This window comes from Grus americana, chromosome 2 (assembly GCF_028858705.1).
Source record: "Grus americana isolate bGruAme1 chromosome 2, bGruAme1.mat, whole genome shotgun sequence".
In the NCBI taxonomy this organism is placed as follows: Eukaryota; Metazoa; Chordata; class Aves; order Gruiformes; family Gruidae; genus Grus; species Grus americana.
In genome coordinates this window covers 56,824,512-56,896,600 of record NC_072853.1, presented here as the reverse complement: position 1 = coordinate 56,896,600, position 72,089 = coordinate 56,824,512, and the positions used below count along the sequence as shown (strand labels likewise).

Below are 72,089 nucleotides of genomic sequence, written 5' to 3'. Positions count from 1 at the left end.
TCTTTTCAAAACTGTGCAAAATGTCACTGTCATTTGGCATTTTTGTCCCATACAGCCCTGATCATGATGCCTAATTAAGGAGCATTTACTTATCTTTTTTTTTTTAATCTCATTATGAGCCCTGAAAGAGTAAGCCCCAGACACATCTATCTTTCATTTCAATCACCTCTCCTTCATTAACAAGGGGAAGTTTACTGCACTTTCTCAAACTACTTTTGTAGAATTTGCTTATTTTGTAATCCCTGGAAAACTTTAAAGGAAGTGGGGAGGGGAAATACAGAAGTATATAAATAATGTTTTCTACTTTGAAAATAAAATGCCTTATACTGAGGTAAAGGAAAACTGGGGAAATAACTTTGTGGTTTACTGAAGTGCAAGAAGGGAATTATTTTACATACCATTTTAGGTTTCGGTTTAGAGAGGGACACAATGCTAGAAAGACTACCTTCATCTTTTCCTCTTAATCCTTCGCCACAAAAATCCTTTGTCGCACTTGAACTCACTACAAAAGGGGAATAAACCTCTCCCATGAGCTACTCAGTTAAACAGAGTCTGGGGCGGGGTAAAAGCTTGATTACAACTTCAACATGGCTCTTGATTTAGCCAGGAGAATTTGTAGTGCCATTCCCTCCAGCAGATCTTTTTTCTAAAGAGATTACATCAAAGGTAAAGAAAAGAGCATCTAATACATCTTACAATGAATATGGCATGAGTAGCTACACACACCAATTAACTTCACGGGCTGCTTCTATCTGACCAGAGCACACCTGAGCATCTTCTTCTTCAGAATATGATTGCAGTAGCTGCTGTTTGCCTGTCAAAAAGTACTTTAAAAGGTCTCATACAGGGGGCTACAAATACACTAACAAAGTCACTTTGTTAAATCATCAAGTTTGTAAACATCTTTCTCATTAGAAATTTAATTTAGGAGAAGATCCAGGTTTATGATTTAAGTGTAAGGATGAGAAATTAAAATGCCAAAGCTTAGTCTCCACAAGGCTCTCTTGCATGGATTGCTTATCTTTGTCACAGTCACGACACCAAGCTGTGTGGTGCAGTCGACACGCTGGAGGGAAGGGATGCCATCCAGAGGGACCTTGACAGGCTGGAGAGGTGGGCCCGTGTGAACCGCATGAAGTTCAACAAGGCCAAGGGCAAGGTCCTGCACATGGGTCAGGGCAATCCCAAGCACAACTACAGGCTGGGCAGAGAATGGATTGAAAGCAGCCCCGAGGAGAAGGACTTGGGGGTGTTGGTTGATGAGAAGCTCAACATGAGCTGGCAATGTGCACTTGCAGCCCAGAAAGCCAACCGTGTCCTGGGCTGCATCAAAAGAGGGGTGACTAGCAGGTCGAGGGAGGTGATTGTCCCCCCTCCCTCCGCTTTGGGTGAGACCCAAATCATTGTATGCTTCTATGCTATGCTTCTATGATTCTATATCTAATTACATGTCTGCTTCTGTTTCTCAGATAATACAGTACAATATCAAATGAAGAGCAGTCTTGGGGACTGGAATTTCACATTGTGAACTCTGGAGTATCTGCTCATCTGTGTTGTTCTGCATACCCACTGGTGACCACTCTGTTTACATACCTGTAAAATAAGGACATTACCAAACAGAATAAAAATGTAATTCAAAGGTCAGAACCGCAAGTTTCTCCACCCTGCAAATCTGAAACGCCACAACACATCCAGGAATTTCTCTAGTGAAAAAAATAGTCATCATCTCAAGCATTTTTAAAAACTTACTCTCGTTTGCAAAAATTCTGTTCAAGCAGAAACAGCTTTTAAAAGAAAATGTTGGTCACATAGAAAAAGAGACATTTTGTTTTGTGACCGATCCTTTAGCAGCAAAGGTGGCACATGCCTCCTTCTGTTTTACTCTGTCTTATCAAAAGGCCTCATGGCTTCTAGCAGAGTAACCCAGCCCTGTGCTTGCTTTTTATATGCACAAGTATGGCACTCCAGTTCACACGTGGATGTAGCTATGGGATGCTTGCAGCCACACATCATGACAACAGGGCCACATATACATATGACATGTTACATGCGCATATGTCCGTGACTGTTTAAGTGCAGAGGCATGCATGCAAACACCAGCAGACTTGGAGCTCCAGCAACACACGCTGTGTTATCCCTCAATCCATGCCAGAAAACCAGCTATTTTAGGCACTGCAGGAGCACGGGTTACACACGCATACAAAAACAAACGTGTGGGGTGACATCCTCTCCACATGAAAAGACGAGTCTGTAATCTCCGTGGGTGTCAATTTAGCATAATCCCCACAGAAAGGTTTAGCTTGCTTTAAAATACACAGATGTCGTATTTAAGAAGGGCCCATTCATTTCAGGCCCAAAATACATAAACATGCCTTGAGTAATAAAGCAAAAAAGGTACTTTTTGCTGATGTGTTGTGGTTTAGAATTTCTGAGGAGGTGAAGTATGGAGCTCAGTTGTTGTTTTCGTTTTCTGAGGGGTTTTTATTATTATTAAGTTTTAATTTAGTTTGGCTCAATCCTTATTTTGTAGGTATGTAAATACAGGCAATCCAGTGCCAATAGCTAGAGCAATAATTCTGGTCAAAATGAAACACAGAGCTTTAGGCTATAAACTTAAGACAAAAATCAAAGGATTTAAATGAAATCTGGCATGGCAACTCATTAAATTCAAGACTATCCATGATATTTTATTAAACATCAGTTAAGTGCATCTTTAAACAAGATGAATGCAAGTTCAGGAAATGAAACAGTCATTGCCTAAATATTTAACATGCTAGAGACAAAGGAAAGACACCTCTGTTGAACCAAATCACAGGAATCAACCCAGCTAGTCTATGGCCTTACCTTCAAGACCTGTCCATATCAGTATCTCCACAGGCATTTATCTCCTATCTAGAATAAACTCTAAAACTGGTCTTAAGATAGAATGACTGAACTGAACACAGTATTTCCAATGAGACCACATCACTGTGAAGACATCAGGGCATTTAATTGTTTGACATCCTATCTCTTAGGCATCTGAGCAATAGGTTTGATTTTGAGTTCTTTTTTTATATGCTGAATGCAAAGCTTTCACAATGACACCCAAATACTGATTGTCAGATATAAAAAACTGCCATACTGGGTAAGAGTCGAAGTCTCAGTCCACAGTCCTGTTTCCAAAAATGTCTAGACGATTCAGTGGAACATACACGAGACCTACAGCAAGTAACTGAGATGACCTTCCCTCCTCACATGCTGGAGATCTTCCTTATCACTGCTGGTTGGCTTTAGTTTAAGATCTTTTTCTGTGGTGATGCAGTTAATTCAAAGTCCCAAATGTTTCTTCCAAAAGCACATTACTTTATAGCTTTCCTTGAATTTTCTCTGTTATTCACTCAAGTCAGTTAAGTCCACCTGACATTCTCTCCAGTCACATTCATTGAAATAAGTTTGTGCTATTACATGACTTTTTTTTAATCTCTTTTTGCATATCATTAGCAAATAAGGTAACGTCTATTACATGATTTCAGCTCCCTTTTTGTAAATATTCTGCTATAATATTCTTGGGGTTTGGCAGGGTGGGTAGGGGTGTTCACATTCCTGTTTTCTCAAAACACTGTTTCTCACACCATGACTGCCTAAACCTTTTGTGGAGGCTTTTTACCAAGATGAACAATTAAGTTAAAAGTATCAACTGACTTTCCTTTATCTGTTATTTTATTATGACCCAATTTAAGTTTATTAATAGACTGCAAAAGCTGTGCCAGTTATATTCAAGTGTATCATGATAGTCTTAATCTTTTTATTTCACTTTCAATGTTCTTTTTAAGCAAGAAGAATCACTTGATGCAGATGTTGTTGCTCAATAATTACTCACATCGCTTTTTGCCCTTTTAAAAGATACAGATCCAACACAGTAAATAAACTAAAGCAGGTAAATTAAAGTAATAAGTATTTCAAAGCATTGAGATCTTTAGATACTTAGCTACTGCCTTAAGCATATAATGTCAAGAAACCACTCTGTTCTTATGTATGTGTAAATAATTAGGATGTAGATGATGGTATAGCAGAGCTTTTTCAAAAATAAGTAGTCCCATTCCTGGCATTTTGAGAGCTAACATAATGTATGCTGATCTGCACTACAAACACCCCTCACTGCTTAGACATACATACATTGTATGGCAATTCAAAACAGATTTTCCCAGTTCACCAAATCAAGTCCTCAATCCCCAGAGGATTAAAAGTGGCTAAGAATAGGGAAACTTAAGTAGCTGTCAAAATGCATCTGAGTGTGGCCCTTCTCCTCAACCTTTCCTGCTTTAACAGGCCACACGAAACATGGTTTGTTTTACCATACATCTCAGGCCTTGGCCACACTTTCCTATCGTCAGAGCTCTGTAAATTGTCCGCTATGGGTGTGCAGTCTGCTTCTCAGAGGACTCAAGACTCTACAGAGATTATTTTATCAAAGTTATTGTAGACAGTGTATTAAAAGTTTTCTCAACGATGCTTTAAAGAAAAAGAAGGGGGGGAAAAAAAGACTTAAGAAAGCTTACCAGCTGAGAGGAAGATCAAGTCACAAAATGCCTGTGCTAGAACCACAGATGGTTTGCTCTGCCAAATTTAAAGGACCAGTTTCCAAAAAATACTCCTTGGAGCAGTATGACAGCTGTTATACATGGTTGCCATATAGATGACGGAACGTTCCTCATTTCATGAGGAAAATCAGTAGTGACCGTTTAACCAGAGAGGAGAAGAATGCTTCTGTGTGGCTCCTCTGCATTAATCTGCATCTGGTTGTGAACCCTAAGTTGTCCATCTATACAGAGCAGCCACAGAGCTCCCAGTTACCGCTGAAAAGCCAATTTCTTGGTTGCTCATACTGCACTGGCCTTGGACCATCATGAGTATGTCTGAGCTGACACTTGTCTGCCCCTCCATGCAGCCTGTTCTCCACATTTTTGTGGCTTGACACGCCTAACACATAACCCAACATAACACATAAACCTGTATGCCCTGGCCAGCTTTAAAAACATTGCAACAGGTGCAAGTCTCCCATGTGTGATAACATCATGCCATCACACCTAATCCACGACACAAGCTGGTCACCTGGGCCATGGCATTGTCCAAAGAGAAAGTCTAAACCCTCCTTGTTTTACCTAGAAGTATGAATGGCACCAGGACTTTCACAAAGCCTCCCAAAGCTGGTAGACCTGAGACAAGGTTACTGGCGAGCCATCTCAGCAGCGTTACGCACAGATCAGCAGCCAGTTCTGTAAGACTAAAGGCAAGAAACACAGCCCCACTTTGGGGTGAAAAATTTATTCATCAGGTTTGAGGTGTTTCTGACAGTCCACCACTCACATCGTGACCCAACACCTTCCTCAGGGCAACAGGGGATTTCAGCACCATCCAGGAAAAGTAAAACCCCTGTTCATCTAGAGAGGAAGGTGTGAATAGCCACAGCACTAGTGATGTGAAACAGAACCCAAGGGACAGGCGAGGCAAATGGAGCAAAGGGAACTTCTGAGTCTGAGGACTTTTTCAGAGGGCAGTGGCAAAACAACCATACAACTGTGGGATTTTCTTCCGAAGGACATGCCACTGACGGACTGAGTCCAATATCCATGAACTTTTTGATTTCAACTGTGAAAATAAATTATTTATGGGGTTAGATGGGAGTTCTAGTAGTATTGTCTTTATATGTCCCTTAGCTGTGCATAACAGATGGGCAACATGTTAGTTTTATTTACAGACAGTCCTTATTCGCAGAACAACAGAGCTGGAAGGGGAACAGCCTGTTTAGTTTTGACATGAAGGACTTCTCTTGGAAAAAGTTCTGCTGAGAGGTTTACAGGGACTTTTTTTTTTTAGTTGTTTTGCATTATCAGTTTGGACTTAGATATCTATTCCACAGCTCTATTGTTCTCCCATGGAAACTCTTAATCAAAGTTTAAACATTAATCAAAAAGGAAATAAAACTAAAATTACCTCTAAACTACAGTGAGCTATGTCTTGGCAACTCTACCCTTTCGACCCTGCTATCACTTTGATGAATCCAGCCTATTGTGTAGTAAAGTGCTGGCTTGCACGAGCTATAGTACAGGCTGCCAAGTAGTATACTGATTGGTTTGTAGATGCCTCTACTACCAAAGACTCTGAGTGTGTATAGACAATGTCATAGATTGGTTTAAACCAAACTACTAAATAAAACCAACATCCAGGCAACAACTCCCATTCATCAGACAGAGGTCTGGGAGGGACTTGAGCCTTGTACCATCTCATGAAGATCAGTAGCCCCAAATTCTTATAGATCAATGGGGACAAAATGTTGCAGAGATAGTAGTTTTCCTTAAGAATAATTGGTTGGGATCTACAATTAGTAGATCTATTATTAATTGATCGTAATCAATTAATACTAATAAACCACTGTTTACACTAACAATCCACTCATCTCGCTTGTCTTGGCAAGAGAAGTAGCAGTTCAAAAGGTCTTCCTCCAACCTGTGTACGGAATCAAAAATCCTTGAGTCTAATAGCCTTTGTGTCAGGTTGTCACACAGAAATCTGTATCGACATCTTCAGCTGCACCCACAAGCAGAGAGCTTGCACTGGAGAAGAACTGATATACTCTGTCTTCCTCCAGCAAACCACTGGACTTGTATGCTGTAATCATGGTTTCACACACAAAGGAGACCTCAGGTGCTGTGACTTAGCAAACTCAGCCCGAACTCCCTGCTCTGCCATTGCTCTGCGGTGGGACCTTACCCATGCCATCTCAATGCTCTGCCATTCTCATCATCTCTGATTTAGCTTGATGTTTTGCAGTACAGCCACATTGGGTCATGCAGGCAGTAAGAGTAGTAAAATTCTGTCAAGATCTAGATCTAGCAGGAGGCTGCAATTACCATCGGAAATGATGCTTTTCTAGTGATTTCATTTCAGTGTCATCAGAGCTGCTTGAAACAAATAATTCATTGTTTTATTGCATAAACATCCTTCTAGGTAATGTCTGCCTTGATGAACTTTGTCTATGCCATCAGAGGATCGAAGATGGCAGAGGCAGCCACAGTGCGTCAGCTCTGCAAACCCACTGTTCCCTGGTTCAGCAGCTAACCAAACTGTGTCCACACATCATTGCTGGGGAGCCTACTCTTTCCCAGAAGGAAAACAGAAAACGTACTGTATCATTGTGAGGCAGCTCCAGCACACTAAATAGAGTCATATACTATCACTTCATAAGCAAAACCTGCTGCTGAGGGGAAAGAAAGGTTATGTTTGTTTTTGAGGTTTTAAAAGCATTTTTCTTTTTTTTTTTCCCCCCTCTTAACCCAAAGGGATCCAAACCAGAAGTTCCTTCCTGTCTGAAAGAGTTAGGCCTAGGACATTTGTGGCCTGATTCTCCTCTCAGCTACATTGAGTTAAGTCAGACATAGCTCCAGTGAGCTGACAGAGCTACTTCAGCATAAAACCAGGGCGAGGGAGACAAGAATCTGTGCCATGCTAATGAAGTCATAACAGCAGCAGCCCTCCAGAGCACCGTCAGCATTTTCAAACCAAAATGATGTTGATCTTTCAGCTGGAACACACAAGATTTTGAAGCTCATTCAAGTACTCTGCACCAAAATATTCAATTCCTTTCCAGCATCTTTTTATTGCAGTCAATAATATGGGTCTGTAGTCTGTTGAGGCCAAGAAAAATGGCAATGACTTTACTCTCTTTTCTCTGCTTGCCCATTTTTAACCCAGATGAAATAGAAGACTAACTAGAATAAGCAATAGCAATGTGTAAGGAGTCCTTGTGGATGCCACAATGTGTGACATTCTCCAAAGCTTCCTGACATTGGTGACAAGAGGGACTGTTGTGATCACGACCTATGGCATGCAGACCACAGATGTCATTCAGCAATTCCTGCAGTCAGACCACAACCCTTGGGTGACTTGGAAGGTCTAGATTAGAAGGGTTTGGGCACTGGAAATTATTTTGGATATTTGCCTTAAGCAAGGAGAAAGAACTACCATCATGTACCTCAGATCTTTTTCTTTTTAAAGCTAGTTATCTTCACAGAGTCTACAAAAAGAAGAATCTCAGAGGATTCTGTCTCTGATAAATAAATCTCCTTTCTTTGAAGAAAGACAACTGCCACCTCCAAGTTTGGTCCCTGTAAGAATTTGAGACCCGGCACAAAATCAGAGTTTCTAGTCCTAGTTAATCCAGTACAGGTAGACTCTGCTGTGGGGGATATGTATGTTTTCAGCATACAGTGCTCCTTGTCTGCTCAGTCTTCGCTTTGGCCTTTGAACCTCACTTGTAATTCCCGACTTAGCTCTTGACCCTTCTTCACGGACTTCTGATTTGACCTTTGCTAATTTTCTTCCTCCTAATCCTGACCTGCTTGTCTTACATTGCTTAAACTTTATCTCATCTGCTAACCCAGAATCTGCTCTGTAGTTTATAGTCCCCAGTCATGTGGTTAAGTCTCTGAGGACCTTCTTGACCAGACCTTCTGGCTAAGTGCAGCCTATTTCCCAGATTCTAACTGACTGCTGTACCTTCATCCTGCCTCCAAACCTGATTCCAGTTTGACTCTTGTCAGGGAGCCTGATTACCCATATCCTACTGTGTGCATTTTACCTCCCAGGGCAGAGGAACATGGCAGAGAAGATCCTGAGTTATCTGTGATGACTACCAATATCCAGCCTACATTCATTGCTAAGCCACTCCATCTCTTCCACATCAAAAATTCTCCCCCTTTTGGGGAGATATTTTTGGCTGAAATTGTTTGCATTTCTTTTTACATTCATGTAGTTAAGCATTTGTATTCAGTAGAGGCCCTGAATTACCAGTAGATATCCTGGACCCACCTTGCACACTCCAAGTAGATGTCTTTTTTTTGTTTTGTTACAAAAAGCATTTCCCACTCTGGCAATGGAGAGCATCAGCCCAAGGCAGTGCTAACCATTCAAATGTCCAAGTCTCATGTTACCCTTCTAGTGTCATCATAGAATCACAGAATCATAGAATGGTTTGGGTTGGAAGGGACCTTAAAGATCATCTATCATATCTTTTGTGATAGTCTCCTATGTTACCTTACCTCTCCTTCCCACTTCTGTCCTGTTCTTCATAGTCCAATGAGTATGTTGACCATGACAAGATTCTTATGGGGTTATTGGTCCCACCTTGCACAGCAATATTCCCTGTCACACAGCTGAATATTTGGCAATATCACAGAGTCGCTGGACACCAAGCAGCCATGAGGACATTGCCCTTCCTTTTTTCTGCCTCTCCTGAACTGAATGTGCGTGTTCTCCACCTGAACTACTCCTTCTTGAGCAAGAGAAGCCCAACCCCTTTGATGAATACAGCTCCCCTGTCCACACCCTGGCTAGATATGCTGGCTCCTTCCAGTTGCATCAGGTGGAGAAGGTGGGATGTTTCCTGCCTGCATGCCCAAGCTCTTTGGAAGTCTGGGTGCTACAACACACCCAAACAGTTTAAATTAGACCACACTATAAACTGGGGATGGGACTGGTGGAAAAGCATTGTCCTCTTCCATACCACCAAAGCTCAAAGCTACTCAAGCAAAATTGGCTTTAGCTGCTGTCCTGACTATTCAGAATAAGTTTCCCATACACAGGGTACTCAAAAATAAGTGTAAAATGATCCTGACTAATATTAGGAAACCCAATAAGAACAAGGCAGATACTAGGCACAGATTCTTTGCCAGGCTGCAAAAGATATACCTTCTCAAAGTCGCAGGCAACTTTTAATAAGTTCTAGAGTCTGTACGAGAGCATTCCTTTAATCATCTCCTAATATCTGTGAAGCAGTGTGATCCAGAAAGTAGTTGGCCTCCAGTAAAGGAAGGAGGGCTGGGTGGATGTTCATGAATCTAACAGCAAGAAGTTGTGTGGTTTTCCTCCTTAACCATAAAAGATATTCACAGACTTTTTTTTTTTTCCTTTCTGAGGAAATAATCCAATCTGTATGCACTGGCACACTGACGATTCTTTGACTTTCTCCCTCACTTCTCTCCTGACAGACCGCACAAGAAACTAAATAGGTAGAGGTTTAATATTGTATTATTTCTATAGCCTTATTCTGAGATGTTTATAAAGAAGGAAATCGACCTCTTCCTGGATACCAATGAACTGTCAACTTCCTCCAGCCAGCCTCTTTGTAACACATGAAAAGCCTTTCTCATAGGCAGAGTTATTAGCTTTGCTCCAGATATAAAAGGGGAGTGAAAAGAAAGCAAAGGGGTTGGATGAGGAGCATGCTCAAATCCTTCCCTTGAACTCCTCCTCATATTCACCAGAAACAGGTAGGAGCTTAGTATGGGGCACACGTCTCAGGCTGTGTTCACACTTCTTGGATTTGGGAAGGATTTGAGCAAGGAGAAGGCAAGCGGTGTGTCAGAGCTTCCACCAAAGCAAGGGGGCTTAGACAGGACCCTTCCTGCACATCAAAGTACCCAGAATAAACTGTGCATTGTTCCCAAAGACATAAATAAGAGATTCTTTAACTTTCACGCAAGCCCTTGCAATTTCAATTCATTCCTTCACACATGTATCTGGAAATGCTCTTCGCTAAAATATAAATGCCCCGATTCTCTGTGTCCCAGCAGGAAACCTGGGATGTCCATTAACAACATTGGAGCTTGCCAATACCCTGAAACCCATAACAGTGGGTAAAGCACCTGGCCTAACAGTTCCTAGGTTAATTTTTATGCTTTTTCCCCCCCTCCAATAAACCTGCAGGCAACTACATACTTTTCTCAACAAGTCTCTGGAGGAGAGTTCTGTCCTCTCTACCTTAAGGGAGGGTTTGATTTCAATGGTTTTCCAAGCTGTGCTGGAATCACAAATCAGGCTTGAACTATTGACCCACCTCTCTCAAATTCTGGGAGGTAAGTTAGAGAAATTCATGCCCAATATCAGATGTCTGAGCCAGGTGGGGATTCATAATGGCTGGGCCAGCTCAGATGGTACCTTCAGAAGGATTAGGACACCAAGCCACTCATGGCTTGGACAAAGGAATTGCTGTTGACCAAGAACAGTAAATACACAGCTCCCATGATATGATTTTGAGTCCTCATTTATGAGAAAAGGACTGGGAAAAGCCTCTCCTGTGCAGTCAGTTGGCTCAGTGGCCAAAATAGTGCATAACAAGGGGGTAGATAAAAGCCAGGTTTAGTGCAGAAGGTAGGAGGTTAAAATAGATCACATCCCTGAGGGGCAGACAGATGCCTGAACTCTTTGAGGACAAAAGTAGCTGAAGCTTCAGAAGAAAGAAGATAAAACTACCCATAGAGAGAACCTGGGGCAGAGTGCTGCACCCTTGCTAGGACCCAGGGAAGGAGCCCTTTGTGGGATTTATCCCGGTGGGTGGTGGTGGTGGTAATTTTGAGTTTTGATACTGGGAAAAGAGAAGAGGTCATTGCTGCAGGAAGGAGGTTGGGCCTCACCACCCTACGGGGAAGAAAGGGCTAACAGAAGCTCAGGAGGAAAGGGAGCTGTGGGTCTGAGCTTAGAGCACCGATCACCAGCAGCTCAAGAAAGCTGCCATGCTGCAAGGGTGGCAGTGCCAAAGGACTGAGAAGACAAATGTCTTCGTGGGCTGATGGTCTGAGATAAATTTGACAGCAGGATCCCATGTAAAGTAGCAGGAAAATTTCAGAGTCACGCAACCCTCTTGCAGTACAAGAATATTTCCTCCTATTCTCTGTCCACTCCTCTGGCTTACAACATGCTCTCCCTTGGCATGAACAGCCCATGACAGGCTTGTCAGTTCATGCTATCAGCCAAGATAACGATTTGTCTCATGCACCCTAGCCCTCCTGCATCAATACGCGATTTTGGTTCTTTTTCAGCGTACAGAATTTACTGGTGAAAAGTCAGAGCTGCTGCAGTTCCCCTTGCTTCCTGGCAAGGGGAAGAGAGTAGGGAAGATAAAAACATCAAGGAACTGTACAACTGTCAGAAACAGCCTTTCTGTAGCCAGCGGGAAACAACCAACTAGAGGTATTTTGCCTCCCCCGCTGGGGAAAGAGAACACATTAAAAATGGACATTTTTCCCTGGATTTTTCATGTATTTTGAGTGGTCCTTCTCTCATCATCTCACTGTCCTGCTCCAAAGAATTAAGGAGATCAGTGAGCGCTTTATGCCAGCTTTGGAATAATGCCAGGAAGGCTGAAGGAAGCTGAGAACAGCTGTGTCAGATACCCAAATTTCAGGGCAGTGCTTTTCCTCCTGTGTGTCCTCAGAACTGGTTTCCCATCCTAAAAGAGCAGGGACAGAAAAAGGTGGACAGGTCTGGACACATCAGTATAACCTCCCTGGCATATCAACACAGCAACGGGTTGCTACTTATACTCTTTAACTGCAAAGCTGTTTATACACAAAAAATAAAATCAATACAAAAGGTAGAATAAATCACCTTGGGTTTTTTTCCCCAGCTGTGACACTTTGATGCGGTTCTACAGCCTGTGGTTTTCCTTCGAACCACGCCATTCAGAAAGGCTTCTGCGCACTCCCCTTCCAAGTATCTGGTCACAGACATCCTTCAAATGCGCAATCAAACATATTGTTCTTGAAACTAGAGTTAAAAACTGTCCTGCCAATCCACTGGCAAACAATCCTGCTCAAAAAAAAGAAATAAAAGAAAACCAGAGTACCAGCGCACAGGTATTCCAGTTCAAAAAAGCTGCTCCTCCAAAAGCATCAGGTATGGATGGCTGAGAAAGCACTGGTCAGGCTCAAAACTTCAGCGTGGGCCCAGTTCTCACGGACTTCCTCGGTGCAGCTCGTTCCACCGCCTGCTCTGAATTTAGGGCCTGACACAGCAGCGCCCTGAGCACGTGCTTAACGAGAAGCGCGGCTACTGCCCATCGGCATCAACGCACAGCGAGTTCCTCGCCGCAGGCGGGACGTGAGGAGACAGGAGCTCTTCCCTCGCAGGCACGCTGACCCCACCGGCAGGCTGGCTCAGCTTGGCTCTCCGGCGTGAACCCGTCCCTGCCTGAAAGGCTCATTCCTGCCTTTGCCCTCACTCTCCTGCTGCCGATGTTGTTTCAGTCTTGCACTTGCATTTCCTGCGGTGATCTTGCCCTGACCTTTGACAGGCTCCACAGAGTTAATTAAGTTTGGCTGTAAGTTGCTTCATTTCTAGCGGGGGTTTCATTTTGCCAATTCCTTTCTCCCCTCCGCTGCAGGATACAGCTCTGCAAGGGAGATGAATTCTGTCTTCAGGTGAAAGTCCAGAGGTTTTTTTTCCATTGACCTAAATTAAATTCCAGATTTGCAATCAGAATTTAGTCCTAGGACTTTCAAGTCCTGCCAAATTCATAGAAAAGGAGAGCAGCATGCTTAAAAATCTACCTCCGCTCATTAAAGCTTTTTAATTAGACAATATTTATAGTACAATTGGACATACGTATGTGTATTTTGAGTGAATATTAATATTTTAAATTATGCAATTAAATGAATTATGAAAAAAATTAGATGCCTGTGCTCAGGGAGTCAGCAAAAGCAGGGACAGAAAGGATTTCTCCTCTTTTACCTGCTTAAGAAAAGAGTTGAAATTATATATGTTAATGCTAGAAGGTGGCTCTTGAATTAAAATATCACAGGGCCCTCAAAAGAGAATAAAGGACTAGGTAAGAATGATTAATGTACTTTTACACAAAGAATGATACATTTTATATATCTTTGACCTTCTAAGGTCAAAGGGATTATAGGGCTGTTTGAAGTTCAGGAGGAGCTGAGCAAGGAAACAAGAGGGCTTTTCATGGGGTGATGAGAAGCTGTGGTTGACATTTCAAGAGCAGAAAGCTTATTTTTATTAACTCCTTCTTTCTCAGGTAAAAAATGTTTTTGACAGAAGAAAACAAAACAAGCGTACAAATGTGCAAAAAAGAATCTAATTTCCGCTGCAAGCACGCAGATCTAAACTTGAAGTTCAGCAGAACCAGCGTGGTTGTCCATGAAGAGGCATTATCAGCAGTTAAATTGTATTGCTCACTACACTTCTGGAAATTTATTACGACAGCTGGTTAGATTCTGCAGCAGTCATAGTATATTTTTATCTTAGGTTTTTCTGTTTAAACTTTTGAAGGGTATGTCTTCTACATTTCTGTGCACAACTCAATGGGTAAGTGAGTATCAGGGCAGTTATTTGAGCATGCAAATAATAGCAAATACAACACGTGTGAACTAGAGAAAGGAGTACAGCAGAAGGACTCCAGGGTAGATTAGGTTATTTATTCTCAGTGAGTGTTTTACTTGCTGAAAAAATACTTTTTGCAAGGGGGTAGGTGAAGAATAGGTTAAATTTAATAGTTCTGGCAGTGAGATCTCAGAAAGATGAACGACAAGACAAAGTGTTTCATCTGATATTTTCAGTATTCTTTCCCTTTCTTGTTTCAAAATGGTATTTTTTACTTTAAAATTGTCCAATTACTTTAAAGAGTTTTTAAAAGAGTTTAAAATCCCACAAAGGAAACTGGATATTTGACTTTGAGTCAAATGAAAGGTTTTGATCAATCTTAAATTATTTTTGGTTTTATAGTATAATTACATACGAGTATGTGGCTTTTAGTATGAATATTAATATTTTGTAAATATATGCAGTTACATCAAACATAAAGTAAATTATGTGTATCTACTAGCCACAGTGGTAAAGTGTGGAGAAGAGCGTTTTCTTCTTTACCTGTTCTGAAATACACTGAAATTTTGTATTTTAATGCCATAAGTCCTGATGTTGAGTCCTTGCAAAACAGGAAAAAATTTTCACTTAGGGCTACCACTATAGCAAGAGTCTATTCCAGTGTCCTCAATTCAGCTACAAAACTGCAAATTCAGTGGAGATGTTGTGTGGAACACTTAGGTCAGGGCTTGCTTCTCCCTTTTCACTTTTGTCTAAATTTTCTGAATTTTTATGGACAAAATGAAACTTTTTCACTTTTCTGAAATTACTTCTCATTTTCTAGCTGTATCAAAAACTAGAATGAAAGAATCTCATTTCTTGCTCTCTCCTTTTGCTTACCTTCAAGCTATGTACTTGACTGTTATTAATGCAGCTTGCTCAACTTACATGAAACTTTCTGAGCATAAACTGAGAACAGAAGTTCTCCATCTGCATATACAAAAACACATATACCGGTACCATTTTCTACAAAAACCCAGTAAGAGTTCTTCTTCAGAATGGACTCTTAAAACTGAATTGGAAATAGCTTGCAAGCCCACGCAGTTTAAAGGATGAGTAACTCACCTCCATGCAGAGCAATTGGCTTCGTCTCAGCCTTTTTCCTTGTCTGCATCAGGAAAACATGGGAAGTTTCCATGTTCATGAAGATACTGCCACAGAGAGGTACAATTCTAAAAAATCCATTCAATCCTAAACCAGGCTTCTCTCAGCTTATCCTTACCAGTAGAGTAGTTTGGAGTGGCTGTTTGCTCTTATTCTTCTTTAATACTCTCTCCATAGACACACAAACGCCAAAAGCAACTGCAATATAGCTTATTCAGTCAAGGTCTTAGACCAAGTACAAAAGAATACCTAGCGGCTATGGTATTTACCCTACAAAATCTACAATTCAAAGTCCTTCACTGCCTACAGACCACTCTTCTCTAGCTCTTTTTGTGTTGAGAGAAATGCCATGTATAGTCTTGATTTCTAGAGCTTTCTGAAAGAAAAGGTGAATTTCACCTGAAAGTCTTCATTCAGCCCACTATTTACTCTGGACTCATACTGTAAATTCACACATATTCAAGGACATTTTTTATTTGGTGGAATATGCTCCATGTAATACATGTAGCAAAGGGCAGACTGGTCAAATTCACCAAGTCATTTTGGCTAGAAGAAAAGTTTAAAAAGCCAGGAAAGTGTTAGTTGTGGTATTCTTTTAGCTAGTATTCTAGCAGTCTGAGAACTCAGGTGGATGTGAGAAAACATCAGTTTCCTTCCTCTGCCAGAGGAGATGTAATCAATAGCCCTCACCCCCAGAAGTTCACCCATAATATCAAACATTTTCGTATTCAGGGCAGGGTATCTGTCTCAATCTGCCCTGTTAACTAGTTTCATTAGTAACTGAAGAATTTAAGAAATGACTAAATGCAGGTTTCCCACCTTTCAGCTGAGCATCCTAACCCATCAGCATAGGGAGTCCCGTTCATTCACTCTAGTTGTCTCAGTTTCTAAAAATCCCACGCAGGGTAGAAGAGCTTCAACAGTAGCGACAAGGACCCCCACGAAAACATGATGGTTTGAATGTTTACTACAGGGATCTGACTTAAAATTCACCGCTTTCTGATTCAGGGGCATGGTAGCACAGGAAAATTGAGTTGTACATGTCAGAAGTGGTTAAAGGTTACGCTGTACAAATTCACCCTTCATCTTTACCAGAACAGGTATTGGAGTGAAGCTGCTGCCTTCTGGTCTACTTTTTGTTAAATAATCTGCAAGTTGAAACACTCCTCTGGGCTGGTTTCTGTGTTCCAATAAATATTTATACAAAGTTGAAAAGTGACAAAACAGAAGAGTTCTCTGGCAATAGGTTAAAAGTGTCCAACTCCTTTTCATTTTCCAGTTTTGTGAATCTATCCCTTAATTTCCTTTGCTTTTCTTGCAAATGCTTGGAAAACAAAATGTTTCATTTGGGGTTGAACAGAATGTTTCATTCAACATAAAATGTAATTTTGGGAGTTTTCATTCTTCCTTGGGGACAAAAAAAAATGGGGGAAAAAAAGTCTAGATTCAATTTAATCCAACCCAAAATCTTAATTTATTTTTTTTAACCCAGTCACCAGAGAAAGAAAATCAATTCTTCACATAACCTTAATGATACATTCAATCGATTCCAATTGCTCGATCTCACTCAGCTGCTGTAAGAACTCTAGGCTACAAAAACAAATTGCTGCAACAGAAAAAGGTGTGCCAAGCATGTCTAAGTAGAAGACAATATGATCATTGTAAGACAGGTGAAAATGGAAAGGGAAACAGGAGAGGAGAGGAGAGGAGAGGAGAGGAGAGGAGAGGAGAGGAGAGGAGAGGAGAGAGGAAATAGTCCCATGCTTTCTGCAACAAGGTAAGTCCCATTGACAGCCAGTTATTCTGACTTAGAGAAATGTGAAAAATAAACAATGGGCAATTTGGATCTGCTGTTCTTTAACATTAACGAAAAAAAAAATTAATTCCCAACTCCTACACCTCAACACTCCCCTGCACGCAAAACCAGGTGAGCCTACGCCAATTCCTCCCAGCGTGTGTGTTGAGACTTGGCTGATGCTGCATTCCATAAATAATTCCTCTTCTCTGTGCCTGCAAGATATTTCAGTGCAGGAATGGGAACACAACCCAACATTTTCAATTAAAATAATTATTCAAAACTGGCAAACTCTGAGATACTCCTATTATTTCTTGCTTAAGAGGTGGCATTTAAACTTTCAGAGAAACAGAGAGGAACTTTGTTAACAGATAAAATGCAGCTCTAAGGAAATCCTGCATCTCTCCTCTCCTGAAGATCACAAAACCTTCTGTAAGGTCTCCTTATAAGGGGACATTGTTAATATGTACAGATAAGGATCTTATTGCACATTCAGGAAAATGTTCCTAATAAAACATAAACTATATGGCCATAAATATTGTGCAGCGAAAGGACTGACTTGACTAACATATAAAATTATTATATTCCTTGCATAGAACAATGCACCATCTCCCTTTCTAATGCTTCATAGAACAATACACCATCTCCCTTTCTAATGCTTTAATATTAATGAAGCATCTCACCACCTCTTTTACATGCTTTACATTAGTTTCTCTATTAATGCAGTTCCAAAGGAAAATATGAAAGATTATTTTACTTTCTCCATATTTAGACTGAGAAAACTTCTGGATTCATGAGAAAGGCACATATAAACAAATAGCCTTTTTTAATTACAAATACCTATTAAGTCTCATTTCTTATGCATATTCCTTCTCACAGAGAAGCTGGTCTGGTGCTGCAAGACTTTGTGATTTCTAAACTTCACTGGTTGGTGTGTGTATATGCATTATAGCTTTGCTGAGGCAAGTTCTATTCTTTGACTCCAAATGTCTCCCCTGTGGCTCAACCCTTTCCTGTTGCTTTCATGAAAATGAGAAATAGTTCTTGATCACAGAGTTCCCAGGTTTTTCCTCACATTGACAAAGGAGATTGTTGTTAGCCTGCTGGCAAGTGTTTTGAACTGTACCAAAGAAATGGGATTCAAGTGAATATTCTCATGGATCAGGAAGGGTTTTTTTAATCCTCTGTAGAAGCGTTGAGGACACAGCGATGGAAGCATGTAAGAGAGGCCAAGGGCAACTGTGCACAAAACACAGCTCTTAGAGCAGTTTCTCAAATTTTTCCACTCATGACCTCACTTCCCAGTGCACTTCCAGGCTCATGACCCCACTTCTGATTGCAAGCCCTACTCCTGTAGTCAAGTTCCCATTAAGCCACCTCTTAAGTACCATGACCTCTTGTTTGTATACTGGTGTCCTAAGGGTCTGGTAAGGAGGTAACTCCCTTGTGATTGCCCCAGCACAGCTGCTGCCAGCAAACCACAGAGATCTCAGTCTGCCTGCTCATATACTGTATTTGCTCACACCAGAGATGAAGTTATTTCCACCCAAGATTTTGTCTTGGAGAATAATGGTCCTGACATTATGCACTCCTATACTAAAACTATAGAAGTAAGATGTTTAAACCCTCAGAATACATGTGGGCCAAGATGCTCACACAGTCTGGCCCCCTGCATCCATGACCTGTGATTGCTCAGAATGAAGAGGACGTTTCTGCTGACCATGTAGGATGCTGCAGGGCTCAGTGCGGCCACAAAGAGGATGTGAAACCACACCTTGCTACAACTCTTTCGCAATCACTTCACCCACAATTTGCAATGTTCCTTGTGTCCCTAATAGCGGGTAGGGGAAACTAAGCCACCCTGGTAAACCTGCCTCCATTTTTAATCCTTCCTCATAAATCAGTTCCTCTGCCTCTAACTCTGTGGCCATTCATCTCTGGCTTCCCTCCATTTTCTCACTGAAGTTGGAGATTTTTCAAGTGTATGATCCTTTTCAGAGCAATCTTTAAAGGGGAATACACAGCTAATTGCAGAAGAACTATAGACTGGGGTCACGATTTAGGACTGAAACTGATGCTTTATCAGCCTCACACATACTCTCCTCTTCTTGATATCTCCTCTTCTGAACTGCCCCAAATCCCACCATGATGCCACCACAGATTGACAGAACCCCACAAGGATCCACATTCAGTTCTGCACAGAACAGCCGTACAGGTCAGCTTCAGGTACGTGCCTTCATGTCCACCAGAGGACCAGAGGGGAAAATGTATCCTTCCAAATGTTTTTTGTTTTAATAACAAATAATTCCTCACAGGGTGTTGGACCACCTGCCACACACAAAAAAGCCGCCATCTCTGACTGTGATAACCATATAGGGAACCACGGATTGAACCAGAACTTTCAGATGCATGCTAGTAGTAACGCCACATGACTCCCTCTCTCTGAGCCTGTCTTTTAGAATAAAGGAGAGATCTTCACACCTATGCATAAAAGCACAGAAGCACGGATTGATTCCCCCCCCCCCCCCATTAATGAACGTGCTTGCCAGAACGCAAGCCAGGAAATACCAACTTCCATAGGCACTGCCGCTGTGGGTGGTTTGAGGCTGGTGCACCCATCCCTCTGGGGGAACAGATGTTGCCACTGATTCACTTTGTAAGCATGTGAGTCAAAGTCTACATCTGTGACAACTTACAGTAAAGAATTGTGAGCAGCTGCAGAGCAAAAAGCACAGAGTGAAAAGTCAATCAAGATGCAAGGCAAGATACTGCATCAAGCCTGAAAACTGACAAATGGAATCCATTTGATTCAAGCTGTGGCAAATCTACCTGAGCAGAAGAAAGAAAAAGAAAGAAGAGACAGACGACAGTTCACTGAGTGCCCTGTGCATGATCCACGGTGACCACTCTCTGATGCCTTACGTGCCTCCTCCTGCATTAAAAACTGCCGGAAGGGGTCTGTACGATACTGCAGGACTTCTGACCAACTTCTGATCCAAATGCTGCAGCCTTCTGCACCTTCTCCCCATCCCCTCCCTGACCCAGTGAATCACTCAGAGGGTCTGGCCGAAATGCTGTCCCTTGCCATTTGCAGTCACAAAAAGACCCAGCATGTTCTTCATTGCAATGAAAGTGTTGATTCAAGTCTGCTGGTCAAATTCCATTTCTACCATCCATTTTGCCCCTTTGATAGAATATTGGCACACTATCAAAACTAAGGGAGGTTGCTTCAAATCGGTATGCCCTGCCTACTTGACAACACAGGCAAGTGCAGTTCAGATGACAGCAATGTAATACTGAACTGAAGTTTATTTATCGCTCGTTGTTTGTAAAAGGGGTTGGAATTCTCTAGGTGAAAAGTATTGCCTACACAAAGAAGCAAAGCTACCTCTGTGCTTACATAGGATAGTGAATACTGGAGAAAAAAAAGAGGAAAAAAGTTTCAAATATTTGATCAACTTTCTAAACAAATGTTTCCCAGCTGTTTTTTGCTCTTTTATATTTGCTTTTTCTGGATATTTATGATGTCAGGTTTTACTAGCTCAAATGTCTGTAGAAGGAAGAAATACACAAGGTTGTGTATTGAGGAAAAAATCATTTAAATGTACTTTATCCCGTAACTCTACAAGAAGCATGATTATATTACTACACTGATCAGTCACAAAATAGAAACAATTCTGTGAGTCTTAAGTAAACTAAGCCTGTGATATGAGAACTTTTTCAAACTTAACTGGTAGTATCGGTACACCAAAAGATAGTTATCCTCATAATCTTCAAACAACTTATAATGATAATTAACCTAAATTAGTCAAAGTGGGGGTTTTGGCCAGTCAGAACACTTTTCTACCTCTTACCAAGACTATAATTTTGCAAAGGGAAGTAGCATCTTCAAAATTATGTGCTTTATGAATGTTTTGTCTTTCAAACCTGTGTGGTTCAGGAACTTCTTGAATTAAAAAGGAGTGATTTGACTACCTGAATAGTTTCTATTTCTTGTGTGGGTAGGACTTTCCCTACTGCATATGCCACTTGTAGCAGCTTAGTAGTTGCATGCTGAGTAGAGGGGTTTTTTCACTTTTTTTCTTGAATTCCTGTAACACAGAACTGCCTACAGTGTACAGAGCACTTCTGTACATTTGCGCTGATTTATCCATTGTTTTTATAACTGCATTTTAAATTGCATTTAGCACTACTGTACTTCATTTGCTATGAGTAGTTCATTTACCTAGATTTCTTAAGGTTCACCAATTTTTTCCCAGTCTTTGTCTTCCTACCTACTTCTTTCACCTTGACTAACCTGAATTATTTGGGGGCCATCTGATGACTTGCTGCCTCTGGGCTCACCGTCATTTCCAAGTTATTGCTGTATACACCAAACATTGGCCCTAACAGGGAAACTTGTCAGACCCTGCTCTTAGGATTTTGCAACAATGAAAACTGATCACTGATGAAAACTGATTCCTTCCCACTTTTCCACTCTTTGATGTTTAGCCAGTGACTGCTCAATTTTTTTAATAACTGCCGTCAAAGGTCTTTCAAGGCCTAAATAAATTTCACCAACTCGTTTTTCTTGATCCACTGACCACTTCATTGACATACTCAAAGAAGTCCAAGAATTCACCCAGCACAATCTCCCACTGCAAAGACCTGTTATGATCTTCCAGATTAATTTTATTTCATTAGTTCAAAGTCTTTTGCAAGGCCTGAATGTAAGGTTCACAGCCTGAAACTTCCTGAATCATCTCTAAACCAATACAATATTTCTTAAAAGAAAATAAAGAAACATAAAGAAAACTTTTGTGCAAAACTTTTCCAAACAAAAGTGTGAAAAGAAAATTTGGGTGAATTGTTCTAAAATGTTTATTTTCATTCTGGATTTTTCAAAAATATCATCCTATCCTGTTTTTCTTAAACAACATTGGGTTTTGTTTTTTTTTTTTTTAGTACTGTTCAGCTAGGCTGGTCTAGTCTAAAATGATGGCCTCTAAGTTGATTACACCTCCAGAGTACAATCCTTTATGTAGACATTTTCACATAAATACAGGTTCGGTATCAAGAAACCATCAGTAAGGAAAATCAAAGCGTGGGGCTTTTAAAGAAAAGACTGAAACAAGCTGTTATTATTACGCCACTGCGTGTATTTCTCATGTGCCGGCACCTTGAATACCCTATGCAACTCCTCTGTCCTCAGAAAGGATGTATTTGAACCGGGGAAGGTTCAGGGAAAGGTCACAGGATGATCAAAGGTGTGGAACGGCTTCCCAACCAGGAATCACTAAACAGAATAGGCTGGAAACAAAATGACCGAGTGGGAAAACGACAGAGGTCCATAAATCACACACGTGTGTGACGGGGGGAGCAAGTTGGGCACAATGGGAGCACTGTCCCCTCCAGGCAGGAACCGGGGGCACAGCGTGAAGCGAGAAGGTGGCAGGTTGAAAACAAGGGAAAGGCAGTGTCTCTTCACAAAATATGTTATTAAGGTCCGGAGTACTTTGCCTCGGGATGGTGTAGATACCAGCAGTTTTAAAAAGCAATCAGACAAATTCACAAAACAAAGGTTTGCAGAGGACTGCTGCATTTTACAGACGCAACTTCCAGCTCAGGGGCGGCTTGAGCCCCAAATTGCTGGCTGGCAGGAGAGCATACCAGGCAAGTACCACTCACTAAGTGCTAAGCCCTGTTCTTCTTTTATCTAGACATCCATGTCTTGCCAACACTAGAGGGAGGACCTTAGGCTAGATGGGTGCCTAGTCTAACCAGCACCGCCATTCCTACGTTCCTATTTTCTATCATCTCTGATGCTGAAACCTACTTCTAGTGACAGATTTTTGCTAGCATCTCAACCATCTCGTATCCAAGTTACCTGCCGACACTCTTCTTGTGAGAGCAACAGCTTGCTTTAGACATCCTTCTTCTAACATTTCTGTCCTTCGTCTTTACCACAGAATAGGACCTTTCTGGAGATAAGTCTTCTGTGGAATCATCTGAGGAGCATCCCAGCCATTGATAAGGAACCACACATGCTTGATGACAAATAGCCTTTGGTATTTACACTGCAATGTGCAGAAGGCATGTAAAAAATGGATAAATTAATCCACAGAATACCTGATTCCCCATGCTTTGGGCACTTAATTGGCATGACGTGTCAGAGCAGAATGTCCAAAGGATAGGTTGGGCTGAACCCAACCTGTAAGTTTAAAGCTAAAGAGAAATATTTCAATTAAAAAAAAAAAAAACAAGCCATAAAATAATTCTGCTTTAGTGATGTCCTGTATAAATGCCTGTATATTACAAGAGCTACATTGGATTATCTTGTCCTCCAGGGTAAAGAAAATTAATTAAAAAAAAAACCAACTTACAGAGAAAACTTCAGATGTTATGGACGAAATGGGTAAATATGTTTGATTGTCAAGATGAACTACGATATTTTCAAGCTTCTCTAACTGTAATTAAAAATTCAGGGCCTGTGAACTTTTTGTCTTGTTTTCTTGCATGCAAAAATTCCCCCATTTTTTCAAAATAGATAGTTTTTAATTTATTTAGACACATTGAAAGCATAAACACTAATGCAGCAACAACAGAACATCCAACAACGGTCCTGGTTGCTAAATTTGACAGAGTCAAGCGAAAAATCCTCTGGTCTTGCTTAATAAATATTCAGTGTAAAAAGGGTCAGTAACACTTATCCTGGACTCATGCCAAACTTCAACTTTTCAGAAGATTCTCAGAATGGGCCTTCCATGCTAGTGAGACATCCTGCACTAAGAATTGGCTCTTCCTGGAAAAAGAATGGGGCAATGTGGCCTGCTTGACAAGACCTAGATTTTCTGGGTTTCATTTCTGGAACTGTCACCAAACCATTGTATAGTTCAGTCAGCGGGATGACAGGCATTTTTTCAATTAAAGAGGCTTTTCTTCTATCAAAAAATGTGATTTTTATAAACATACATTTTTGATGTTTGTGTTTTTTAAACAATCTCAACTGATTTATTTTTTCATTATTTTTTAAAAGCTTTGACATTTGCTACTTTAAAAGCACAAGAAAACTCCTGATCCTCACTCTCTTATCTTTGTTTAAGTTTTTCTTTGCACTGGAAAGAAAAAGGTCATGAAAAGAGATAAAAAATGCAGTCAATATATTTATCTTTCTACGCTCAACTCTGGAAAACTGATGAGAGAACAAAGATGTCAACCAAAACTTGTTTAAAATGCAACTTAAATGATGCCAGGTTTTTTCCATTTAAATAGGCAAAGTACTGAACCTAAATCTGCTTCACTTCACACATCATACCTACAATGTCCTAGAGCAGAAACAGTCAAACCACCACCCTGGCTTCAGTTGTAAGTCCGTTTCACCTGGACCTCCCCACAGTCCCGGACTCATGGTGGTCTGCATCCCTCATGCCTGTTTCCAAGGGGTGTGCTCCTTGGGATGCCACCTAACCCTTGGCCAGTCCTTCCTAATGCTCCTGGCACTGGCATAGGCGCGATCTCTTCATGCTAAAAAGTGGCTGGGCTGAGCAGTGGTTATTTTTGGGGCAGATCAGTTCCCTGCTCAGGATCACCAGGTGACCAGAGAACAGCTCGTGGTGACCAGAAGCAGCAGCTGCTCTCCCAGATGGGAAGAAGTACCCAAAAGCAGAAAATCCAGCTCGGTTCTTTCAGCACCTACTTGTTAAATTACAGACCCCATCTCCAGGAAGGCTGGGCTGAACGTCCCAGCTGCTATCACGAGGACAGGTTGGTCCTGGCCCCAGGGATGCCAGCGGCCATGCACAAGGGACAGGCAGCCCCTGGCAGGGCTCCCCAGGAGGGTGCACTGGGGGGACTGCCTGTCCCCCACTGATGGGCACAGCTCTGCCCCTTCCACCATCGCTGGCCTCCCCATAGCCCAAAAGCCCTGTACGTAAAGGCAAACCCATCCTGCCATGAGAGCACAGCTGGTGCTCTCCGTGAATGCTCCACGTGCATCTGCTGCATGCCCAAGGACATGCGATGTCAGAAATGGTTATGTTAGAAATTGATGAGATTATGCACAATGTTAGGGGCTTCCAGAAAGGAAATAGTAATGTTTACAAATATGTAAGATGAGATTTCATCACAAATAAAATATGTAGATATGGAGTCTTGCTTCATTCCAAATAAAAAGCACATATATCATAGAATCATAGAATCATAGAATGGTTTGGGTTGGAAGGGACCTCAAAGATCATCTAGTCCCAACCCCCCTGCCATTGGCAGGGACACCCTCCACTAGACCAGTTTGCCCAAAGCCTCATTCAGCCTGGTCTTAAACACTTCCAGGGATGGGGCATCCACAGCTTCTCTGGGCAACCTCTTCCAGTGCCTCACCACCCTCACAGTAAAGAATTTCTTTCTAACATCTAATCTAAATCGACCCTCCTTCAGCTTAAACCCATTAACCTTTGTCCTATCACTCCATGCCCTTGTAAACACTCCCTCTCCAGATTTCCTGTAAGCTCCCTTCAGGTACTGGAAGGCTGCTATAAGGTCTCCCCGGAGCCTTCTCTTCTCCAGACTGAACAATCCCAGCTCTCTCAGCCTGTCCTCATAGGAGAGGTGCTCCAGCCCTCTGATCAGTTTTGTGGCCCTCCTCTGGGCTCGCTCCAACAGCTCCATGTCTTTCTTGCACTGGGGCCCCCAGAGCTGGACGCAGTACTCCAGGTGGGGTCTCACAAGAGCGGAGTAGAGGGGCAGGATCACCTCCCTCGACCTGCTGGTCACCCCTCTTTTGATGCAGCCCAGGACACGGTTGGCTTTCTGGGCTGCAAGTGCACACTGCCGGCTCACGTTGAGCTTCCCATCAATCAACACCCCCAAGTCCTTCTCCTCGGGGCTGCTTTCAATCCATTCTCTGCCCAGCCTGTAGTTGTGCTTGGGATTGCCCTGACCCGTGTGCAGGACCTTGCACTTCGCCTTGTTGAACTTCATGCGGTTCACACGGGCCCACCTCTCCAGCCCGTCAAGGTTCCTCGGGATGGCATCCCTTCCCTCCAGCGTGTCGACCACACCACATGGTATATTACACTGTTGGATCAAATACACTTAACAATGGCAGGAAATAGTCCTCAGTCAAGATTAATTTAGCTGCCTGACCTACAGAGGACACGCATGAAAATATATGGTGTGCCTCATCTTTTCCTGTATGTATGTGATAATGTTTACCTACTCCTTAAGGTTATTACAAGAATCTTTTCACCTGATTTAATTTAATACAATTCTTTAGTGCCACTTACCTACAGCTCTAACAGTGAAATGGATGCATCAGTTCATTCCACATAGCAGGGCTGTTCACAAAGAGCCATGTCCTCCAGACACAGGTATAGATGCTTCCCATATAGATAAGATTATTCAGGAACATAAGCACATGCAAGAATGGAGCCTAAGCTTGTTTGTGGTATCTAGCCAGTGCATTACTATTTGCTGGACACTGATACTTGTTATTATTTATTGGTTCTCCTTTTTAATTCTCATTCTTTAATAGCCTGATTTATTTTGCATAGTGGACCACCATTTCATAGAATAAGTCTTTTTTGAAAGGAATCATGCATTAAATTTTTTTTCTTTGTTTCTTTTTAGTATTGTACCACTATCTTTTAAAATTTCAAATAAAAGCATGACTGGAATAAAAGACAGTTAAATTACATCCACATGGATACTTAATAAGCAGTCTCTAAAGTCTTAGCCAGTTGCCTAACGAAAACACAAAGCATATGGGAAAGAAGGGGGCCTAAAATTAAAAATCAGCAATTCTGTACTTTGATTGTTTAGTCTGCATGGTTGAGGGGACATGAGTGTAGGGACAAGAGGGCAAGAATCGGAAGCCTAGTGCAATTATTTGGATGTGTAATGATATTAAAGGACCCCCACCTGCATATGTAGATAAATATGGTATACATTTAGGTCTCTACTCTTCTAAAAGCTTCTCTTTGTTTTTGCTTCCTCTGTATCTGTACATCTAGGAGGTCCAGGACCTGGTCCACTGGTATTGCATCCAGTGCCTTGTGTGGAAGACTGAACAGCCTCCTTTCTAAAAGCTTCGCTAACAGCTTGGAGCTGCTCAGAAATTACCATCTTTCCAAGGCCCAAAGGTAGGGTGCAGCAACCAATGTGCAAAATGACTTGCAGAGTGGAAATGGCTACAAAAGTCTCTCAGCCTGACTGAGCCTATTTGCAAAAGTCCAAAGGCACACCGCATCAACACCCAGCCTGCTCCCTGCCAAGCTCCAGGCTGAAATACTCACAGAATTGGATCCATCACGCTTCCCAATTTGTGTGTTTTACTAAAGGACAATTATAGCTGTAAAAACGTGAAATTTTTCACAACGGCATTTTGCTATTTTCCTGCTTGCATTGCTACTCAGGCAGATAGAGTGAAAAAACTTTCTTTTTCTGTGCTCTGACACAGATTTTGGTCTGTTGATAAAAAGACAACAGTTTTCTCTGTCCTCGCCCTGCTCTCAGAACAAGCATTCAAATCTGAGCTATATTATCTGAGGGGAATCCAGAAAGGACTGAGAAATTATGGTGTAACTTGAAGTGATCTGATTTCCAGAGGAGAGGCAGACCTCCACCTGCTGTGCTATTCCGTTACCGCTGATCAGTACATCAGGCAACCAATCTGTATAAACAGCAGTAAGAAAGTATGGCAATTACGAAGTGTTTTTTCCCTGGTAGATCATAAAGTGATTATCCCGGATGTGTAAATATATCCTCTGCTCATCAAGAAACAGAACTGAACAGAATCTGGAACCGTTGCCATCCGAGAAGCAATGATGTCTTGTAGACAAAACAGTGCCGTGCATCTCAGAAAGCTGGGTACCAAGACCTGGGATAAATCTTGTAGATTATTTTTCAAATGCCCACTAATTTTGGACACCTCAGATGGAGACATATTTTTCCATATGTTTAATAAAAGTTTTTTAAAGATGCATAGTTCCCTTGTAAAAGAAGGACTCTGATCCCCAGATCTCCTGTTTTAGTCCCCGGCCTCTTCACTGGATTCACAGAGGGCAGTTTCTGACAAGTAAGGTGAACTTTTTCACCTGTTTTTCACAGAAGTGGTGAAAAATTTAATCATTGCTTGCTGAAGTCTTTAAAAAAACATATTTCACCTGAAAGTATGGACCCAGCTAAGACGGCTCAGAAAAATACCAGCCAGTGAAAACAATGGATTACAATAGAGAACATTATGCAAACTTAACAACTGCAATTCAGGAGGAGCATTTGCTTAAGTTCAACAAATCTCTTAGCCTCATTTTCTGAATGTATGTGATGAGATTATTTGAGTTGAAATAATTATAAAAACTTATGTGGGTTAATGTTCATTGAATGCAGATACAGCCTGCAAAAATTTCTTACAATGCCAGGGCCTTTCCAAACAGATGTTTTATTTTAGTTTTACAAAACCATGCTGTTTAATCTTGTGACACAATCTACAGTTTAGACATAAAAGGATTTGGCATAGATATAGATATAGATATGTGTATGTGTGTGTGCGTGTATGTGTGTGTCTATATATATATACAAACACATATATGAACAGACACATACTTCATATATAGATTAAGTATTTTAACACTAATATTCATATGCCAAAGAGAAATAGTAACAGGAGAATATAATGTACTTGGTATGATAAACTTTACCCCATTCTGCTTAGTGTTTCTTCAGCTGCATCTATTTACCAAGTGTCCTTCATCAGCAGATAAATATTGCTTTACAAAAAGCTTATAAAACTTTTATTGTTAGCACACCTCTGTAAGTGTTAATTGCCACCATATCTCTGAGGGTGTTACTTCCCTATATCATTATAATAAAATATTTTTTGCCTGCAAGTGTTTCGAATCATCTCTGCTCTGTCCAAGTGTCTGAGACTGTTTAGCTAAATCGTGGTTTCTTCAACTTCAGCAACAAGTGACTGCGCTATTAATTAAAAGCCTTCTGTTAAGCAAGAGGTCAGGCTAGACCAGGGGTCCTCGATGTTATCATCACAGAGAGAAAAAACCCTGAGCTCTTACAACATAAAGTCAAGGTATGAAAAAAGAGTGGAGGTACGAAAGCAAAGGACCATTAGGGGCTCCATCCACTCTTAAAATCTGTGCTGAACAATACAGGCAAATTTCCATGAAACGTAGACTGTGGAAATGTGCCTTCAGTCCCACTCTTATTATTCATATCTTCTTGGAAGCAAGATGCAAAGCATGCATAAAAAAGGGACACTTAAAGTCATTTCAGACCCAAAAGCTCCTAGCCAACATCAAGGAGGCATGACAGTGGGTTAAAGAAGCCCAATTGTTCACTTAACGTAAAGGATTAAAATGTTGGCATTTTTTCTTAAACTAACATTTGTACAGACAATTTTTTGTTCCATGTCAAGCGTGACAAATTTTAAATGCGGCCCACCACAACTCCTGCTCAAGCCTGAACCATTGCCACTTCTCCTATAATAGACTTGAACACTTCTAAGTTTTGAATACACCAACAAACACAAGACAAAGTTGAGGACAGGGCTTCTTTCTATTGCAAACACCCCAAGAATATTTCTTTGCTAGTCCATCATATTAGACACGATCAAAAATTTCTACAACAGCCTCAGGGAACATCTCCTCCTTTCCTTTTAGTGGGAATGAATATCCTTCTCTACTTGCAAATTATTTTAGAAGCATTTAATTTGTGGTAATTTAAATTTTTCATAAGTACACTTTCAAAGTGAGATTCTGAAAAGTTTTGCAAGAAATAAGTATGCCTGTGAGATTTATGATTAAGCCAAGGCCCACAGAAATGAAACGAGATAACCAGCATAATGCTAGTTCATGGCTGAGCTAGTAATGGAACTTGAGAGTCCTGCTTCTGAGTTCTCTGATGTTAGATTGTGCGGATTTGAAAAGATAGACATCTTGGACTCCCAGAGGAAAGTGCTCCAGACGAAATAAATCACTGTCAGAAGTGGGTGAGATTCCACTGAAGTTATGCCAGGGGTGAGTTGAGCAATTCATCTTCAAAGAAGTTCATTGCATCTTATCTCCAGGAAGATATTAATGATATTAATGGCACATTTACGCAATGGAAGTTTCAACATGCAAATTATCTTTATTAAGACATTTCTGTTAGTTGTTTGCACTTGCTTTCAGACTGAACTATAAAGGATTTGTCACTAGCCCTACAACCTATCCCACTTCTGTTGAAACCAAAGGTGAAATTCCCACTGACTGCAATAGGAACGTACTGAACTGTATAAACCTGGACAAAACCTGGAACAATGTACTTAGTGGTAGAGGTGTGCTTGAAAATTGAAAAAGCAATTAAAGGAATAAATATTTTCATCATCATCATCATCATCATCATAGTTGGTAAAAAGCAGGCTAATTGCCATGCTTTATTTAAGGACCACTGTGCATATCTCTGTTCCTGGGATACAAGTTATCCTGCCTAACATGCCAGGAAGCATTCCCAGTGCTTAGATCTAGGATGTTTCACCAGCGAATAAGGAATACATGGCTCTTCAGAACAAACTTCTTTACTGTCAAGATGCCCAAAACCAAGTATAAGTGAGTAAAAGAAAGTTTGGGGAGCTCATAAGTAGCTACAGACTCATGTCAGACAGGAATGAGATGAATAATAACAGTTTGGTAATGGCTGACCATGAAAGCATGCGAGCAATTAAATTGCACTTCTCTTGAGTTCTTGATTTCCCAATCTTGATGAGCAAGGGAGGAGAGAGACTGTGAGTGGTGGAGCGTGTTGCAGAGGGCCCTTTACACCCACCCATCCCTACTTCTCTTCCCCTGCATTCCTTGGAAGTGTTAGCCCACAGGAATGTGGAACCTGTTGTAGTGGCACCATCAGAAAACAGTAGCCAAGCTACTCTCTATATTCATAATACAATGATAAAAATAGACAGTAGGCAGAAAGGCACTCTTGTTTCACACTCTGTGAGCGAAATATTAACTCCTCCGCACTGCTTGGGTCTCTCTGTGCCCTCCGTGGGAAAATGAAAATCCACGGGGCACATCTGGTATGACCTGAGGGATTTGTATGAACATCACCCCTTCCTTTTCCTTCCAAGCAGCTCCACTCATCCCAGGCAGCTTGCTCCCATTTCACACACAACGATGCTCAGAAGAAAATTCTGCTCCCCACATGTGCGTCAATGCAGAGTCACCATCAGGCCGCTCGCTCTGACCACATTAGCTTCCTCCAGATCTGGGAGAGTAGAGACCAAAGTGAAAGCAGCAGCAGCTGTCTGCCCCTTGATTCACAATGGAGGCAACCTCTGCAAAATGCTCCTTTAAAAATATCTCGAGGAGTTTACCACACTTGCACGGTGAACAGAGAGCTCTGTGTATAGACTCCTTCACGTCAGACAATTGCTACCAAATGTACTTTTTCTTTCTGTAACGCGATGGGGAACAGTTCAATAATTAAAGAGCAGGCTGGAGGGGATATTTTTAGTAACTTGATAGCTTTGAGATCACTGAATGATCTGCCAGGAGCAAGCCGCGCACATGTGTGGTTGTAAATGGAGTAGCCACGATTAGTCCAACGGGAAAAACAGTTCCACGGGTTGCCTGTGCGTGGGGTGTTTATTTGTATGTGTGTACCCGACAGAGGAAGAGCGGTGCGAGGGTCAGCACGCCTTGGCTGCCTTCTCCATGGTCCACATCTCTGCTCTCTGTTCTCTTCCTCAAGCATCCCATGAGCATGGCCCCTTACCAGGGCTGCAGCCGGTGGATGGGGATAAAGGGCTTCTGCACTGCTGTTAATTCCTCCCATGGCAAGAAGAGAAGGTACCTCTATGTGCTCTTTGACACAAGTTAATTGTGACTTTGACCAGATCAAAAAAAAAAAAAAAAGGCAAGAAGGGAGATATAAGGTATTTTCCAGAGACCGCGCGACTGCTCGGTGCAGTTGTCTATAAAGACAAACACGCAAAGGGGACAGAGCAGCTCTCTGTTACTCTGCGTGGTTACTCGCTAGCTATTTTCTAGAGCCTAAATAGCATCAGGCCCAGAAAACACAGAGATGTCTTATGCCACCCCAGCTGTTATACTCCTTCTTCTTTTACCAGGCACAGAAACAAGAGAGGAAAGAAATGAGCCAGAATTCAGCTGGTTGGTGTCTTTTCTTTCCTCCTTCTCTTCTCTTTTTATTACCTACAACTGTAATTTAGCCACTGCTCCAAGAAACTTGGAGCTTCTCCCCAAGAAGCTGCTGGTAATATTTTCTCAGCAGATAAGCAGTTTTCCTACAGAACCTGGCAGCTTTTAAGTAGCCTAAAGAACACCTTACAGCTGCAGACAGAATTGTCTGGGAAGATTGCAGTTTAATTCAGGCAGTCAGCAAGCTGGCTGGCTGCGTATGGACTTGAAAAGCATGTGCTTGGATAATGCACTATCCAGATGTTTCAAAGATTTTATGCATACATAAAATAGACATTTTATACATATATATGTATTGTGTATGTACATACACCACCTATACAAATATATGAATATAACATATGTTTTACATTGGTAAATAGGTGGAAATGATGGAAGGAATTCAAAACTTACTGCAGTTGATTGGGAATACCCTGAGATGATGTATATACAGGTTGCTCTGTATAGGTTGTGGAGTCCCCCACCTTAGAGATATTCAGAAGCCATCTGGACACGGTCCTGGGCATTATGGCTTTAGGTGTCCCTGCTTGAGCAGGAGGATTGGACCAGATGACCTCCAGACGTCTCGTCCAACCTCAACAATTCTGTGATTCTGTGATATATCTTATTTAAAGCCATATTAATGCCATTCTATCTGTGGGTGAATTCCTATTCTAAGTCACAGTTCGTAATGTACATGCATTGCATTTAGTCCATGAAGTTATCCACAGATTTGTAGTCTTCTTCCACAGTTGGGGAAACTGAGGCCCTGAGACACCAGATGATTTGCACTAGCCTTGCACAAAAAGTCAGAGCAGAGGCTTGCCCCTGGACTGCCTTCCACGCTGGCTGCCAAAACTAGAAATGGTAACTCACCAAGACTTATCGTTGCTTATTTTTTTTCCTCCTCCTTATTTTCAAACTGCTTGGGAAAACATATGCTTCTATGGATTTTTTTGTAGCCAGCTATGTCCTCAGTGGTGTCTTGAGTTTGGCTGGGATAGAGTTAATTTTCTTCCTAGTAGCTGGTGTAGTGCTATGTTTTGGATTTAGGATGAGAATAAAGTTGAAAAGACACTGATGCTTTAGTTGTTGCTAGACAATGTTTACACTAAGTTAAGGACTTTTCAGCTTCTCATACTGCCCTGTCAGTGAGGAGGCTGGGGGTGCACAAGAAGCTGGGAGGGGACACAGCCAGAACAGCTGATCCAAACTGGCCAAAGGGATGTTCCATACCATATGACGTCATGCTCAGTATATAACTTGGGGCAAGCTGGCTAGGGTCACAACTGCGGCTCAGGAACCAGTCAGTGGGTGGTGAGCAATTGTGCTGTGCATCACTTGCTTTGTATATTCTTTTATCATTACTGTTATTGTTATTATTACTCTTCCTTTTCTGTCCTATTAAATTTTCTTTATCTCAACCCATGAGTTTTACTTTTTTTTTTCCATTTCTCTCCCCCATCCCCCAGTGGGATGGGGGAGCGAGCAAACTGCTGTGTGGTTGTTTTAGCTGCCTGCCACGTTAAACCACAACAGTGGCCACGATGACACCTGGATTATGTCATTTGAAAGTGCATGGAAGTGGTATCCTTTTGCTGAAAGATGCTGGTTAGCCCCCTTTGGGGAGGAGCTTTGATAAAACGCACTTGTGCTTGAACATACAAGTGGTTTTTGAGAACCAGGACCCTGAGTCTAAAATTCAGTGAATGTTTTGAACAACAGTCAGCTTTCTAATGAATAAAGAAAAAATGCTTACACGTGGATATGTTTGAGAGATCTGCAGACCTCCAAGACTGTGATACCTGCGATTCCAGATCAAGATTGAAAGTGGCTGCTGTAATATCACACTGAGAAATAAATAACCTTAGTACAAGAATGAGACTGGATACCAGCTGGCCAAAGGGCCACTACAAAAACCCAGAGGCATTGCGAGACAGGGTCACACTTTCAACTTGTGTTTGGCCATTTGTGTATCTACGGCTCATCACAAGACACCCGTCACCAAATACAAACACTGAACAAAATGGTGTAAGAAAAATTCCCACCTGCTCCCTCAAGGCAATACTCGGGGTCCACCCAGTCCAGCTAAGCATTCGGGTCAGCTACGGGCAGGAGAGCTTCCTCCTCTCCTCGCTGAGGAACAGCTCCCTCTTTAACAGGGCTGCCTGGAATAGGTTCAATTTCCCACTCTTTGTCTCTCCCCTGTGTGTTTCCCCTGCTGCAGAAGTTTGCCAAGTGAAAGGAAGACCACGGGCAGTGCTCTGTAAGGGATGACAATCTCATTTCCCCAAGGATGTTATTAACCTGGAGAAGCATTGGCCCCAAAGGGACTACAAGAAGAATATAAACTAAGTAAGTAGCTCCCAGGTGCATCAGCTGCTACTTGAGACTCTTACACAAGCTTGGCAGGTCACATTAATCCGTTTTTCAGTTTGGAAATGTAATCTGCTTCTTTGGATAGTTTATAAAAAATTGCCAGAAATTCCATTTTCTCTGAGAAATTAATCAAAATCAAAGTTTAATTTCACTCTGAGAAAATATAAGTAGTAATGAACAACACCATACATGTGTTGTTTAAATTTTTCCAGAAGTTTTCTTTTGTCTTCAGCAATGGAAACAATCATTACTGCGACCGGTTGCACAGCGCTGCAAAGCAGGAAGATATATGGAGGGCATTTTTGCCCAGACTGCAAGAGATTTTCAATCTGCTGGTTTGGCTGCGTGCAGTGGTTTGCTGGTTTTTTTTTGAAGTCACAACATCAGACAGCCACTGTGTAACCAACAGAAGGCATAAACAACATTTACGAAGGCATTTTTACCACACTCATCTTCATGGTATTTGAGTGCCATGAATGAATGAAATCAGCAGCGCTGGGAGAGGGTTAGGATGGTGGCTCATACGTACGCTGGATGAAGAAATACCTTTGGCCCCCGTTTGCCGTGCTTCCAGATGAATGCCGTGGGCGAACAGCAAGCGCTCGCTGTCCCAGCTGGCCTTTCCAACAGCCTCATCCAGGGCCTGATCCAGCCCTCGCTACAGTCAACGGCAAGACCCCCGCCGAGTTCACCGGGAGCTGGAGCAGGTCCTAAAGCTCTGGTTGCAGCAATAGCACCGTGAAATTGTCCGTGCTCGTAGTAAAGTAATTCTACACAGAGAAGTTTCTCTCTGAACAATCAAATCGCAAGCACATTTTAAATGCCAGAAACAAGTGGAGAAACAAGAAGGAGATAGCTTATTTTATGAAAAGCCATTTGCTTTGTTCGAGTTCTTTACATCTTCCTTTGATTTCTTTGTCTGGGATGGCCCGAGCTCTGCAGGGTCTACTCTTTATGTTGGTTTATATCTTTATTCCCACCTACTTTTCAAACTGGTCTAGGAAAACTAAAAAACATGCTTCAGATAACTACATTTTTGTGAAAGCAGCAAGTCTATTCTAGCAGATGGGCACGTGTGTGTGTGTGCGTGTGCGTGCATGTCTCTGCGTGTATCTGAAAAAAATAGAGGAAAAAGAGCCTAATTTGACAATGGCCACAAGACCTTCATTTTCACTATGTTTGGTCTGTATTTTCTATGCCTATTACCAGGGAGCAAGCTTCAACATGTGTGTTGTGTCTTACATGGCTAAAATAAATTCATTTCCAAAATATACTTCTCAGACTAGTTAGCTACCTAAACAAGGAAGACCAATAATGGATAGACCTCTGTGGTAACCTGTACCATCTCAGAGCCACGGTTTGCAGGTGAGCATTATCACAGGCACGTGCTTGAGAAAACAATCCCAGATTCAGCATCCCTTAAAATAATCATAGAATTCCACTGGCTTCAGTGGCTACATTGCAAATCAAGTCTCCAGTGGGGGAAGGTGCAGTATTCTGCACAACTTTGTGAGCTCAACATCTAGAAAATATTGCTAAAGGCTCTGTTACTTTTGTTAACAAAGAATAAGAAAAAAAACCCAGTAGCTTAAACACCTTATTCTAAATATATAAAAATAATAAATGCAGTAACTGATAATCCCTGCTATACTCCATAAACTATAGTGTTTTCGGTCCAAATTGAAAGGAGAAACAAACCAATTGCCATTTGTCTTACATTGTAAAACAGCTTAATTTCTCCCTCAAACAGGTGAAGCCAAAATAAGAAGTCACACAGCGCATACTTCTAGGTACCAGACAGGCTCTAGGCTGGTCTTGCGGATTCTAATTCAAGCTGGACACGTATGAAAACCTCCCTCCAAATCTTCACTTATTTTGATGAATTTGTCACAGACAATTCACAAATAGAAATCTGACAGATGTTTGATTCTTTGTGAATTAGTCACTCCACTCCTTTCTAATAAATCTTTACGTCCTGCTCATTTGACTTATTCAAGAGAACATATTGTCTTTGTAAAAACATAACATAGCCATTAGCAAATCACAGTTGTGGCACTGCCAAAGCATTACGGAGTCGAAGAGTGCTGCCCCATCCCATTCTTCTCCATAGCGTAAAGTGTCCCCCGTGCTGGCTGCCTCCATTCTTTCCCATCCTCTCCCTCTTTTAAGTATCTTTCACCACCAGATTGGCACTGGCGGCCAGCCAACCAGCCGGCACTTTAGCTAGACAAGTGCTATGCTGATAGGCCTAGATCTTTGAAGTGTCACACAACAAGTCCAACAAGTTAGTTTTCTTCCTATTTTAATACTTTTTGCAGAGGGCCCCAGCCACAAAGTACATTTCCCATCAGTTTGGGGGTTTGTTTTTTTTATCAAAAAGGCTCCTTTCCGTGCAAACTTCTGCTGATGACTTCCTTTTTGAAATGCGTTGACCTCTGATATTTTTGAGAATATGGCCAAGAGGTGCCTTTGTAAATGATTTTTACATTATACCTACATTAGGTATATACCCTTCCCCAGGAGCCCAAGTTCAGAAAGTCATGGTTGGGTTGATTAATACAATTTTTAATGAGCACTGATGTGACATGCTGCTTAGATCAAAGTGCACAGAGCTGTTATTTGTCACTGCTTCCCATTACAGCACATTCTGAACAGGGGCACAGTAATGAAACAAGTAGGACTGAGTATATTTAAAAATATATATTGTGCATCAGGCTGAAAAAACCCATATCCTTAAAATAACACAAAATAAAAAAAGGCAAGTAAAAGACAAAGTATAGTCTGCATTGTTTTCAGAAAGTTCTCCTGTGTCTCAACCCACTGGGTATTGATTTCATTTTATTTCATTACCACTTCTGAAGCTGCACTGATAGTAAATCACAAGCAGAGCCTCATTTACCAAGTTGGCCTGTAGAGCAGTAATACCATTCCCCTTTCCTCTTATGAAAAGCTCTTAGTGATGCTGCTGTGGGGGGCTGTCACTTCCCAGAGGAGAAACGGAGAGCTTCTGGGATAATTGACTTTAGGGATAAATGACTTTTTGCAGGTGATTCTCAGTCTCATCTTTTTGCAGATCATTATGTTGCTCAATCTGGGTACGGCAAAGGAGGTTGCGTCTATAGAAAAAGTCTCTTCCTTTCGGATGTCGCTGCTTTTATACAATTATACTTCAAAACTGCTAGTCCTTCATTACTACTCACAGTGATGCTGGCCTACCTTTTACATTCAGGTAAATAGCAGGTGACTTACATGAAGAGCCTTCCTACACACCGTATTATCTGTACACCTGCCAAACATGTGAGACGCTTCAAGCTGACTTCTACGAGGCAGGACCCCTTCGTAATAATCCGGTGCTTGTGGCCAACAACAGGGTAATTCGCTTTTCCACATACACTGCCTTTCCTTTCTCCTTATATCACCCATTTGCACGCCCGGCATTATCTCACTGATCACCCTGGCAGGAACTTCTCTGAGGAGAGGTATCCGTTACACACAGATCTGAAGTACATCATGGGTCCTCAAGACTTAGAATAACAGATGCTTGTACTGTATTTAAGCAAATGCTGTTTTACTTGCTCACGGGATCTGTTTCACTTACAGAACCTGTAAGTAATGAAAAACTACTTGGGTGTCTCTATTGCTGTAGGATTGTTACAAGTGGCAAAATCAGAATTTTGCCCTGAATTAGTCCTGAAAACAGCCAAGTGGATACACAAGGCTTCCTAAACAATTTTTCCAAATGTACTGTGTCTACGGCAAGAATCACCTTCCTCCACACACAGGTGTGTGGCAACTACAGGAATGGGTTGAAGATGAGCAAGCAACATTGGCTAAGTGTATTTTTACAGCCTTACCCAGTGTTACTTGCTCACGTTGATGGACACTTGTTTCTCAAAGGATATCGTTTCTCCCTGCGCATCTCTCTCCAGGTCACTGAGAGGATATCTGACCGCTACGGGCTTGCACAGACCGCCACCAAGTGCTCTGGAAACCGTCCTTTCTGGCTGCAAAAACATTTGTGTGAAGGCGCAAGAGTAACCCTGAGGATCCAAGGCACCGAAGCTCTAATTCTGACTCACCACTTGTTTCTGTCTCAGTTTCCTCCCTATATAAATGAGGAAGATTAAATTTATTCTTCCATCTCAAGGGAGTTGGAAGGAGCCATCATTGTTTGCATTTCTTTTTAAGCATGCAGCATGTAAACACTTTAGCTCAGTTAAGCTGTTCAAAACTCAGTTATGTTGATTTTCTCAAAATTTCCTCCAATTTGTTACACATTCTTTGCCATGAGGCCCTACAGCTGAGCCCACGAGTCCAAACACAAACTAGAAAACATGATGTCCCTGTCCAAAGGACGTTACAAATGAAAGCCTCATGCTTAACTCAGGAACATGAGTCACTCACATGTGCATTAAGCGCATACATAAAGTGTTTGCATGATCGGGGCCTAAGACTAGACTAAAAAGCAAAACTAATCAACAACAGACACGGGGAAAAGCGTGCAGCACCAAAGGCGGCAACTTTGTCATCTATTTTTAGCGTTTGAAATGCCCAATTTACATGGAAAGCTGCAACCACACAAAGGTTTCTTTTCGAAGCAAGGACGCGCGCCAGCTCTCTTTCTCTCCAGCTTACGGGCGCAGCGGCAAACACCCGCTTGGGTCCCATCGGGATGCGGGATTCGGGCACCGGGAGCCGCAGCCCTGCCGGCACCTCCCGTCCCTGCTCCGGCCGCTTTCCCCGCAGCTGAGGAAGGACCGACCACCCCCGCACACTCTCCCACGCGTCCTCCAGCCCCCCGCGGGCACATCCCACCCGCCGCCCGATCTCACAACCCCCGGGCTGCCCGCCGCCTGCCTCAGCCCGGTGCTCGCTGTCTCCCGTCCCCGCCACCCACACCCTACGGAGGCGACCGGCGGGTCCCGGCCGCCCCTTCCCCCGCCGTGGGAGCGGTGTCCGGCAGGGCCGCCAGCCCGGCGGCGGGGCCGCCCCCCTCCCCGCCCCGGGAGGAGTCCCCACCTCCCGTCCCCTCCTCCTCCTCCTGCTGGAAGGGGAAATATGAAGCGGAGCCGCCGCTGCGCTCCGCGGAGACGGTGTGGGACGCAGCGGCGGCGGTGGAGCGGGCATCTTCGGGCACCGAGCGGCGGCGGCCGAGCCGGAGCCCTGCCGGGGCGGTGGCGGCGTGCGGGGCGGGAGCGTTGAGGAGCGGGCTCGGCGGCGGTCCCCGGCCCCGGAGGGTGCCCGGCGGTCCCCGGCCCCGCCAGCCGCCTGCCCCCCAGCGCCGGGCCGTGGGCTGCCCGCGGCGGCGCTGAGGCGCGGGCGGCGCGGCGGGAGGTGGCGGCAGCCGAAGCGAAGGCGCGGGGAAGGGGCGCTGCGAGGCAGGGAGATGTCCGCCCCGTACAGCAGCCTGATGAGATACCTGTTCCCAGCCCTGCTGCTGCATGGTGAGTGCGGGGCCGGGGGCGGGGGGAGCGGGTCGGCTGCCTGGGGATTCGCGCCCGTTGGGTGCGCCCGAAAAGCCGGCTGGGTTGCGAGGGGACCCCATAACCTCGCTGGTGGGGGGGTGGGGGATGCGCTCGCCCGTCCTGAGTGCGGGTGTGGGGTCCCGGCTGCTCGGGCCGGGGGATCTGGCAGAGGAGAGGTCCGTGTGGATGCCGAAGCGGGCAGAAACCTTGTTTGCTTTGCCTGAACCCCCTTGTTAGAGGCGCCTCTTTGCAAAACGTGCGGGTGCGGTGTAGAGCAGCAGCCAGCCGGTCTGGGTAAAATCATACACAAAGCGCCCGCTCCGAAGTTCGTGTTGGCAGTGTTGTATTTGCACGCCTGTAACTACTTGGATGGAGCAGCCAGTCCGAGCACCTCACACAAAGATGCTTTACGCACCTCTGGGCAAAGGGCTGGCTCTACCAAACTCTGGGGAGCTTGGCCGAAATGTCCCACGGGACCCACGTTTCACCTGTAGGCAAAGAAGTTTTCGATGTGGAGGTATTCTCTGGGAAAGCAGAGTTTGCCAGCACCGTGTTGTGTACCCAATAAAAAATGTGCTGCAGAGCACAGAGGTTCTGGGTGTCATTGCGCTCAGTCCTGCTTTGACACTCTCTCAGCAGCCCTGGACTGATGTTTCTCTGAAACTGCACAGTAGGCAAAATTTTAGTGAGAAAAGCCAGCGTATTTAAACTTAAACTTACAAGTTCAGCTTGTAAATCCATATTTAGGCACTTAAACAGATAACCCATCTTTCCAGAAAGTCAGTGTTCTTCAAGAGCAACTTCTGAAAAGGAGGGTGTTTAATGAGCTGCTTAGGTATGTCTAACATTTGGCAGCCAGATTTGAAAAATCCAGGCGCAATATTGTTCTGAAAGAGTGACTCAACCTACTTGGTTACAGCATCATTTTGAAGAGTGTTCCTAATTCTGAAGTACTTTGTAGCATCCAGCCTTCTTCAGTTAAATTTCTTAGGACCTCAGGCTTACTTGTAAAAAGAGGAACTTATTTTAACTGTTACAAGGCAAATGACCTACGTGGATTCAGTGTGAGATCTGTGAGCTGGGGTAAGGATTTCAAAGCTGTTCCTGGGGTTGATTTTGTGGAGCAGGGATTGTCTCTCTCTGTGTTTGTACAAGTGCTAAGCACACAGATGGTATTCGATAAATAATAAAGAGCATGGGCTTCTGATTGTGTATTTTGTTTTGAGAAAGAAAGAGAAGGAGACCTTGTTCCCCAGGAGGGGGTTTTATACCCTTCTCACAGCTCAGCTATGAAATCCGGACAGCGTAGAAATGTCTTTAGTTGAGCCAGACCTGCCGGAACGCCAGAGGTGTTCTTTAAAACTCTGTGATCTGAGATGTAAAAGTCAAAATGGGAGGTTTGAAGTTAGAGGGTAAAGAGAGGAGGTGTAATTACAGGGTTGGACTCCCCGGCTCATCTGCTTGGAATTACAGAGCAGAGCTGAACCCTGGCTGGAGCAGGAAACAAATCAGAGCCAGTGATCAGATCAAAACAGCAGCTGCCAAAAGAGGATGAAGGAGGAAAATCATCTATTTCTTCCATCTGCCGTTATATTTCACCAAATAACATAAACTTAAGTTCTTGGAGAAAGATATAACTCAGCGCCTTGTATATAAAGATAGACACCTCGGTAATGTAGCAGTGCACGGTTTGGGTCTGAGCTTCGAGCATTGGGAAACTACTGCCCTCTTACAAACTTGAAAATGCCATCAGTGGCATATAACGCACTGAAATGTAGCCCATCTAAATTAATTTACCCTGTTAGCTTTGACTTGGCCTAGAGCTTTTCCCTCTATGCCATAGAGTCAATAGGATCATCCTTTGGTCAGCGGCTAGCCCAAATTGGAAATATGTAAGAATAACCAGCAATCCCGGGGGATCACAGTGTTAAGCCTCTTTACAGCATGTGGTGTTTGCTTTTGCATTTCTATTGCACTTGGCAATTTAAGGGTTAAAAGCAAGTGAGTGTGGGTGGGTGGTTGAGGATTTTTAGGGCTTAAAGCTTTATAACACAAGTTAAAATGTCCTGTAAGGCTAAATCTTCTGCTTTCATTACGTTAAGAAATCCCTACTTTAACATCACTGAATTGAAATTTGGAAAAACTTGTCTTCATTAATCAAAATAAAACCTGTACAATGTCAAAAAAACAAAGTTTGCAGCTGGAAGTTGTCCATTATCACTGTTTTCTTTGCTTAGACAAAAAGCCACAGAAGTTTCAGATGTCAAATGCTAAGATCATTCAGCTCCAGAGAACCTGATTAATAAGAGCCACATTCAAGTGGATTCAAAACAAATTTGGCTAATTTCTTTTGTAAATGTAAACTTTTTTTTTACAGACACAGATGCTAAGAAGAAACTTTAGCGTATTTCTGATTATATTACTGTTAGAGTAATGAATTAGAAACTTTAAGTAAAACAATTTGTTGATAACATCATGGAAATAGTACTAATAAAGATGATGAAGACAGGACTGCTAGGCTTTTCAGAGCAAAACTGTTTATGCTTCGAAAAGTTCCCTGGCAATATTGCTTAAATTAGTTACATAGAAGTGTTTTATTTCAAAACCTGTTCAGGAAAATAAGTAATTGTATCAGAAGATATAAATACCTGTATCCATCAAATGGAGAAATATTGTGCTCCATGCTAGAGGCATGTGTGATCCGTTCCCTCAATAAAATACTGCACTTGGAAATCTGGAAGACAACAAAGAGAAAAAGAGGGGAAGACACGCTGCTTAGTGCAAGACTTGTACAGTTTGCAGGGAGAGTTAGAAGATGAACTCCATTTTATTCATAATTGTGTCAGTGTAAATTTGATTTTACTCATCTCCGCAGCTTGACTGTGGGCTAACTGGTACAAGGTAGTTGTCGTGAACGCAAGGGGTGATTTTTGTCCGTAGGAGATGGGGTGCCAGGCAATGAAGCCCAAGACTAGCCTCAACCACGCTGAAGGCAAGTACCTTCAGCTATTCAAGGCAAGGCTAGTATTTTATTATTGACGCAATGCTTTAAGCGGGGCTGACAGAGGGTAGGATTATACGTAGTGAGCTTGTTTAGCATTGTCTTTACTCGGACACAAGTCCCATCGGCACTGGGGGCAGTTCCACTTGAATAAATCCTGGTGCCAAGGTGTGGGTGGAGGACAGGACAGAGGTCTGCAGGCTGCATGGCAGATGTCTCTGACAGAGAGCGGATGTTTCCCTCACAGAGGGCAAGACCAAACTACCATCAATATTGAATTGCGCTTATGGCCCAGTGCTGCACCCACTCATGATGGTGGCAGAGTTCCTGCTGCCCTGAAGGGAAGTGGGCTTTAACCCTTCGGGGCTTCATAAAGAAGCCCGTGCTCCGGGCAGTGGCATTTCACCGTGCATGGGTAGCAACAGTCATCCCAATTAAAGAGCGAAGCTTCAACGTAGTAGAGGTTATCGGCTGTGTAACTGCTTGGCGCTTGGTTCTCTGACCTCTTCCATAATGGGGCCTTGAGTAAGGACCGAGCTGTAGGATAACAGAGAACCTCAATGCTGGGCCAGTCAGCCTTGGCGGAGTTCCTTTTTAGCTGTCCCATCTAAACATACTTTAGATCTCTCTTCAGGGTCTTCCACGCTCTGAAACATTCATTTTGAGTCTCTTTGAAAGCTGTACCTGGAAGCTCTGTATGCACAAGAAAGGCAACAGATACATGTGAAAGGAAATAATTGTCCTGTCTGCTTCTGTGACCATAAAACCCAGCTTTCCTTTCCCAAGTCTTTTGTTTGTAGTAGCTAATTTAGGTCCCAATCCTGCGAGGACTCTTTGAAGTTTCAAGTGCAGGGAAAACACTGGTAAACACAGACCGCAGGCTTGGTAACAGGACATTATATTCTCCATTGCAATTACGTAAGTTTGCACTGTAGCTAAACGCCTGTCATGGGCGTTATCTAACAGTATCCCACATCAAGAAAGAGTGTAATCCAAATGTCTATTTATTTAATTGTGTGGGGCAACTGCCCAGATAAGGAGGGCTATAAACTTAATCCAGCCAATTATTCTTTATCTGTTGTAAGGTTTTTCAAGTTTCAAACGAGTTCTAACTTGAAAAGAGTTTGCTGCAGAAATAAAGCACGAGTGTTAAAATGTTTCTGTCAGAGATGAGGCCATCACATATTTTGAACTTGTACTATCACTCGAGGTTGTTTTAATTTGTAATAAAACCGTGCTTTTCTGGATTCATATTGCTATAAATGAAAGAAAAACTGGAGTGGTTCCTGCTGAGCAATCCAAATCTAAATCCACTTTTGAATCCTACTTTCAGGTAACATTTATTCTCCCCTTTAGTAAAGGGTGAACCTGCTTTGAGCCTGGTTTGAAGCGCTACACTTGGACGTGTTTGAAGCTATGGTTTAGATTCTGGTAGAGGTGTTCATTAAGCTGATTAAATCTAAACAGTTTAAGATTTAAGGTTATTTGCATTATACTTTTTCAATCTGGCATAGCTGAGAACAGAATTTGGCCAGGGTGTTAAGGCACGAATTAAATTATAAGGATTTGTGTTCAAGCACAACTCCACTTACTATCTATTCTGTAATTGTACATTATTTGCATACTACTTTTCAGAAAACCAAAACATTTATTCGAGCAGCTCACAGGTTTTTGCAGAAATGCTGGAGAGCTTTGTCCTAGCCTTTTTTGAAACACGTTTGGGTAACAGGCTGCCAAGAGATGGCCCTTTTAAGATTTGCATTTTACTCGCAGCTATGTGCAGAAATCTTTGAAGAAGTTGAAAGTAACCTATCTTCCCTTAACAATTACTTTTATCTTGAATGGTTGTTCCCACATCAGATACAGGTTTATAGGTGAACCTGAAAGCCTGAAGTCCTCTGGTGCAGTGCGTGCTCCTATGCACATCTTATTGGAGTGGCAGCGGTGCAGACCTCCGCCTTCCCACTCAGATGGATGTTGCATGCGCCCCTGTCACGTGTGATCTGTGGGGGCCTGGGCAAGGATCCCTAGCCAGCTGCAGCACCTCTTATACTATTGTCAATTAGTTTAATGTTAAAGCTGTGATCAACACTGATAGGGCTTGATTATGAAAGATAAGTTGGATATCAACTCATCAGAAAATGCATTTGTTTTGCTTTGTTTTTCTAGCTGACGTTTTTGATGGATGCTGGAATTTTACTTTTCCTTTTGGACTTGCTCCTTTTGCACCCACCATGGAGTGGGTGATACAATCTTATGACCTCTGATTGTGGTGTAGCTAAAGTGAAAGCCAGCCAGAGGCTTCACAGAATTACCGCTATTAGTCTCATGCAAAGATTGTTTTTTCTTTGAAGTCTGTCACACTTTTGAGTAACAACATGGTGTATTTATTTATTTATTTATTTAACAAGTGGGTAAGATTCCTTCATAACACACAAAATGTAAAAGTCCGTCAGTGAGAGAGAGTCTGAGATACTGTCAGCTGAGTCGAGATACTTACATGGCCTGTCACCTACCTTCTGTCTGTGCTGTAGAGAATAGCACACTTTGATTTCTTTGAATCAAAGTAGTGGCTCCAACTATGTTGCAACTGCATCTAGGCTCCAAAGTGGGCTTTCAGAGAGCCATGAAATTCTTTTCCAGCCATGTCCCATTTAACATGGCCAAATGGATCTTTTAAAATTAGTGACATCATCCCTGCAGGATCTAGGTTTTGCCATACACCTCATTGTGCACTGCCAAGGGTGGAGCCGGGGGGACGCTGCGCTGCCTCTGAGCACCTGCTGCAGGGAAAAGCACAGGAAGACGGTGTTCGGTTTAATGCCCTGTGTGGGAAGCGTATCACCGGTCTCTGCATTTGATCTTCAGATGGGACAAGGGGAAGTTATGGCTCCTTTGTATGGTAGTCATATGTACAGGCATATATGTCAGTAAACATAAAAGCATTGAAATGATTACTTGGTAATGAAGGAGCTTGTGCTAAATTAAGTATTTCCTTACCCCAGCAACACAAACATAGGTAAAGGTCCCATTGCTGCCTTTTAATTTTATACCATAATTCATATTCTGATATTCATGTCCTATTTACGTGATGTTGCCTAGCATGTGTGTGTTTTCTATATCCCTTCCTCTGTCTCTGCAGCCTTTGTTATGATCTCATGCCTGTCTTGATTACCCAAACTTGTTCCTGGCCTCATTTGTCATGGTTTGATGGATAGAGTCCCAAACAAATACCCTCTTCGTGGGTTCAGATCTCTGGGGCTGTTGATGCACATCTCCCTTCCATCCACTGATTACAGTTTATCATTTGCAAGTTGCAGACAGAACTACATACATGTGTCAGGGAGAGCTGAGACCCAATTGCTTTTGAGCTATATCAAAGAAAAGACACAGTATAATACCACATAAAGTTTGACTCCTTTTCAAAACCCCCTTCTTTTCATTATTTCCTCCAGGGAATAATTGGGAATGTATAATGTGGTTACTGCATTTTCTCCTTTGATATGTGCACATACAAGATGGTATCCTCCCACAGAAGGATTTTTGCTTGGAGAAATTAAATGCCCAAGTATGTTTAAATGAATAAATCATTCATTTTTAAGTGCATCTGTATTCATGAATCATATGACATGAGCTAAGCAAAATACAACTGCTTAAAAGCAAATGGTATAATAAATATGCCTTGAAATAGTCACTTGAACCATTTCAAAACCTCGTCTTGATGGCAGATTTCAAATGCTTAACAACTTCAAATGGAAATGTAAATTTTCAAAGACTTTTTCAGTGTGAGACATCCTGACAGCTATGTTTCTGTTGAAAGTTAGTACTGATGGCTACAGCCTCTACCAGGTACCTTGCAGGAGGTGTCGCTTCTGACCCAAAAGATGCTCCGAGCCCATGGACAGGAGCGCTTGCTCCCTTTCAGAATGAGGTGCTGAAGTAATGTGGGCTTTTTGAGTGTGTGCAGACTTAGAGATGGAGAAGGGTGTTAGAAGGCAAGCTCTCAGTCACTAGCTGTGATTCGTAACGACAAAAATAAATATACTGGTAAGCTCACCTATACCTGGCTGAACACCTGGTGGTGTGAAGGCCTGTGATATCCGCCCCACACCCACAAGGTTTCAGATAAGCTGAAGTTTTTGAGAGTGTCAAGCGCTGCTCCAGGTGAGGTGGGCTGCAGACACTGCACAGCACAGAGCTGGGTTCAGCCCAGGAGGCTGTACCGCCGTGTACATGAAGCACTGACCCTATCCAGTAAATCCTGCCTCTCCAAAGATGTCGTCAGCTCAAGCAGAGCATCACCCTGCTGTGGCCATGCCATTTCTGAAGTGGCCACACCACTTCTGGCTTCAGAATGGGAGATGTTTGGCGCAAACATGAGTGACTCTGCTTAGCAATGTAGAAATACCTGAGAAGCTTTGACTTCCAGAAAGGAAGAAGTATTGACCCTCTGAAAATCAGACTCCTTTAAGGCCATCTTAGATGGCGTGCTCAAATATCGAAGCATCCCTAGTATTTATTACCCTTTAGAAAGTAAGGCAGTAAATTCTCATTCAGGTGGAAGAATTATTTGTAACCTGCAACAAAGCTACCAGATTTTCCAGTAAAGACTTTGTGAGTTTGTGTTCATTAATCTCGTTAAATCTTGAGATCATTTAGTGGTAAGCACTGTTTACATTCAGGTATTTATTGTATTCTTTCTGATCATTCTTTACCCTGCCTCCTGGGTAAGTCCTTGCCTTTGTTTAGCTTAGGAATTGCTGTTTTTAAGTGGTTGACATGCATTTATATTTTTGGCAATGCCATTTTCCCAGATGTTACCCAAGTTTCTTCCAGAAGATCTAAGACCTAGCCAACATAATGAATCACTGACACCATTTTCTTTTTTGCAATAGGAAATGGCAAAGGTTTGAAACAGTGTCTGCCTAAAAGTGAATAATGGTGATTTTCTTGTGATTTCTGCAGCAATGCTGCGTGCCACCCAAGCGTGTGCCTAAGCATTAGATGGGGCCTGGAGAAGAAAGCGTAGGATCCTGTGAGAGGTGGCTCAGCATGGTGTAGGGTTGCGCCACGCACCGGTGATCCCAAACAGCCCAGTCCCTGAGCTGGGTCAGCCAAGAGGGCACCAGAAAAGATTGGGGTGAATCCTAGACCTTGCCCCTGGGAGCACGTGTTAGCGAGACATCCCTCTCCCGAGACGGCCGCCCTGGCTTCCTGGGCACGCAACCAGCCCCTCCACCCACCCCGTATTCGTTTTCTAGCCCGCTGGCTCTTAAATTCCTTCTGGCAAAGTAATACAGTTTCCAACCCATTATGTAAGGTTCATGTTTGTCACCTCTTAACCTCTAGATGTGTGTTTTTCTTTTGATCCGTGTTTTCCAACATATCTAAGAGCAGGCTGTGCCTAAAAGAGTAAAAACGCATTCCTCCTGAAGCTACGTATTCATTTTGTTCAATTAATATTGTGTAGAGAGAGCACTGCTGGGTTTTGTATGTATACATTACTAGAAACCAAAATTACTGTGTGCTGGAGATAAAATTAGCTTTTGAAATTCCTTTTCCCCTTTAAAATAAAAATAGCGGAATCTGCCTTTAATTGACCACCTCAGTCATCACAGAGGCTTCCTGTGTGCAGAGGCTTTGCTTTTAATATCTGTTTTCCCGTGGCTTTAAAGAGTAGTCTTTATTTACAAGTTTATTATAGAAGCATTCAAATTAGAGGTGGGCTGAAACCACAAAGTTTATGTCCGGATCTGGGTGCAACTTTCTAAAAGTTTCAAGTTCCAGGTTTTTGATTGTCCTGACCAAAGATTAAAGAGGTGTCTATAAAATTCAGATTCAAAGCTACATCTCCTGGGTGTGGAAATGCAACATTTTGGTTCAAGCACCTTTGCCCATTATATTTCTTCAAGCAAGCCAATTTAGTGGATTATTAGTGGGCTGACAGAGAGGAAGAGCTTCCCATATTTATTTATTTTTTCAGATGAGACAAGAAATGTAAACAGTACTTTCCTAGACACGTAACATCGCGAGCGTCATTCAACACAAGATGTTCACAACCTCCTTTATTGTGTTGAAGCCTTTCTCACCAGGGTCTCATGGTAATTTACTCTTTTCTACTGCAGGGCTGGGAGAAGGTTCTGCTCTTCTGCACCCGGACAGCAGATCCCACCCTCGGTCCTTGGAGAAGAGCGCATGGAGGGCCTTCAAGGAGTCACAGTGTCACCATATGCTGAAACACCTCCACAATGGAGCCCGAATCACTGTGCAGATGCCTCCCAATATTGAGGGGCACTGGGTCTCTACTGGGTAAGGAAAGATAAAACAAGATGCTTGAGTGATATATGTGGAAGAGAAGAGGGGAAGGAAGCAGAGAAGGAAGGATGAATATTCCCACTTTAAGCAGCAGGGGAAATATTTTCTTTAATATGGTGATGCTCTAAATTCCAGATGCGTTCTATATGTTTATGCATAAAAGGAGAAGGAGTGGCGTTATGTACATTAGAATAGCATGCTATAAAGCTGTCTTGATGAATCAATTTATAGTCTGGATTTTAAACAGCATGCTGTGAAATATCTTTAAATCTCTCTTTGAGTAGGAAGGAGCCCAACAAGTTGCTGAAATGGATGCTTATTCAAACATAACGTTGTACTATCTTTGACTGCATACATTAGATCCATTGAATGGGTCCTTGTTTTCAGAGCACGTGTCTAGCACAGGTTTTATTAGCAAAAGAAATTAAGAAGCTGTATTTCACCAGTGCTGTTACTCTCTATACATGATGACTTTTAATTCAGAGAGCTAGTTTCCTTTCTGTGTCTCAGCAGGCAATATTCACCCACTTACTTGAAGTGACTTGTAGTAGGAAAGACTGGGGGTTTTTAATAAAAAGGAGTGTATTTATGTTAAGTAGTGTGGATGTGACAAAAGGGACAAGTTTGAAGGCATAAAAGGAAGTGGAATTTAACTGCCATTTACACCTTCAAAAAAAAAAAGAAAAAAGAAAAAAACCCAAAAAACAAAACAAAAAAACCCCACAAAACCTGAATATCGCATGGTCCAAATTCAAGCCAAAGAGAAGTTTTGCATTACTGGTCAGAGGTTTGCATTAATTGCCACCCCTCTTGAGAGTCTGAGTGGAAAAGCTGAGAACACAATCCCGCACGTCCTCTGCAGACTAGAGCTGGTGGAGCTCCACTGAGAAGCTTCTGCAGCAGCTGTAGGAGCAAGTTCTTTGTACTGTTCTGTGGACATTTGGCATTTCACTTTCTGATGTTATCAGTCAGTTCTTTTGCTAAATCTACCATGCAAAAGAGAAGAATAGATGTTTAAGAAGCTGCTACTTTTTTTCAGAGAAGAATTGAGTCACATGGTGGTCCCTAAACAAAATGGAAAAGCGAAAGTATTTAAACCTACAAAGACAAAGCCCTTAGTTAGGTATGATCACCATGAAGCAGTGTATTAATAACAGCATAACAGCAGAGGAAATTGTTGGTTAATTGGCAGGCCACAGATGCCTAGTTACTATTTACTCCCATTCATGCCACAGGGACATTAGCAGCCCAGTGTCTCTGTGGACCCATGCAGTGTCGCTCAGTCTTGTTGCTTGTAGTGTACATGGTGTGCCACCTTGGTAAAATTTTGTTTCCATCACTTTTTGTCTTCCCTAACAGCTGCGAAGTTAGAGCAGGCCCAGAGTTCATCACAAGATCTTACAGGTTCTACCACAACAATACGTTTAAGGCCTATCAGTTTTATTACGGTGGCAATCGCTGCACAAATCCTATCTACACATTAGTTATACGTGGCAAAATACGTCTCCGCCAAGCATCCTGGATCATCCGAGGGGGTACCGAAGCTGATTATCAGCTACGCAACATACAAATCATATGCCACAATGAAGCAATAGCCAAAAAATTAAGCGAGTTGGTGAACCATACGTGTCCTGGATTTATACCAGAAGATAGCCCCTGGGAGCAGGATGTGAGCTATGATTTGCTGAGAGAAGAGAATGGCTGTGAATGCACCAAAGCTCTGAATTTTGCCATGCACGAACTCCAGCTGATCCGTGTGGAGAAGCAGTACCTGCACCATAATTTAGACCACCTTGTGGAGGAGCTATTTCTTGGAGACATTCATACCGATGCTACTCAGAGGAGGTACTATCGGCCCTCTAGTTATCAGCCTCCTCTTCAAAATGCCAAGGTACGTGCATGTATATACACCCTCTTTCTAAGATGCCAGTGGCAAAGCCCATGTTATTCAGCTCTTCTGAGTCAGTGCACTAGTGTAACCTAACATGTAGATGTGGTTCTAAAATAAGAGGTGGATTGCACCATTATAGATGATGTAGCCAATTAAAAAAAGGTCACAGAGCATATTTCGTGAGAATAGGAACTCTCCTGTGGTTTATGTGACTGCATCAAATGTGGAAAAAGCAGTCTGATGAACTAAGGTCAATATGACCACTCTGAAGATGGAATCAAAGACTTGTATGCAGAGGTTGTCTGGGACCACAGCTGTCAGCCAGCAGCTGAGAAGACAGAGAGTGATACGGGACTGAGAAAAGACAAGAGAAGCAGGCATCAGTGGATGCTTGTGTAGCTGCGGGAGTGCCAGGGAGCGAGGAGATCGAATTGTATCAGTATATGGAAGCTGGGTGATCCCTAACCTGAGAAAGAAGAAGAGGGAGTTGGAAGGTAGACACATGAAAGTGCAAGGAAATGAAAAACAGGTGAATTTTGAATGGGCCTCTAATTCCATTTGATAATTCAGTTTTCAGAGAGGCCTCAAAGTGCCCTCAGCTTCATTGGGAACTGATCAACCCATAGTAAGTTAAATAAAAATCAAACAGGAAGAGTAGACACTGATGGTCTGTAGCAGGAGGGCTGTCTATAGATCTTTCCTGGTGACATTTCAAAGGCAGGCAGCGATTGGAACCACATTGCCGGCTGCCACTGGTGTGCTCCAGCTGGGCGCTGCCACAGCATCGCTTCCAGCTAATGCGTTATCACCGGGTTTAATCATCTTTTTGCAACTGATTCAAAAATCAGCTACAGGTTATCAGCAATAGCAGGAAACACAACAGGGGAAGGAGGAGTTTCGATGAGAAAAGCCTTGGCTTTCCCTTCCATTCAAAACCGTCCATCCTGGGTTCTGTCTGCCTCCTGTGAACATGAAATTTCAATAGTACAGGGACCTTAGATGATCTGCCTTGTTTTAATAGCCTGGCCTAGCGATAATTTTAATCCACGGTCAACTATGTCTCTGTGTGAAAGCTGCTCTCATTTCTGTCTGTCATTCTTATGCTCTCTTCAAGTGACCAGGGACAAATTCGCTTTTTCTTTTTAAACATATGTCTTCCCAAAGTAGAGAGTTTCAGCAGCAGCAGATGAACCACAGCACGTTCCTCATCAAAATGTTGGATTCAGCAATTTTACTTTTCTTTAATTAATTCAAACAAGCACATCAACTTTTTCTCTGCTTATTTGGGAGCAAAGGTTCTTTCCTAAAGCTCTTTCTTGCAGGTATCTGTAGGTACAAATTATCTGACACCAGCTACATGTTGTATCTGTTCTAGAAAATATAGCAGATCTTTTTCTGACCACATGAAACAGACAAAATCTTGATTTAATTCACCCTAGCTGATTATTTTTTCAGGTCTATCTGGTCAAATCTAGTTGTCTTATTATGCACTGATAGATAACATAGCAAACACTTACACTTCCACCTTGTAGTAATTTCATTACAGTCAGAATGATCAGATGTACTGCCAACCAGATTTATAAAAATAAGATTTTTGTCCAGGTCTGCTGTAACTTTAGGACACACTGGTAACAATTTTCCTGCCTGTCTCTTCTGCTACTGTAGCATCACTTTTTGCCTCTAAAATATAATGGCTCAAAAATATAATGCTCAAATTAAGGGATCAAATCTGCATAAGAGGTCTCTTTCTCGAGCCAGGTTAACTAAGTAAACTGTGAGACCACTGAAGCTCACAAAGCCCATTATTTCAGGCATGATCCGATCCATTCTGACCTGAGTGGGTGACATCTCTATGTGGAAGATAAGAGCATCCTCAGCCTGCCTGAGTCACCCGGCATGCCATTATCCCGCAGTCCCGTGTGTCTGAACGGGCAGGTCCTGCCCAGGGGTACCCGTGCGCTCCGATCAGGGAGAGCCTGCGGTGTGGCTCCCAGGGGAGGCTTCCATATCATATATTTACAAGAACTGTGGGAGGGGAAAAGCAAACAAGCCAAGTAGTTATCCATTGGTATTCATGAAGTACAGTGCTTCCAAATAAGAATTTTGGTAGCCAGGTCTTGGCAGAGGCTGAATCTCAAAACTGAATTTATGACGCTGGAAGCCCATTCATAAGAGTACTGTTGGCTACTGAAAGTGCTGTTACTATAGAAAGCACAGGTTAACTCTGAGTACACCAAAATACGTACAGATTCCAGCTCTCCATGATGAAACCGCTGTAGTTTAATAATGGGGGCCCCAGGTCCTGACTTGCAGGCCACTGCTCGACTCCCAGTTTGGCCAGGTATGACTTCTGGAGAGTTATGGTGTCTGGTTCTCCTCCAACCATTGCCTGCAAGGCCTGCTTGGCTCCCACAATGTATACATACAGCACGTGGATTGCTGGGACACCAGTCTCAGCTGGAGCCTTCAACAGCAAAAGATGCATAGGTTTAACAGAAGTTTAAAGTGTGCGACAGCGCAGCTTCTCTTTATGTTTTTTGGTAGGTTGCTCTTGCTCAGATTTGATGTGAGATTTCTTTTTTCCCAAGAGAAGTTGGGCCTGCTGATACTAAGTTTTCAGCATGATATAAATATCAGTACCCCTTAAAAATGAATCTTTGCTTCAGTTGCCATGAAAGACTTCTGAGTGTTGGTTTGTACCTAACCATGAAATTCTCTATACTAACAACAGGTTCGCAACCCGGCTGTCTGACCTAGTGTTTGCCAAATGTAGGAATAATAGTAACAGAGATGCTTTTTTTTTTTTTTTTAAGTCCGGGCAAACATACCGCTGAAAGGTTATAACCCTTCTTCTTTGAACTCTTTTCCTTTTCTAATTGTTGCTCCACTGGGACCCAGCTGAAAATGAGTTTAAATGCTAAATTGAGTTTAAAACTACAAGTCACAGACTCCTCTGGAAACTGGACACCATGAATAAATAGAAACGTTAAATCAACTTCGTTTTTTTAAGGTTTCTACAGTCATACCAAGACGTTGGGGAGGCCAGGAAATTGCTTCTGAAGTGAATCAGGTGTATTGTGTGGAATCTTTCATTTAAGGCTTTTTTCATTTCCTTTTTATTTATTTTTATTTTAAACTTATAAAGGCCTGCCTAAAATAAGTTAAGAGGATTCACATTTTGAGTTAAATTTATAGTTAAGCCTCTATATAGAAGAAAGTTCCACCCAGCTCAAGAGTTTACACAGCCTGTAAGTTGGATGTGGTAGCCACATTCATTACTTCTGTGGTTGAAATGAATGGTAATTAAAAGCAAATGATTGCTGGATATGTTAGGAATGCCAAAGCCACATGATCAGGACTTGAAACAAATAGAATTGGACCTTCTCCAGATTCCTGCAGCAATTTCACCACAGGGTGGTAAATCAAAAAGGCTGTCCAAAACCCAGACAGTTTTATACTGAGCTACAAATCTGAATGAATTCACAGATTACCGTATCTCAAGTGTTCATATAAAATCAGGGAACTTTAAAAAATACATAATATGTCATATCTTCAGGCTTTACAAATTCTCTTAGATAAGAGTGTGCCTTACACAAATTCCTCCTGTAAAATACATGGAAGTTCCTGAATGCAGCTGGTGACTAGGTCACTGTATAGATTTATCTTAGCAGTCCTCTAGCCTTGCTCAAGATATCAGTTAGGACTTGCTGATGAAAAGGGCTGAACATCTTTGATGTATCTTGACATTGCGAGTTTATCAAGGGATTCAAGCTATTGCACATGCAGGTTCTTTATCCAGCATGAGAGAGCACATGGGTGGAAAGGGCAGGACGGGGGAACTGCTTGGGCATTGTTGCGTGTATTATACAAAATATTCCCAGTTAGGACAGCACCAAGGAGCCTGACTGGTCATATCATCACACCTTATTTGCAAATGCACGCAGGGACTTGTAGCATGAAGGAAGGCTTGAATGCAGTATTCAATGCTATGCAGAAGGACAGAAGATGTTTTCAGAGATGCCTGCTCTAAAACTAGAGGAAATGTGTACATCAGCAATACTGGGACACATTTCATATCGAATTGCCTCAGCAATAGTGCTTTGTAAACAAAGAACTCCTTGTGCTATTTTATCATCTGGCAGAGTAACGGGAAAGATCAGAGCAGGGCTGTGATGACCAGTCATTCCAGTTAGATTATTATTTAGGAATAAGGCTGGAATGGTCTGGAACATCACAAGAAGCCTAAAACATGCTAGGATAACCTTCCTTCTACCTTTGCCACATTCAAACGTTTGCTGGCCACACACTTTCAGTAAGACATTTTTCCCTTGAACATGCAAGTCCAAATGGACTGATTCTCTATTACAAATTTATTCGCTGCTGGGACCTGTCTTTCATCAGCACCTGGCATTTGCAGCTAAAAAAGATTCAAGGTAGGGAGACCGGAGCTTGAGCTTTCCTTTAGCCAGGCGGTGAAAGGACAAAGTGCACAAAGTTTTTTTGTGCTTTTCAAAATTTGAGTCTTCATCTCTGAAACTCAGTGACTTCATCTATAGGGGAATGCTATATACATGAGGAGCGCCCAGGGAAATGCGAGAGCAAGTTAATAAATAGATGTTAAACATGTGAAGTGCCTCAGAGAAATATGCAAAACATTATCTCAACTAAGAAGTGTAATTCTGGAGGACAAAACTCCTTTGTTTGCCAGAGTAGTGCCACTAGACTTCCAGGTTAAGCCAACACTTGAAGGGGTTTTTTTGTTCATTATTAGTTGGAAAAGACTCTTGGTTAGGGAAATTATGATGGGAGTGAAGAAAGAACAGCCAGAAGAATGTTCAAATATGTTAATTCCAGGTTTGTGAACAATAACAGTGCGTGTGATGCCCTGCAGAGATAAGAGAAGTAGCCAGCTTCTAGCTGAGGCTGGTCCTTGCCGCGCTCGGCAGCAGTGTTGGCCGTGGCCTTGCAGAAGAGCGCTCCTTTGAAGGTGCCGCCCTGCGTTTCCTGCCTACACCAGTGCCAGGCAAGGACTGAAGCAGAAGGTTGGTTTTCATTCTCTGTGTGAACCTTCAAAAGCTAACTGTCGATTTTGAAACCCTATTTATTCATCCTTGTTGACTTGACTATCTCTGTTCTGCAACTGCAGTAAAAGCCTGCCCCAACACAAATACAGTACCACGGATCAAAATTAACTATTTAGCCTAGAAAAATAAAACAGGGGCCTTCAGATCTACTCAACATATGTATCTAAAGTACTGACACCTTCCTTGTTGTTGGCATCTAACCACAATTGCTTCATCTTTTGTAAGAGGGAAGGGAGGACTCACTGGTAATATTGCTACGTGGTTCAGAGGGCTATATAGGTTGTTTTTAAAAGGCTTAATAAACACATAAGGCAGCTTTATTTTGGAATACTCTGTTCCTCGAGATGAACATTTAAGCTCTCCCTGTGGGTTTTCAAGGAATTATTTTGTTGATACTTCCCAAAATATTAACGTTAACATAAATTAGTATCATTCTAATGGGATAGATGATGTGCACGCACATTCATCTGAGAAAAAGGCTGGTTTTCTCTTTGTTCTTGTCTTTTGTCCAGGCTAAAGTAGTTTATATCAGAAAAGAACAACCAGAAGACTTTTGCATTTCAAGTCAGTTGTGTTTATTTCAGTTTTATGCAGGATTGTGCAACAGAATCAAGATTGTAGATCAGACAGTTGTGTAATGGTAGTGCCTTTGGATTCCTTCATTATCTTTCCCTTCATGGGAGCAGTTAATAAAAACCATTCCTCAATATCTTAAAATATATGGTACGCATTTGTAGATAAATCTGAACCCATCTCCACCCTCCTTCCTGCTTGCAGCTCCTCTGTTCCCCACCAAAAGAAATCCCAAACTGACAACCCTGCAAAGGAGTTACCACTCTCTCCAGCGTTTCACTTGCTTCAAGATTTTTAATTAAAGTTTTAAATCTTTGTTATTCTTCATTCCCTTTGGCAGGCTGAATTATAACTGTGTCAACCGTGCTTGTCAACTCCCCAGAGCCAGCCTAATGCACATTAGCCAACTCAGCTTCATATGAGGTCATGGAAAGCCTGCAAATTATCACTTTTGTGGTGGAGAGAGATTGCAGCCATTTGTTAAAGCGTTGTCTTGGTCTGCAGTTATCTAGAGCGGTGGAGGAGCGGAGCTTGATACTATACTGAGCAATTCATAAAAGTGTCCTTTCTTTGGACTCGGCTCCTTGGCAATGTGAGGCAAAGCCATCCAGCTTGTTTTGTTGAGTCGGAAGCATTTCCTTGAACTGACATTCTCCCAAAGGGTTTCCATTTGTATTCATCCTGGGAGCACTCAGGTACTAACACTAAAACCTGGCACCTCGTTTTCTCGCGTGGTGAGGTTAAAGCATCCTGACCAGGCATGCCGCGTTCCAGTCCCATCTAGCCCTGCCGATGACACACGGTATTCAGGTGGGTGTGAGAGATCATTGCGAAGAGCGTCTTTTCTTTCCCCTCTTCTTCAGGACTTTCCCTCATGGTAATACATGCATTCACATCCTATCCCAGCTTTTGTGACTGTTGGACCCTGCAAGGTCCCGGGCCACCAGTTAGGTCTGTACTGCACGCATAGTTCAGGTCTGAGCCTGCCCTTGAGGAAACCTTGCACCTGGTCCCTCACCGCACACCTCCCTGCAACAAGGCTACGCTGAGTGCTAGCCCTTGCTAGTGCAATACCATATAGATGCAACCTGTCCTCCTTCTCCAACCATGAACGAGAGACCTGCTTCTTGCCACGCACCGGTAACCAGTGCACATCAGGGCTGGTCAGTGGTGGGTTTATATCAGCTGAGATCCTGGCTCTTCAAACAAGCTCCCCACGTTACAGCCACCAGCACAGACCTGGGGGCTCAGACAGTGGAAGTAAAGCGCTGTAGAAATATTATTAATGTCAGTACATGACTTGGTAAGGCAGGATATTGCTACAGAAATTTGAAATTTGACTTCACCAGCGTGGGGTTACTGAGTGGGGCGGTGGTGGCAGCAGTCCTTGAGGAGAGACCAGGCCCAGCTGGCAATGGTATGGGGGACAGGGGGGGAAGGGTGTACTTAGAGAGGCCACATTGAATATCTAGATTTGAATAAAAAGTGCAAGTTGAAAGGCCTGAGCCCCAAGGGAGGCATTACAGAAAGAAGCCACTGCTCTGCCTAGGGTTTGGGGTTGGGTTTTGGTTTGACACTGGCGTTGCTGGGGGGAAGAGGAGAGCGAGGAGGAGCCCAGAGGTGGCACAGCCGATTGAGCGTGTGCTTTTCCGTCTTGCTGAGGCAGAGCTGATATTTTAATCTCTTAACCAGGTTAACCTATAGGAAGGATGTGTCCACTGTGCAGTGGCTCCAGATAAAAAGAGAAGGAGAGATAATTTCCCAAATACTTTGGGAAACTGCTGTGTAATTTCATGCAAGTTTAAAGACCTTTCAGGTATAAAACAAAATGCTGAGAAAACTAATCGGGTTCACCGCTTCTCAGAATTGTCTGCTGATTTTTCCTTAGCCCAGGTCAGCTCTGAACAGCAGCAGTCCCATGTCTGCTCCAACACCAGGTCTCCTTTAACAGGAGTCGCCATATTTTTGGATGGCTTAGGAGCTTACTACACATCCCTACCTTCTATGCTTTTGTCTTCTTAGTGTGTCTGGTCTGGTAAAACACCAACTATTTGCAACTGTAAAAGATGACAGAGACAGCCTGTCAGAAACTGGCCAAAATTCTCCATTAAAAATACCAAAAAATCCCCTAAAAATGCTTTTTGCATTTTTTGAAGAGAAACATTTGCTTTTCAGAGAAAAATTGAATACCAGAAAACAAAATTTTGCTATGTATCTCTCTTCCTTCAGACTGTGTACTCAATGAGGTATTTTCCCATGTCCTTTTTAAAATAAGAATCTAATGAAAAATATCATATTAATTTTTTAGTCTGTTCTGCTAAGAGTGCACTGCATCTCTCAGACTCTTAAGTAGTCTAAGCAATGAATCTTCCCTTAAAAAACAGTAAGTCATAGTTGAGATAATGTTAATATTCCATTATGTAAGTAGCCAAATATCAGAACAATCATGTATTGTAATTCTACAAGAGAAGGGTTGAGTTACAATTTGAGCTGTTTCAGACAAATCATGGTTTAAAATTTTTGGATTGAGATACAGACACATTTTCAGGAGATAAAGAATAAATAGATAGATGCGGGAGAGAGCAAATATGTTTGAACAAGGTGTTTAATTGAAAATAATGATATCTTCAGCTTCCTCTTTACTATTAGTGCTTGTTTGTTTTGTCCCTAAATACAACTTGCAGTATATCCTGCAGGCCCTCTACTTGATATTAAACATTGATTTCAGCTTCTGCTTGAACCATAAGGAAAGGGTAGATTTTCTGTACATTTTGAAAAGGGTTTGGTCCATAGATGTCTGTCTTATTCTGTAACAACAGCATTGAAACACAAAGGTGTTCAAAGAAAACTAAAACACCTTCCCAAAAGATCTTTCTATGTGTTATGGAAAGCTCATTTCACCATTGCTCAGAGAGCATCCCAGCTGCGTGTTAGTTTTTTGGCCTGGGCCATAAAAAGCACTATGAAATGATTAGAGGCAAATTAGTCCTAGGCAGCCATAGAATCCTGTAGAACTTAAGAGAAAATTAAACTATGCTGAGAGGGTTTATGTTTCTGACTATCCACAGCAATTGGGAAAAAGATCAAGGAACCTCATCCTTGGTTGCTTTTTTTATTAGAAACCTCCCTGCTTGGCTTCCAGAGCTCTCTGGCCCTGTTACCACTTCAGCTGAGGCAGCAGGAGGGAGGGATAAGGAAAAATGTTGGTGGAAATTTTCAGATCACAAACTATTTTTTCCTCAACTACAAGAACTAAGTTTCCAGCCAGAGATTCAGGCTTATTTTAGCCCACATGGCCTGATGGATTAATTCAGAAATTGGCTTTAAAGAAACACCCGGGAGGGCAAGGAGTTGAGGCACCATTGATTTGGCATTGCAGAGCTACAAGGAGGCACCCTTCATGGGAAGGGATCTTCCAGTCATTGGGCAGCAGCCATTTCAGGGGCTGGTCCTTCTAGCATGACCCCGCTATTAAGTACGTTGTACACCTAAGATAATCAAAACATAGAACAGATGTTCATCCTGTCCACTGCTCATTTTATTGCTTTTTAGTTTATGTCATGCCCAAATGAGCTTTTTATTAGAGAGTACTTTATCATGTTTGGACTCAAATGTCCTCTGCCTCTGTTCTCTATTTTCTTTGAATGTCTGTGTTTAGAAAATAATCTTTCCCTGAGTCACATGGAAAGGGAGTGATTTGCAAAGCTTTAGCTAGTGTAATTAAGAGCCAAGAGCAGCCGACCTGAAAAAACGACAGTGAAAAATACAGTCAATTGTTAAACGTAGATTATGCCATAATTAAGTCCAATTGCCTCATAACAAAACTAGATCTTTCTCTCATCCATTACTTGGACAAAAACCGTACTGAAGGAGTTTACATGTGGCATATTCTTCCACTAAGAAGTTCATAACTCTGTGAAAGATAGTATCACAGAAAATAAAAAAGGTTTAAGTAGGCTTAGATTCAAGTGCTGGTCTCAGGGAAGCGATGCATTCAGGGTACATCCGTACGAGGTACCTGACCCAGCCTGTGACACTGATATTTCTGCTTCTCTCTTCACCGCCCCAACCTCTACCTGTCCCACTCCCCATTTGTTGCAAAAAGTGTCTGTTCACCTCAGCCCCTTCATCCGGGCACGTTGTCACTAATTAGAAGGCTGCCAAGCTGGATATTTTTTAGTAGTGCAACTGGCCAGACCTTCAGAGCTGGTGCAAAGCCTTTGGAATTAGAAGGGCTGCACAGAGTTACAGCAGTTCAAGATATGGATCACAGAGGTCAAAGAGCCAGATGGGCTACAGACAAGTGTTTATACTGCTAAACTTCACTTTGATTTCTGTGAGTTAACTTGGACCTTTCTTGAGTTTGCCCAAGGAGTCACCTCCACTCACAGTGGAATGGCAGCCAGCATAGTTGCACTGCATGAGTTTTGTAAGTTTTGGGAAGTGACTCCTCTGTGTGCCTCAAGGCACGAACCCACTCCCGATAAGGAGAAAGGGGCTGTTTGTAGTTATGAATTTTTTTCCACCATGTAGCTGCATGGACCTTCTTCTGCCCACTCTGCTGCTGGCCACAGCCAAGGGACTAAGTAGCCACAGGTCTGACCAGTCTGCACCTTCTACACTCCCAGTGTGACGGAGAAGACATCAAACAATGATAATATTCCCTGCCCAGCCTTGACTCGTAATACCCATGGTTTCTAATGTTGTAGAGGAGAGAAGAAACCTAAAATCACAGCTAGAAAAATGGTAAAAAGAATATTTATGCTTGATAGTGCTTCCTTGTCAAAAAAAAAAAAAAAGTTGCTTCAAATAGGACTGATTCCAGATCTCCTTCTAGACCATTCACTAGACCTGAGAAACAACAGAGGAATCCCACAAACAGCTAAGGGTGACCAAGAAGACAACACACTGGGTTTCTGTTTGGTTTTCTTCAGATTTTGAACAAGGGCAACAGAAACCACTGGTTCCCAGGTTAAATTGCCTTGGCTCACAAACTGATTGTGGAGGACAGGGTCCTGAGAGGGAAGTATGAATATAAACCAAACCACCCTGGCTGGCCCATGCTGCTCTGCCAGTGTCTCCTCTGGGAGATCATAAGAGCTTTCAACTTCACTTCAACAGAAAAGGGACTGTAGCAGAAATTGCCTTCTACCATTGACCAATTCAGCTTATATAAGCTATGTTTAGTTTTATAACACTGTCTTTTCCTCGCTTTCTTGCTTCACTTTATGCAAGTGGGGCAATCACAGCAATAAAGTTACTGTCATCGGTGCAGTTTATTAGCCCTTAAAGTGTTAGTGACACCAGCCTGCCCCATGGCGGGACAGCCACGCTGCGAGAGCTTGTTAGACACCAGCATCTTCCACAGAGCAACCCCTCAGCCTGGATCACTGCAGGCATCCGTGCAAGGCAGCGGCGGCATCTTTTGGATGTTGATCTCCAAGAAGGCGAAGTGTTATTTCTATTACACTTCAAAAATGCGTGTTTCTTTGGTGCTTTGGTTGGCAGCGAACGGAACCGCATGCCTCATCCAACAGGTTTCTTGCAGCACCAGCAGCGCTGCCTGGGACAGGGTGGATGCTCAGCTTCTGGCATCCCCGTTCACGGCTGGAGCTCAAGGGAAAGGGGGCAGTTCTGCCACTGCCCGAGGCATGCCTACGCAGTCTCCACCTTTCTCCAACACCAGCTCGTTTCCTATAAGTCATCTGCCCCCCAGCAATACTGAACCACAAACCACCCACTAAATCAGACCGCTTTCCGGAGAAAATGGCTCACGTCCTCTGAAGAGAGCTAGGGATTCAACAGACCGGTTTTGTAAGTCCCAAACAAGCTTGCAGATGAAACCTGCTGAGATTTTATTGCAGGCAAGAGAAAGGTGGACACTGGACTTCCATCAGATTGTACTTGAAGGTTTGTTCCAGGAATAGAGCTACACACATTTTTTACAATAATTATTATTATTTTATTTTTAATCATATCGAGTTCTCTGAAATTTCTGTCTGCTTTCTGACAGCTCAGTGTCTTTATTTAGGCTCCTACCAGTCCTGTCCCAAACAGAAGAGCTGTAATTGTCTGTGTTTCTATGGAATGAGGTTAAGTCACATAAGAAGGCCACACAAGAAATCTAGAGCAAAATAGGAAACATAACTGGATCTTGGTTCCTCTCTTGATTGTCAGAAAATCGAAACTGAAACTTGCAATTTCAGAAAAGGCTCAGTCCTTATGCGTTATCAGTGCTTTCAGTGTTCAGGAGAACCAGATGTTTTGTACCAGCCTCTGCTATCAGTTACGATGGCACAAGTCTGTGCTAACTTCACCAGTTGCAGTTAAATTACTCAATTAAATGTTCTTTGTATTTTCACTAAGATACTAATGGCCCTTGCACCTGCTTGCAGAATTTAGCTGAAAAATGTATCGTAAAATTAGTTAACAAGCTCCACAGTGGGAAAGAACTGCATCCACTTCAATAGCATGCTGACACGTAGTTCACAGAAGACCATATGTTTTGGGGTGGAAAGACCCTCTGGAGGTCACCAAGTCCAACCTCCTTCCTCCTTAAAGCGGGGCTGTTGGCCAGCACTGGTTCAGATCAACCTGATCTACATCGTCTATAGTTATTTAGCACACAGACCGCTATTCTACTTCCCAGGGATGTAGAACAGCGGACTTTCATTGATTTCGCTGAGCTTTGGTGTCTTGTCTTGTCTGGGGTAGGGGCAAATATAAACCCTGTTGTATATTGATTCTCTGAAGGTACCTACAGTCATATGACTGGAGAAACTCAGGGCACTAATGAAAGTTGTGTAAATGTCACCCCTAAAGTGTGCCGTGAGCTGAAGGCAGCGAGTGGGGAAATGCTGAGTCCGTAGCAGCTCACGTGGACTTGTATGAGTATGAGCGATGGATATGAGCATTTATGGTACGGAGGGACCTCAGAGAGATCTCAGAAAAGAGGGCTGGAAAGGGCCGCAAAGAAAAAGTATTTCTATAAATCTCTCTCCCTGAGGCTGCATGGGGAGCTTCAGCTCTTAACTCAGTGCACTCTGACTTGCACCTTGGGAAGACACCTCGCAGCTTGAACAAGGGGGATATGAGTAACCCACCCGGTGCATCCCCCTCTCTCCAGGAAGGTCTGTGTGGTCTTTGCCTTTCACCCTGAGTATAAGCCTGCTTACAGCTCAGAGTGCTGCCCCTCCGCACGTCGCCAGCCGACTAGAAAGCCTCTACCATCAGGTCCCGAGATGTAAACAAATAGCTCATCAGCAACACAAAACAAGCACCAGGAAGACAGAAAACACTGCTTTTACCTTGCGGGGCAGCATTTATTCTTCTTGGTCTAATTATTTGTCATCAATGAAGTGAGCTAAAAAATTAGTTTCGTAATCCTTTATCGGTCCATAAAATTTACTTCAAGGTTTAGCAGAGCAGAGACAAATGCTAATGCTGCTGTCACTCTTGCCATTGAAAAAATGCAAAATACAGTTTGAAAAGAGGAGAGAGAGGCCAAACTCTTTTGCCAACTAGAGAAAACCTTGCAGAGGCAGAAACAGTTAGCCTTAGGAGCAACCTACAGGTCCCTGTAGTTTCAGTTTCTGATGTCAGGTGGTGGAAGCCTCAGTGTGAAATTCCCTCCCCTCCTGCCACGGACTCAGAGCCTGCACGCCCCTCGTAAGACACCCCCAGCACTCGTGGATGGGGCTGGGGGTACCCGGTTGCTTGAGGCCGTTTCTCGGCTCACAGTGATGAGCTGCCATGGAGTCCAGCAGGCACCATGGACCCCGTTCTTGCTGGAGAGGGCCATAAAGCTTTCACCGTGTCTGGCAGCAGCTGGCCATGTTGTACACTTCACAAGCTTATGTTAGGGCTCACAAAAGCTGAAAAAGTTTAAAATCGCTGGTTACTGTTCTCCCAGGCTGCTACCCAACTGGAAAACGTACTTAGGACACCCATGCCCATCTATGATACCCAAAGTTAACAACTAAAAGGAAGACAGGTGCAGAATAGGAGCTTAGCAAATGTATTAATTTCTAACACAAGAGTTGCCAAGTCTCCACCATAGTAAATTACCATCTGCCAGCTTCTTGTATGATTTGAAGGCTAAAATCAGCCTCTTCTAAATCAAATAAAAAGCTGAACTGAAATGCTCATTTCAGAGAAATACAGATGAGAGAATTAATCTCCTAACTCTGTTCCTGCTGTGCAGTCTTATACATACAAAACCAAACAGTGCCATGTTTCAGGTGCTTTGAAGGGTGAGAACCTGCAGGAGAACACTAACAAAATAAGAAATGACCTTGTATTCCTTAAAATGTGGAGCTGGAGTCACTTCAGGATGAAATTGTTGGCCCTATTCATTGCCCTCTATCACAGATAACGCCTAATGAGGATTTCTCTCTGCTTCGTTTCAGAACCACGACCGCACATGCATCGCGTGCAGAATCATCTACCGGTCGGACGAGCACCATCCTCCCATCTTACCCCCCAAGGCGGATCTGACCATAGGGCTACACGGAGAGTGGGTGAGCCAGCGCTGCGAGGTGCGTCCAGAGGTCCTCTTCCTCACTCGGCACTTCATCTTCCATGACAACAACAACACCTGGGAAGGTCACTACTACCACTACTCCGACCCCATCTGCAAGCACCCTACCTTCACCATCTACGCCAAGGGACGCTACAGTCGGGGAGTGCATTCATCCAAAGTGATGGGCGGCACAGAGTTTGTGTTCAAAGGTAGAGTGGCTCGCTACGCTGGGGATGGAGGCGGTCACGTAGTTATGGACCAGGGCAGAATTCGCTCATAACGATTTGGTTGCTGATGATTTCATACTGTTGTTTTCAGGAGTTAGTCACTTCTTAGTAAGTTAGTTAGTCATTTCTTGGTAAGTTCTTTGTGCGAATGCCCAGCCGAACTATACAGCTGCACAGCATTTCACACCACTGAACAATACTCATTTGAGGCAGAGATCTTTAAGTACAGCACGAGAAAATAAGATTTCGCATCACTAAGTCTTGGAGTCCAGTGGCCAGACTTCAAGCATCTAAGCAAAGTGTCTGAGATTAGATCTGTGTCCTAGGGCTCCTTTCTTCAGAAGGCATTTGAGGCCAGAAGTGGTATAAATCATTTTCTGTCGGAGACAGATGTAGCAGCATGTGCCTTTTCATCAGCTTCCAAGGGGCCCTAGAGCAAGTAAGGATGTCCCTAAAGACAGCTCTGATTAATCTCACCACAGTGAAGACTGGATGCATCTAACCAAAACCCCTCGAGTACTTTGGGAAGCAGCGCTCAGTGGTGACGCTGTCCAGGTCCATGCGGCTGAGAAGCCTTCCTGTGCAAACAGCCCCATAGCACCCCGCTTAGAAAGAGCCCAGTGGCTTTAACCACTCATACAAACAGACTTCTCCAAAACACGATGTCCCGCCATGGCGCCGGCCCCAGCAGAGCCTCTGGAAGCCCTAAGCACTCTGTGGGCTCTTCTGCTTATTTCAGTTTTCGTGTGAGATACATATAGCTTCTTGTATGGCTCCAATTTAGGAAAGCATCTAACTATAAGAAAAAATTTACTAATCTAGGATTTTCATAGGAGGCAGGAGATACACCTGCCTGTCAGAGCTTTTGCTCTTTACAGCTGCATGCAGCATGTCCCAACTCAGCTCCTGGGGGGAAATCCAGGTTTTGCTTGAATTTCTGGTGTATGGTATGCCAATTTACCTCACAGATCAAGGTCGCTCATTTGATTTTGGTAAAAATTTAGGTTCACTTATCTATAGATTACTTTTTTACACCAGCTTGGACAAATAATGTGAACCGTATAGCCATTGAGTCAAATATCTTGTTTATAAAACCTCAGAATAAAATTCCCAACACATCTTACTATAAAAAGACATATACAGGACTTTGGTGCCTCAGGAGGCACGAGAGCTGGTTATTTGCTTCTGTTTTGGTCAGCATTGATCCTTTCAGACCCTCTTTTCTTGATATACAGGTGAAACACATACCAGGAAAAATCTCTGTTCAGCTTCCATAGGCTCATTCAATTTGGCTTTTTGTAACTTTTTAAACTGGCTGAAAAATAAAACTTTATGTGCCTTAAGCTTTTTTGAAATACAGGCAACTTGGAACTGAAGAAGCTGCAGTGCTTCCACATTTGATACTACAAGCTGCAGCCACTGTTTAGATATGACACAAAGCATCTCTCTGTAGTTCAGCATTACTTTATAATTCATGCAAAAAAAGCACAGGAAATATAGGAAGATAGTGCAGCTGTGGCACTTTCCAAATTTTCCAGTTGGAACTAATTATTTCATTAGTTTTACAGGGTAACATGTTAAAAAAATAATGAAAAATACATTATAAATAGCCCTACTTATGGATTAATATGGATGGTAATAAAACATGAGTAAAGTTTTATTGTTTCCTCTTTTACCTGTCTCCTAATATAACCAACTAGGCTTTATCTGTAAAGGATTGCCTGGAATTTATGAAAAGCTCTGCTTAACCTCCAACTGAGATATGTGGCCATCAGGTTTTCTTCAAGTGATTTTGTGTGTGTGTTCTGTACGAGAAGCAATTACATCAAAGATGTAAAATTATGCAAATAGATTTGCTGGCTACAATAAAATATTGCTTTAAGAATGAACAAACAGAGACAATTCTGATTTGACAGGTACACTCCAATCTGCACGTCGTCTTTGCTTTTGTTTTTGTCCGTTTGCTAATAGTTCCTCTCTTCCTCTCCTGCAGTGAATCACATGAAGGTCACTCCCATGGATATATCCACAGCCTCCCTGCTCAACGTCTTCAACGGCAATGAGTGCGGAGCACAGGGGTCCTGGCAAGTTGGGGTTCAGCAAGATGTCACCCACACGAATGGCTGCATCGCGCTCGGCATCCGCCTACCTCACACTGAGTACGAAATCTTCAAAATGGAGCAGGATGCCCGGGGCAGGTACTTGCTGTACAACGGCCAGAGACCGAGCGACGGGTCCAGCCCTGACCGACCGGAGAAGAGAGCCACTTCCTACCAGATGCCTTTAATTCAGTGTGCTTCATCAGTACCCAGATCTGAAGAGTCACCAGAGGAGAATAAAATAAGGCTGTATAACAGCAGGGCACCGGAAAAATATCCCAGATCCCCAGCTCTTGCTTTGGTGTTGTTTATTTGTACTGTGTCATATTGGGACATTCTCAGCTAGAAGTGAAAAAAACTTATTTTTCACGACTACAAAGCCAGGATTCCACCAGACTGGGGGTTGTTTTTCTTCTGAAAGAAAGGGACATTTATTTTCTTGATGCACTTGAATGCCTGAGAACTGTTGTTCGTTTCCTTACGTTCCCCCTCCTCCTCGAATCCCGAACGGCACTCGTTTGATGTTTGTGCTTTGAACTTCATCCAGTCTGATCCCTGGCCTGACATGACTGCACAAAAGTAATTGCACTTTAGGACTGCAGACTTTTGGGGGGAGGGAGGGGTGTCTCCTTTTATTTTTTTTTTTTTTTTTAACTGCTGGGGTGAACATTACGATCCTGCTTCAGTCATCTCTGCCATCTTACCATTGTGGTACTCTTCTCCCAACGCTGGGTTTCCCATCAGAATTTATCTCTGGGGAAGGGCTCGGTGTCGTGCCAGTACTGTGGTAGCAACTTCCCCCTCTGACTTCACAGCTCTGATGTACATATAAGGAGGAAAGCCACAAAGATTCATCTTGTCGTTATCTCTCAGCTCCTAACACAAAGAGGAACAGCAAATCAACAGCCCTCCATTCATATAGTGCTAAACAGTTGATACCTCTAATTAAAAAATATTCCAAGTAATTGAAGCTATTTTTACAATTGTTAAGTTGTAAAAATAACCAGTGGTTTAATATTTTCTCATTCAACTTCCTTAGCTATGTAATTGCTTCGAGGCCTCCCTTTGTATCTAGCAAATAGTTACAAGCAAGCCCCCTTAAAGCCAGACAGAAGCAGCATTTTCCTGTCGGATGCACACAGTACACAAAAGTTGCTGATAAAAGCCTGCAGGGACAACTTCTGCTTTAATGTTCCTGAGGCCTTACATACTCCACGTGCAGTATTCATGCCTTGGATTTTGTGGCAGCCAGGTGGACAAAGTAAAGGAACAAGCGGGGTCTAATATGTTCTGCAACCCTATTTAGCAGTGTATTTTTAGTGATGTGATCTTACGTAGGAACAAGTAAAGCGTTTCAGCAGCAAGCACACCGTAGCCCCATCGTAGAGCAAAAAAAGCAGGCAGAAACAGGCCCACATCCATCTGAGAGAGACTGGACCAGTGATACCAGAGGGAGGAGCAAGAGCTGCACAAATGCAGCTGCCCTCTCCCTTTTCTCCTAGTGGGACTGTCCCAACACATACCGTGGTTTTACCGAGCTTAAATTGGCATTGGTTTGGAGAGCACTGCTGGGAAGGTGGGTAGGCACAGCCCTGAAACCCCTTGGGTTTCCCCAGTGACAAAGACATCCTTGTGTGCACTGACACAAATCAAAGCAGACTCTGGAGGTATTTAAGGCCAGCAAGAAGGTTCAAGTTCATAGATAAACCATGCTCCCCTACTTTAATGGGGAGCAAGCTGAAGGTGCAGCTTAACCTTGCACCATTTGGGCTGTGGCTTTTACTGATATACACGTTTTGGCTTGCAGGAGGAGCAGGAACCTGTGTAAGAAACATAAGAAGTAAGGTTATAGCATTTCTTCATCAGTATCAGTGGCTTCTAGCTGCCCAGTCCAGCAGAGAAAAAAGCCTTTAATATGTTATTTCCAGCATCATAGGAGAGGTATGTCTTGACTGTGGGTCTTTCAGCTTTACATTACATGGGTCTCCATACTGTCTGCTATAGCAAAAGCATTCTGAAAACATAGTGACAACATGGACCTTGCTAGCAAAAACAGCAGGAAAAAGCCATTCAAGCAGCAAACAGCTATGCTCAGGCTCCCTACCTCCTCGAAGTCTGTGCTACCCTGACAGTTTTTCCAAGCTAGTATCAGCCTTGGATGTGAATTTCCTCAGATTCATCTGGTTTTGAGACAGCAGGAGGAAGGGGAGAAGGAACAGTATAATAGACTTACTGCCAGGTCAGATCACATCTTTCACATTTTTTTCCTCAGACAGATGAAAAGTCACAGAAAACTCATTACGAGTCAGGAATGGAGCTCAGGATGGCAGAGAAGCTAGGAACCAGGAAGGAGTTTGATTTTCTCTGGCTAGACTTGGGTTTTTTGTTCAGCAGATTTATACCAGCCTATCTCCAACTGAGTTACTGAACTATTACAAGATAGTTAAACACATCCTTTCAAATACTAGCTTTGCTTCTGACTTCTGTTCGAGACAGTGGCATGAGTGAATTCATTCTAGTCTCTATTTATGAGGATGGGTATGGCGTGATGTTCCTCAGATCACATGAGACAAGCTTCTTCCACCACCATCAACCATTTCCATGGTAGGTGGTCTCATCTCTAGAAAAAATATCAATGGCTAGGAGCTGTCAGACTGTTCCTTCCCTATGCAAGTGCCACACACAACTCAGTCCCAGCTGCAATCTGGCACATGCTCCTGATGCAGGATTGAAGCCAAGAGCAAAGGAACTGCTCCACAGCACGATGTTCTATACTCATCAGGGCAGTGATCTACAGTTGATTAGTGCTTCATGGCTCCTCTGTACATTGCTTAATGTCAGAAGTATTACAACAGTTTCAAGAGAAAGACCTGTCTAGTTCTTACCGCTAAAAAGCATGTTCCTGTCTCACCTGTGTTTTGAATCACAGACTTGCAAAGATCTAGGTTTTCCAAGGCTTACCTAACTAAATGCAAACATGATACAATGTACAAATGGTAGAAGAACTCCCTTTTTTTTTTTGTCCTGGAGATAGTTAAAAAGGAAGCACTTGAAAAAGGCCTTCCTAATGCATTGCCAGAAATCTGATTTGGGGCTTCTCTATTTTATTTGTAGCATTGACCAGAAACATAATTTTATGATCTGGCTTCTTAGCATATGCTGCACCAGCTTCCCTCCTTGTGCCTATATATTTTTTCTTTATTATTCTATTAGCCAACAGAAGCCAAGTTGGACAAAGGTATAAGTAAGTCTTCAGAGTGCACAGTTTATTTGCCAATCCATATTCTCTGCAAGGCTTCTCCTAGGCTACAGGCACAGAACTAGGAGCTAAGCTTCCATGATCTTTTGGTTTCATCACGCGCTAAATTAAACTGCTGCACAGCACCATATACATTTGTGACACAATATATTCCATTCATTTTATTGCTCCAACCTGACCTCATGTGCTGGCAGCCCTGGCTGCTAAAGAAGTTAAGCCACAAGTGGTTTAGCAGTGGAAGACCTACAAACTGAGTGATTTGTCCCATATTGAAATGCAGAAGCTTTAAAAAAAAAAAATGAAACAATGTTGGTAACTTCAATAATTGCCAACATTGCCAGGACAGGTGAAAATTCTTCCCTCTGTAATATCCTACTCGAGGAACCACTTGACACAAGAAATGGTAGCCTGAAGAAGTTCTTGTGCAAATTGTTTTAACAGATTCTATTTAAGAAAAAGGACAAAAGGGATCAGAAAAATCAAAACAAGTGTTCTTACACTGTTTCTATACCGTTTACATATTGTGCCTGCTGCCTGGGGTAGAATGTCATTTTTATGACCAGAAGTCCATATTTTAAGATATAATGTCTGTCTTGCTTGAGTTGGAGTGTGCTTGCTTAAAGTGCAGGATTTAAAAAAAAAAAACTTTCTATTTTTGTAAAGTTATAGGAGATATTTTTCTTCTCAACTATGTTCCAGATTAAACTGCCGGGGAAGTTTAAGCACTTGTTAAACTATTGATTGAAATAAAAAAGCTTAACTGAAAAAATTAAGGATTTCTTTGCCTCCTATACATGTTAGTTTTCTGTTCCATTGACTTCCTACCTGTAAAAAAATTTCTTGGAAAGCGATAACCAAAAACCCCTCTGTTGAGTAACTTGTGCACAGAAAAGCTAATTTCTTACTATAGACACAAGAAAACATTTTTGCTTGAGAACATGTCACTAGAACAGCTCTGATGGATACAGCAGGGATGATTTGTGTTTCATAGCACATCTTCAGGATCTCTGAATAAAATGGGG

The 72,089-nt window shown here is 42.6% G+C and overlaps 1 protein-coding gene across 2 annotated transcripts; it reads left to right on the top strand.

Moving 5' to 3' along the window:
- The first annotated feature begins 39,690 nt into the window (after window positions 1-39,690).
- APCDD1 (APC down-regulated 1) lies at window positions 39,691-71,836 on the top strand. Of its 2 annotated transcripts, XM_054817487.1 has the most exons (5): window positions 39,691-40,076; window positions 49,224-49,407; window positions 50,773-51,304; window positions 65,370-65,691; window positions 67,703-71,836. In XM_054817487.1, exons 1-5 carry the CDS (start codon window positions 40,019-40,021, stop codon window positions 68,152-68,154), a joined length of 1,548 nt encoding a protein of 515 aa, XP_054673462.1. In that variant the 5' UTR covers window positions 39,691-40,018; the 3' UTR covers window positions 68,155-71,836. The 2 variants fall into 2 exon arrangements, with proteins under 2 accessions (XP_054673462.1, XP_054673460.1); XM_054817485.1 differs by lacking the exon at window positions 39,691-40,076 and having other exon boundaries at window positions 49,148-49,407.
- Window positions 71,837-72,089: the final 253 nt, after the last annotated feature.

What these genes read in the sequence shown, in the direction of transcription:
- APCDD1 (XM_054817485.1), top strand. Translation starts at nt 49,148, where the DNA reads ATGTTCACAACCTCCTTTATTGTGTTGAAGCCTTTCTCACCAGGGTCT. An exon ending in GGGCACTGGGTCTCTACTGG is followed by an intron (nt 49,408 to 50,772) that starts GTAAGGAAAGAT and finishes CTTCCCTAACAG; the next exon opens with CTGCGAAGTTAGAGCAGGCC. An exon ending in CTCCTCTTCAAAATGCCAAG is followed by an intron (nt 51,305 to 65,369) that starts GTACGTGCATGT and finishes GCTTCGTTTCAG; the next exon opens with AACCACGACCGCACATGCAT.